This window comes from Podarcis filfolensis (genome assembly GCF_964270895.1).
Source record: "Podarcis filfolensis genome assembly, chromosome: 3".
Lineage (NCBI taxonomy): Eukaryota > Metazoa > Chordata > Lepidosauria > Squamata > Lacertidae > Podarcis > Podarcis filfolensis.
Genome location: NC_139606.1, coordinates 35,114,034 through 35,186,122, shown reverse-complemented (window position 1 = coordinate 35,186,122; position 72,089 = coordinate 35,114,034). Strand labels below are relative to the sequence as shown.

The 72,089-nt window shown below is 41.1% G+C and overlaps 1 protein-coding gene and 1 long non-coding RNA gene across 6 annotated transcripts in view; both read left to right on the top strand.

Moving 5' to 3' along the window:
* The first annotated feature begins 19,321 nt into the window (after positions 1-19,321).
* LOC310759853 lies at positions 19,322-61,921 on the top strand. 4 transcript variants are annotated; one of them, XR_014546571.1, is made up of 3 exons: positions 19,322-19,428; positions 20,821-20,920; positions 61,132-61,921. It is a non-coding gene; the product is annotated as an uncharacterized lncRNA (long non-coding RNA). The 4 variants fall into 4 exon arrangements; XR_014546572.1 differs by lacking the exon at positions 61,132-61,921 and adding an exon at positions 48,734-48,849; XR_014546573.1 differs by lacking the exon at positions 61,132-61,921 and adding an exon at positions 34,392-34,490.
* A 9,574-nt stretch (positions 61,922-71,495) lies between these two features.
* The window catches only part of KHDRBS2 (KH RNA binding domain containing, signal transduction associated 2), a 336,381-nt gene continuing 335,787 nt past the window's right edge, over positions 71,496-72,089 (top strand). For both annotated transcript variants that reach the window (XM_083607373.1, XM_083607374.1), the window contains exon 1: positions 71,496-71,870. In XM_083607373.1, the coding sequence (XP_083463499.1) occupies positions 71,780-71,870 (91 nt within the window). In that variant the 5' untranslated portion in view covers positions 71,496-71,779. The remainder of the gene's footprint in view (positions 71,871-72,089) is intronic.

The following is a 72,089-nucleotide window of genomic DNA, read 5'->3' as shown; positions in this document are numbered from 1 at the left end:
CATTAAGTACTAAGCATACCTTCTTGATCGCTGTTTGCTGTTAGCAAGAGATGTAAAAGTCATTCTCAACAGAAACCAATTTTATACTTATTTTATTATGCAGGGAACTGAGAAAGACCAGCCATTGCAAGAGACTAAAATTAAGGTTAATGCTTCTGAGCCATTTTCTGTTGTAAAACTGAATTAATAAAGCTGTTTTTGAAAGAGTAACTTGTCCCTTTAGAAATAGATCTGACTAAAATGTCAAATGTGCTTCCTTTTGTATTCATTGTTCCTGGCACAACTGGGATATATATGTGTGTGTGTGTGTGTGTGTGAGAGAGAGAGAGAGAGAGAGAGAGAGAGCTGTTTAGTTTCACTGAGAGGAAATCATCGTCTAGATCGGGGTGGGAAACTTGTGGCCTTCTAAATGTTGCTGGATTTCATGTCTCAGCTCTAGCTGGCAGGGTCAGTAGTTAGGGAAGATGGGTGAAGATGTTCAGGAGGAACTGGAAGGCCACAGCTTCCCCACCCTTGATCTAGATTTTTCCCTGTATCTAAAATGGAGCCACCTCCTTGGCCATTGGGCTCACTATTAGTCCTGTCTGCTCAACCTGCCGGAGCCTGTCTTTGCATGCGGGGGAAGCCCCTAACTCACTGAGGGTTTGAGACCCATCGGCTACCTTCACCTGGTTTAGCTGGCCAGTTGAATCCAGTTGGCCACTGTTGCATGCTGACAGCTTCTAGGAGCCGTTGGTGAGAGTTGAGTGCTGGCTGCGGACCAAAGGTGGACAAACTACCCCAGAGGGAGCATGACATGTCTCCTGCCAGAGGTACTACCCCTCCCCTAACATTCTTAATCAATTCTTAGTCAGCCCCTGCCCACACAACTTGGTAACCGGCTGTACACAGTGCAGTGCAATGTCAGTGCTTACCTGACATGACAGCTGCATCACTGCTGCTTACTGGGAAGGAGAAGGGAGAGGAGACTCAAGGGGTATGAGCTCTGCCAGGCTCTCTGCCACCTCACATTTCCACATTTTGGTAAGCTGGAGTAACTCAGCCATTGAAAGGTCAGATGAGTGCTGTCCCACCCCCACCCCTTTGCTAATGTTGGTAACATGTTTTACATTAAAGCCCTCCCCTCCACCTCATCTGACCTAAATTACTTGGGTCAGTGCTATTGACCACAGATTACGCCTACGTTTTGAGGAATAGTGCTTGGGGTAGTGATATTCCCCAAGGCATAGGCACAATCTGTGGTCAATTCTATAGGCAATCTGACTTTGCTTTGGATGTGAGTGCTACTGATTTTCTATTTTGTCCCCCCCTCTCTTTTTTTACCCTTTTTTTAAATTGCCATGCCATGCATTTGTTCTAATAGAGAAACAAGTAAATAAACTTATTCATATTTTTAGGAATAAAAGGGAGACAGAGAGAACATGGTGAATAATTTATTCACTTTCCAGATCTACACAGACATACAAAATTATTTTTCTGCTGGTGGCTTCCCTTCCTCCGCTATCCATGTGTGCACAGCTGTGTATCCTTGTTATGTGCAGTGTGAAAGCTGCACTCTGCGTTTTTATAGGTATAAACTGTGCCGTGTGCAAGGGAGGCCTTGGTTATACTCCCTGGACAGCTGCGGGTGAGTCTTGGTGACAGGTGTCATGGGATTTATTGTACAGCTACCGTACCGAGCTTGCACAGGTTTTAAGCCTCCTTAATTAAAACAATGATGCATTCTATGAAATGTGCATCTTCCTCTTTTTTGAGCAAGGAGCAATATAACAAAATTCTCTTTGTTAGATTCATAGTGACGGGGGGAGGGGTTAGGATGATCCTACTCCTGCTTCAGTTAGGACTATTTATCTTACTTTTCTTCCAGAGTGTAATTCCCCCACCCCACCCCAAATATTTTATTGAGATTTTCAATAAATTTATGGTAATGAACAAAGTACAGTGGTACCTCGGGTTAAGTACTTAATTCGTTCTGGAGTTCCGTTCTTAACCTGAAATTGTTCTTAACCTGAAGCACCACTTTAGCTAATGGGGCCTCCAGCTGCTGCTGCCGCACCACTGGAGCACGATTTCTGTTCTCACCCTGAAGCAAAGTTCTTAACCCGAGTTAGCAATCTGGGTTAGCAGAGTCTGTAACCTGAAGCGTATGTAACCTGAAGTGTATGAGGGGGAGGGAGGGACCAAACTGGGCTGGATCTACACTGACATTTTTCAGCGTCATTGTAGATATATTGTTCTAAAACATCACAGGGCATATTGGTAAATTAAAAACATTCCTTACCTTGTTTTGTCCATAACAACCCATTTTCCCTACAGCTGGTTCCTGGTTGCTCTGCAGCACCCTCTGGTGTCACATTTTAATAACACATAATTAACATTACAAGCAAAACATAGTGTGTCCATCTATGTTATGAAAATCATTCCTTAACCCTTCGTTAATGTTATAAACCATGAGTGTAGATCTGCCCCTGGAATGCAACTTGTACTTAAATATTACCATAAGCTCACTTTCTACACCTCTAATTTACATTCCCAACAACCACACCTTCAACACTTCAAGTTCCCAGTCTAGAGGTAAAATTAGACTACTAAAGGTTGCCTTTCCCTCAGGATTTTTAATGTAGTATGAGGGCATTGTAGGATCAGAGGAGATTTTGATGTGAACAGAGTTTTCTGCCCCATTAATAAAAGTCCATAACACTCTCTTGGTAGTTAATATACCAGCAAATGTAGTTGTTAGTTTCAAAGGCTATCACTGAGTTTAAATGAAAGTAACGGGGATCAAAATAGCTAGCCCATTTTCTGTCTGTGAAAAAAAAGTATCCTGCTGAATGTGAAGGAGACAAGTGGTAAAAATTGCAGAAGATAAATGATCTGTCTCATCAAAAAAGGGGGGGGGGAATCTTGGATAGCAGCAGCTGACATTTATCATCAGAGTCAGGTAAAAATGTCTAGCAAAGACCAGCTGCATTTTGTCCGAGTTTGCTCAGCTGTCTTGTACATCTCAGAATTATGAATCTCCATTTTATGTACCAATGTATAATCTGGCACATAGAAAGTAGAAGACCGAAAGCAAGGAATAGAGCAGTCAACTAGGGTTTTGCCATAAACTGGGTTTTTCGGTTGCTTTCCAGAAGCTAGGTTTCCACACAAGTGATTAGAAGTGGCTGGGGCTGCCCCACCATTATATTTTGAAATGTTGTGAGGTAATGTATTCGTTACCCCCAACATCTGCTTAAGGTAAAAGAAGAATTAATCTGGATTTGAAATTGTCAATAAATCTGGTTCTCCACACCATTCCTGGACTGACTGGATGCTGTGAGGACTCCAAATATATCATGGGAGGTACAGGTTTCTCTGAGGCCTTGGACACCTCTGCACAGTTGACCGGTTGGACATAATTGGTTCCCTTGTAGTGACTTAGCCAAGTTATCTGCTCTGTATGTGCACCTGCCTGCATTGTTTTAAGTGTTGTTCTGAGGTGAAGCCTCAGGTTTGCTTGGGTTGTGGAACAGTTGATATTCCAAGTAGATCTCTGCCATGTTTGGTTTGGGAAGGCACCACTGATAGCCCATGTGCTTGATAATCACCCCTATACCGACACACCCAACATTACAAGTTGGAAGGGAAGACTCCAAAATAGATGCACCCCCCCACCCCCACACACACCCTGAATGGTCACCGAGAAAGCTTGCAATTACCAATCCAGTTCCAGATTGAGCAAAGGAAAGCGTTAATCCATCGCTATGCACAGTGGCCATCCTGCTCAAATTGTATATTTCTGGATTCATACCTTTAGATATGTTATGGTACTTTATTTTCATTCCACAGGTTTACCTGCTAAGCTTTTGTGTGACATAGCTCTTGGCAGTGTAAAATTGACTCCTGATGAATTCATGAAATGTGTCTTGCCACTGTCTGCAAAGGAGAACTGCAAGAGACAGTTTGAGCAATTTCAGTTTGGGAAGATGAAGCAGTCCTGGGATTGTAGAACTGGTTGGCGGGCAGGTGCTGCTGTTACTTGTCGCATTTTGGGGCTAGGGCGGTTTTCCTGCCATTTTTGAAAATGGTATGGTAAGACCCTAGTGTTTTTTGTGTTTTTTTATCTAACAGGAAACTCAACTTGAAAAAGACTGTCTTGGAACTTTCTTCTGTTTGTGGGGATACAGGCGGCATGAAAACAGGACTTTTAGACACCCCAAACATGAGTCAGCTGCCATGTCACTAAACACAATATGGTTGTAAATTCTTTGCTTTTATTTATGTTTCAGGTTGCCTGTCTCATAGTACACTGGTCAAACACACTATATTCACACCTATAGAAACAGAAAATCAATGACAAATATATTTTATGCCTCTCCCTTCCCCCTTTTAAAACACACACACACACAAACACACACACACACACACACACACACACACACACAGCTTAATTCTGATCACCCAGAGGCAACCTATCACACAGTGTCTATAGCTGTGAGACAGCCACTGAAAAATTCACTAGCTGGGGATGCACAGATTCCTGGGGTAATTTTGAATGCTACTTGAATGGGGGGGGGGAGAGAGAAACTTTAAGTGAGTTGCATTGCCTCAGTTCACGTGGCTTGTATAATGTTTGAAAAGGAATTAGAGGGGGGGAGAGATACAATTTTATTGATTTATTTACTTTGTTAAACATTTATATCCTACCCTTTGGGTGCAAAAGCACCAGTCAGGGCCACTCATTAAAACAACAGCATAAAACTATCAACCAAGGATACAGAATGACTACTTTAAAAAAGCTTTAAAAACAACAGCACAGTTATCTGCCGTCTACAACAAAAGCCTGCCAGAATAAAATGGTCTTTTATTCAGCAAAAAGCCACACAGGACCAGCCATACTGCATGGGCCATGGTCAAGGTGTTGAGTAATCTAAATGAACCCTGTGAAATGTTTCTTCATCCATGATGTCAGCCATACAGTTGTGTGTCCATGTAACCCTTTCTCAGTTTGGACTAATTTTTCTGATCAGGAAGGATATATTTTGGTTCACTTTGTTAAGTCGTGTAGCTATATGCCCAGGGTTCAAGGACCTGATCAGAGCCCATCATCTTTGGGGAGCTAAGCAGACATTGGTCTGGTGAGTGCTTGGATGGGAGATCACCTAGGAACCCCATTCCTTGAGTTTCATGAGGCAAGGTGTAAATAAGTTTGTCTGGCACTAGAGATGCTTGAGTAATTTGTTATTTGTAGACTTAGGAACAAGATGGCCTGATTCACACTTCTTAAACTAATGTAAGGGTCAGAACATAGCTATCTTTCAGTCATTTCCCCCGATTTGGCACTTTTCTGGATTTTGTAATGCCTCCATCTCCCATTTGAGAGAAAATACTTTTTAAAATATATATTTAAATACACATATATTAAGTTGTTTTTAATGCTGTAACCTAGCCTGGAACCTTAGAGTAAAGGGCCGATAATAAAATAATAATAATTTAAAGGATGTATTTAATCCAGAACTGGAATGGAACAAGTTTAGGTGAAAGTTACACACACTTGGAATAGACTGGTGTGTCCACCTCTAGGTGGTATCTTTGATGCAGCCGCTTTCTTGTTGGGTGTGGAACACTGAGCAGAAGGCATTGGGCTGATCCCTTACAGCAGTGGAAGGAGATTTTTGTCCCTTATGAAAGTGTCATTGGATTATATTATAAGAATTAAGTCTTTGCCCGAAACTGGTATTCATTATTTAGATTCACTGATTGAATGAGAATATTTATTTCCTCCTTCCTGGCTATGTGTGAGCTTCTATAACAAAGGTCACGTTTATTGGGGCTTAAGGTTTTGCTGCTGCTTTTGTTAACTCCCCCTCCGAAAGTTCTCACTCTCAAATATAATTGTTGCCACTGAAGTTTGAAATTATTTTGCTATTTCCACCCCCTTATAAGCATTAAATTTTTTTCATCTTGACACAGCGCACTTGTAAATTGTCATAGCAAGTGAATTTCAGAAGAGCAATGTCTTAATCAATGGGTTTAAATCTGCCCTCAGAGTAGAGTTCAGCGAAATATTTCATAGTACTTTAGACCAGTCACAGTGACTTTTTCCAGAGTTATGGAGCAGCCTGCAGGCTATTCTTGAATACTGACAGTAATTTCAGCGCCTCGCAATGTGGTGCTTTTGAAGCCGCCAAACACTGAATCTTGTTCCGTTGTCATTGATTCTTGCTGGTGTGTTGACACCATCAAGTCACATTGCCCCTCTTATATACTGTTCCATTGTTTAATATGTATTTTTCTTACTCTGAAGTCCTTGAAATTTTATTGAGGTTTTTTGTCAAAGAGTTTCTGCAAGGAAAGAAATTGACTCAGGAAGAATCACATTATTCTGAAGGTTTCACCATGAAGGTAGCATTTTTACCCATAGCGTTAAAAACATTTCCTCATTCTGTCAAAGGAATGATCAAACAACAGACCGGCAGACATTATTTTATTTCCACCTAATCATGTTCTACAGTGGAAAGGCACCCCAGGGCCTTTGCGGCTCTCCTGCCTTCACGTACCTGAGGTATATGGAGAGGCAAAAGGCCAAAGGGCAGGCGCTTTTCATCCATACGGGAAGTGCAAATGGTAGAACAATACTGCACATGCTGGAATACATTTGGGCTATTATCGGGAGGGTTTTGTGTTGTTTTACAGCAATTGGAAAATGCACTTGACAAAGAGGCCCCTAAAAATTTCACAGACAGAACTTTGCGAGTCAAGAATAGAAATGGGTCCTTGTACTCTGATTGTGCTGCCGTGACTGCATTATTTCTGACTTGCAAAGCAACAACAACCAGTAGAAACAACCCATTCTGAGTTCCAGTGCTTAGGCAAATCTACAACCTTGTTCTCTTTAAGAAGCATTGCAGCTGCATAATAAGTGTCCTTACATAAATACCCTTTGGAGAAGAACGCCAGGGATTTGTAGGATATGTCAACTGTTGTGCCTATGCTGGAGCCTACAGCCTTTTCTGTAGTTGCTTAGGTCCACCACTGAGTGGTTCACAGCCTTAGGAGGAATCTCAAAAGACTCTAGTATAGAAGACAGGGGAAAGCAAGGGAAGTAGCTATGCTGGAGAGCTTTAAAGGCACCTCAACACAATCTGTCTCTGCAAAACCAGTGGAACTTTGATAAGAATGAATTAGCCATGGAGGGGGTATACCTTGCAGCTTAGCTGAATGAGATACAGTGATACCTCAGGTTAAGAACTTAATTCATTCCGGAGGTCCGTTCTTAACCTGAAACTGTTCTTAACCTGAGGTACTACTTTAGCTAATGGGGCCTCCCACTGCTGCTGCACGATTTCTGTTCTCATCCTGAGGTAAAGTTCTTAACCCAAGGTACTATTTCTGGGTTAGCGGAGTCTGTAACCTGAAGCGTATGTAACCTGAAGCGTATGTAACCCGAGGTACCACTGTACCATTATTAAGAGAAAGCCCTGAAAGTCATTAGAATCTTGTATAACCCACTGCAAAAGTCCCCTCCGCCCACACCTTTAAGGGAAGGACTGTGACTCAAAGGTAGAGCATCTACTTTGCATGCAGAAGATCACTGGTTCTGTCCTTAGCATCTCCAGGTATGACAGGGAAGGACGGTTGTCTGAAACCCTAGAGAGCTTGCTGCCATCTGAAAATACCGAGCTAGATGGGCCAATCGTCCGACTGACTCATTATAAGGCGTATGGGAGTGAGGAAATTTGTCCAACTTGTTCCGGCTCACCCCTAGATGAGGCTCAGTGAAATATCCTTTCTTAAAATTATGCTGTAGATGGAAAGGTTATTTTCTTTAGAAATGTTTCTCCAGACCTCATGTTTGCTAAGCTTTACCTTCTGTGCTGCACATGATTTTAAAATATTTATGTGCACTCCTCAGTGATTATCTGACTGTGAAGAAGAAAGAAAGAATGGCCACTATGAAAGACGGATGCTTACACTTTCATTTGTGTAATTCAGAGAAAACACAGCCCAAGGGGAGACCCATGGGCATGATTTAAGTTTCAGATACTAAGTTGGAAGGGAGGAGTTGCATTAAGGCTTGCAGTGGGAAGAGGAGCATTGTTTAAAACCCATGCTTGATACAAAAGCACTGCCATTTTAACATTTGTAGCAACCCTAAGCATATCTAAGTGAAGTCACACAATATCTTTCCTTGTTTACCCTTCTTTTAGTCACACCCACACCATACACCAAATAGCTCCCCCTCCCCCTGAAAAAAAAGAATCCTGGGAACTTGAGTCTGTTAAGGGGGCTGGAAACTGTAGCTCTGTGAGGGGGTCTCCTAGCAATTCTCAGCACCCTTAACAACTACAATTCCCAGGTCTCTTGGAGGGATAACTATGAGTGTTGAAGTGGTATACGAGTATTTTAAATGTATGACATGGATCTTGAGCATTCTGGGGGGCTTTGTAGGACATCAGATCCAACGCCACTACTCAGTACAGAAAATCCAGATTGTGCATATCCTCAACAGATGGCTATCAAGTATCTTCTTGAAAACCTCCAGCAATGGTGGGCCCTCTGCCCATAGTTTGTTCTATTTTCAGACTGTAACTACTGTCAAGATATTTCTCTGCAAGTTAATCTGAAATCCAGCAGCTTAAACTTGGGTAATAACTTTGCTATCCTTTCCCTCTGTTGTCTCCTCCGTATTGAATTGTAGACTATATGCTTCTTGCAGCATGGGACTCTTTTCTTGTAAAGTACAATGCAGAGTGTTGGTGCTATATATAAATTAATGATTATGAGGATAATGATAATAATGATGATAACAACAACAACAAAGTAATAACAATCGCCAGCAATTTATCAACAGTTAACTATAATATTAGTTTAATATTAATAAATAATACAGGAAATAATTTCAGCAGGAACAATATAGCATTCTCCCTTCATTACATATGACATAGCTGATTACAGTGCCGGATTTATGTATAGGCTAAGTAGGCTGAAGCCTAGGGCCTCTAAATCTAGGGGGCCTGGCTAGCCTTCCCGCTCCCCAGCAGGCAACCTCCCCTCAGGTATATAACCAGCAGGTATATAACAGGAAGACTGGCCTGCCCAGGCCACAACTGAACTTGGTAGGTCCATTCTATGTAGAAGGAGGTCTTCACAGAGCGTAGTGGCAACCTCAGGCAGATGTTGACATGCAGAGAGTGGCAGCAAATGTTGAAGGATGGAGTTGTTCCTGCCATGCTTCCCCTGACTTAGCTTGCTGCCCTTGGGTGAAATGGAGAATGCTACCCATTCACCATTGCCAGTGTTGTAGTTAGATTCACCTACCAGTCTGGACAGCTTGTGTACACAGAAGGAGTGAGGTGTCATTTGGTCCTTTGCCTCAGGCATCAAAATGTCTTATGCTTCCATCACAATGCTCATTGGCTCTCGGAGGGGGGCGTGTCTTGCAAGCCTGTCATGGTGTTCTGTGCAGGAGCTATTGCTCCCCATTGAACTGAATCACTGCTTTGATGTCAGATTGCAGTACAATTCAGGGTCCCTGTCATATTCAGAGGATTAAAAAATAGCAGCCCAGGAGTTTGGTCGCTGAGATGTTATGTCCCTGTGATGCAACAATGAAAGCTATAGCACAGATATTGGGAGAGGTACAATATGTTTTGTTATGCATATGTTTTATCAGACATAGGCAATCCACATTACAAATACCAGTCACAATACATTTGGGATGTGGACACTAAATTGATGCAACCAGATTGAAACCTTCCTGTGGTTAATCCAACCTAGAAATACAGGAATAATTTAGTGAGAGATTCAAAGTGTGATGCTGCAACCCACAGAATGACATGTTGAAAAACACTGATTTCCCCTTTGTCATAGAACTTGCTGGGTGGGAGGTTCCTGCTTGGTTAATAATAATCTGGGGCATTCCAAGAAAAGAAGAAACAAAAGCAGTTTTGATGAGCTTCATGAAATTTCTCGTGTGATCGCTACACACGAAACCACATCAGTAAACTCAGAATTATACATATGCAGATAAGAGAGTAAAATTGAACCAGTTGTGTGTTGAAATTTCAGTGGAATGATTTACTCTGCCCAGTATATGGGGTTATGTTGTAAATACAAAAAAAAAAAAAAAAAGTTTGCATTAATGAGATAATACAGCCATTTTTCCCTCCATGATTTCTTGATGCTTGGTTAATAGTGAGCCTCTGCTAAAGAACTGATGGAACAGGATGACAGCTTCTTTGCTCATATAAACAAATTCATTACTTTCTGCTGATGTCCATAGTTTTTAATATAATTACATTCATTGGCTTAAAAATCAATACCCATACATAACACATATAGAAATGTTCATTGTTAATTCCTACATTTTTCTTTACTGCATATTGAGTTGTAAGGTCCATAGGTAAAGGCAATAAAAGAATGCCTAATGATGCATTTAAAATAGTTAATGTATTTTTAACAGACTGCCCAAATACAGATTTATCTACCCTGTAGGGAGATGCTCACCATCCAAAGGCCTGCATGTAATGGAACACATTTATCTGGATGATGATCTAAAGCAAGTAACTCTTTCAATGTTTCTGTCTCTATCTCCAATGCAATGAGTTATGATGAAGCAGTATGTAGCTTTTACAGCACTGAAGAAACTAATGTTTCTCCTCTTCTCCGAATTTGCAAATCAGATTCATGTGCTTTGCTTCTGATGAATCTCAAATTTCATCTGCCACCATAAGAATCCATTAAATATCTTCAGATTTTTTCCATAGACATTAGTTTCAACTACACCGGACAGCAACTGGTTATAATGGTGCAACACATGAACTTTCTTTAATGAGCCTTATTGTTAAAAATTCATCACGCACACATGCATACACAAAGCTGGGTTTGCCGAAATACAATGCTCAGCTCCATGGCGGGTTAGGGTAGGATTTGCCCCCCCCAAAGCCAGGTGGCATTAATTGCATATTATGCATCTCATTTGCTAGTTATGCAAAGTATGTGGTTGCTTGAGAAAGAGTTATTGCCCCATCCCTGCACCACCTGACTTCCCATATCAAGTAACCCCTTTCAAAAGTTGCTTTTTAGGAATGAAACAACCCCTCGTGCTGATCCTGGTATGTTTACGTGGATATTTGGGTAAGTGTGACATGGATATGATTCAGAAATTGAACACAGAACCTTGCTGCTGATTCTGAACCAAGGTGGGGTGGGGGGAAATAGGGTTTCTTAGATATTTTTTTTTTTTTTTACATAAAGCCACACTGTGACTGGTACTTGAAGTTTATGGATGTATGATTTCAATCCTGCTCCCTTGGTACCCTTCCTAAACATTTCTTTTTTCCAGCTTGCTAGACTGCTTGAAAGCTGTGCCTGTTTTCAGTACTTCTTTAGCAGCTTATCTTTGAGCACTAAATATGGTTCAGATAATGCAGAGTACTTAACTGCTTCACCTACATGGTGAAAATGTCTGCATAGGGAGCTTCTGGCTCACTGGCCAAATTAGGCCATGCAGAGTTCTAATTTGGCCCACAAGGCCATTTCTCCAAAGCTATACTCGCCTGCTCTGCACCTGATGCTGTATAAGAGGCATGTAAATACATAGACTGTTGTATGCTGTGCCACAGTGTAAAAAGAGTAAAAAGATAAAAATTGTTGTTGTTAAAAGTTTGGGGTACTTGCTCTGCTGGGCAATTCTATAGTTATACTCCCATATAGAGGAGAGGATGAAGGAACTAAAAAATATATAAAAGTCAATAAAATACACATTTGAGTCCTTTGGTGCTGTTGGAGATTTCTTGCTCTACAGTTGTGATGCAAGCAAAGTAATTTGTGCAATGCAGATAAGTTTATGCAGATGTCAATATCTGTAAGGGAAAATTTCTACACTAGAATATCAGCTCTCAGAAATGAGCTGGGAACATCTGTGAGCTAGAAGCATTTGCATAAACAAAAGTTGCACCAGAAGGGGCTCAACAAGTCATGTGAAACCACTATACTAGCTTCTTGGCAGGTAGGTCTTTGTGGTATCCAGGGATAGGCATGGTGACTTGGTGCAAATGCACCAGCAGGAGTACTGGATTGCCTCTGCTGGTGTGTTAGCATCACAATTAAATGCCCACCACCCTTCCTGCCCATCCACTCACCTGCCCTTTTGCCCGCCCACCTGCTCTTTTGCCCCCCATTATGCCACAGCAAGTCACCTGCCAGGAAGACTGATTCACTCTGCATAATGGTATGGTGGGAGGGGAGAAGAAGATGCTGCTAATAAATTGTGATGAAGGAATGATGTCACTTGTGCATATTTATCACGTGTTGACTTCAGCATCAAATGATGTACAGTGGTACCTTGGTTCCCAAACTCAATCCGTTCTGGAAGTCCGTTTGACTTCCAAAACATTCGCAAACCAAGGCACGGCTTCTGGTTGACTGATTGGCCCCAGAAACAGCCAAAACAGACGTTCGGCTTCCAAAAAACATTCGCAAACTGGAACACTTACTTCCGGGTTTGCAGCGTTCAAGAGCCAATTTGTTCGGGAGCCAAGTCGTTCGGGAACCAAGGTACCACTGTATTTCATGTGTGAAACAGCTTCATTCAAATATTGTTCAAAATATATTTTAAAATGTGTATTTCAAGAGCAAAAACACATCAAAATGTGTGTTGCTGAAATATATCTAGAAATGTGTGTTTAAATGTGAATTTTGATGAGTATTTCTTTTGAAATTGAAAATTGATGCAGAAACAGGTTAGGATAGGCTATGGGTGAACACATTCAAAAGTGACACAGATAAGAAATAGACCTATTGTCCACCCCCTAGGATTATAGGCTTCTCCTTGTGATGCTTCTTTTTCTATGTAGGGAAACTTTAAAGATAGAGGGAAGCATTCAAATACTGTATCAGATTCCTCCTTTTGAAATTTCAACTGCTACAACTCAGCAACGGTTCATCTTGTGCCGAGTGTGTGTTCTGCCTTTATATAAGTGGACACAAATATTCATAAGTGAAGCAGCTGCAATCTTATGCATACTTACCTGGAAATAAGCCACATTCAGCTTGGCTCAGCCTATTTAAGAGTTAATGTGCATAGGGACTGCTGCACATCTCACTTTACTGGGCATCAAAATAACATCAGTTGCTTTCCCCCTCAAGTAACAGCAATCGTGTTAGGCAGAAAGATCCCATTGTGAATCAGTGTGCAAGCAACTAATTGAACTGATATTCACAAGGGGAGCAAAATAGGCAGGCATTTTCCAAAGCCGTGCTCATTTATATTGGTCAAGGTTTTCTTAGGTTCATAAATAATGCACTTTTTTTCAATCAAGAGAGGGGCAAGAATGCATACACATACTTCATCAAAGCTGTATAGAAGGTTTCAGTGCATTTTAAATTATACCTTGTATATGTGGAATAGTATACCTTGCCTGATACACAAATGCTATTTAATATATATATATATGTCTTTAACTTGGAAAGCTGTAGTATGCTAAAAGATTCCAGACACAGGACAAAGAGTCATTGTTTACTGTCTTCTAACACTTGTTTTTGTTCTAGATAAATAGCATCCTTCTCGATGACGTTGTGTGCTGTATCCCAGGGCTTTTGGGGGGGGCAGGTTTAAGCAAAAACACACACCAATATTATCCTCTCCTTCACAAACCTTCCACAACCTCACCCCAGTAACTTTTCTGTCTATCATTCCAAACCCCCACCTACCATTTAGTTGTCAACAAAAGGCCTTTCATTCCTCAAGGTGCACTTACTCTTCATGTGATTATAGGCGTCAGTCAAGTGAGCAAGGAAACACAACATACAAAAGACGAAAATAGTTCTGCCAGGCACTGCCTGAAAACTGTGGTTCAGAGTTAAAATATAGCAGCGTGGTGCCAAATGTACTGGCCTGGTACATTTTTGACAGGCATGATGGAAGAATATATCTATTGCTGAGAGTACCTGTTCACTGCTAATGGCACATCGCCATAGCAACTACAGGCCTAACATTTCTGCAGTAACCAACTAGTAGTTCAAACTGACCTGCATTTTTAAAAAGCAAAAGAAAGGGAGGCGTCATAAAATCAAAATTGCTTGTTGACAATGTATTATGCTCAAGCTACGTTAACAAACTGATGGCAGAACTGAGTTTTACATTCCTTCACTGCATCCATAAACAATAGACAGCAATTTATTACTTGCAACGAAATAAGGCCTACTTATCATAGTGGAACTGCTCTAGTGGTCAGCAACAGACTGTTGGTCAACAAATATACCTGCCCTATAAACCTGCTGACTTTTGCTGCTGCTGCTTGTGAATTTGAGTTTTATTTGTGCTTCAGTTATTAATTCATTTGTTGTTGTTGTTTTATACTTGGTGTGTACATGTGAGACGATTTCTGTTTGGAGTACCTATATAATGCAGCATATAAATATATATAAACAAACACATTCACTGTTATTTTCTTATGCCATTAATAAAATTTAATGTCTGGGGCTAAAGGGCAAAGGATTATATTAGATAATCCCCATGGATTTGTATGCCCCCCCCCCCAATATTTGACTTTAGAAAGTTGAAATAATAGCAGGCTCCTATACCAAGGCTTTTTTTCAGTCGGAATTTACCGGAACTCAGTTCTAACACCTCTCAGGTGGCGGAGAGAACGAGGGAGGTGTTCATGGTGAGTTCTGGCACCTCTTTTTCTAGAAAAATAGCACTGGAGTTAAATTGGTGTTAAATTCAATTCAATTTGTTTAAAATTTTGGAAAACTAATAACAATTAAATTGGGGGTGGGGAGAGAGAAAACACCACTGGGGAACATGGTTAGGCCACTGAAATCTCTCATCCTTAATTCATGACTAGAAAGTGAGATGAAACTTCATGAAGCTATCCTGATCATGAATGGCTAAACCATTTGATCACTGAAGTAAATAAATATAATAACAAAACCTTCAGGCTCTTCTGTGTCCCACCTAGAGCACTTGACTCATGATTGAAACATTGATACCAATTTCTTCTTTTGTGCTATTTTTTAAATATATATTTCTGTCATTCCTCAGCATTTCTATCCTTGAAATAAGATGTCAATTATGAGAATTATTGGCCTGGCTAAATTAATCTTCTGTGGCATTACAATAATTGATGATGTGGCATTTAAAAATGTGTGCTTTCTTTCTTTCTTTTAAAAGAAAGAGGAAAGAAATGAAAGCGTTTTTTAAAGGCTTTCGGTAATTAGTGGTCTGGACCAGCAAACAGTATCTCAGTGGAATTATGATGAATTACATATTCCTTATAAGCTTTATTGATTAATATGTCTTGTGCCCATGCAAGAGGAAGGCATGGAATAAAATCAGACGTACTTAGGGTTTCACTGGTTCCAGATTTATAGGTGTATCTAAGTTATCACATATTTAATTAGGACCATGGGTATTGTTTTCCCCAGAAAACCAAATTTGCAGTCTTCTCTAGACGTTGCATGATGTATTACATTTACTTGGTGGATTTAAAGCAATTCATTGCAGCATGGCATTCCATATTGGTGTCTTTGCCAACTGAGATGTAATGGGTATGCATAAGAACATATAAATCTTATCATTGCTGCCTTTCAAGAAAATGTATCAAATGTAACAGCCTACAAAGAAATGTACTAATGCACTTGACCCAATGTACTTATTATCCAGCCCCACCTCTCAGAAACTGAAGTAGCAAAACTGACAGGTTCATGTCACAAAAATAAACCCTATTCATGCGGGGCTGGTCTATGGGTATGCTAAATTCATAAAGAGGGCAGAGAGCTCCTTGTTCGTACTGCTCTTGATTGTGATGCATTGGCCTCCATCTCAATATTTGTGCATTGAGCAAGACACCTGGAAAAAAGTGGACCCATTATGTACACAGTTATACAAATGTAGGTGGTTCATACAATCAGGACTCTCCTGATTGTGTACAACTTTAAAATGTAGGCACTCCTTTTTTGTACTGCAGGGCAGGTCGAGGTGGCAATACATGTATGGCAAATGCATGGATAGGGTCCATAAAGGAGGCTTGGCACCTCTGAATACAACATGGAACCTGTGAGCTTCCAGAAAGTTGTTGGACTTCACTAAATGATACATTTTTTAAGAAGAAGAAAATGCCTCTGTTTATATGTGACTTTATTGTACTGTATAGGATATAGTGATAAGTAGTGATGTGCTATGACTTCAAATACTAAAAAACAACACAACTTTGATATGACTTTTTGCTGCTGCTTATCATAATATTTGACAGAATTTATTTATGAAAAATGTTTTAAGTAAATGTAATATATTGATGCATGCACATGCACTTTAGCAAGCACATACACACACAAAGATGTTTCCCCCACAAGAAGCTCCATTTCCTACCAGTTCCCACCCTCACCTTCACAAGCAAAATCCCCTTCTTTGCAAAGGGTTAGGAATAGGAAGAACTCACAGCAGGCCCACCTAAGAAAGGGGCTACGGCTCAGTGGTAGAACATCTGCTTTGCGTGCCGAAAGTCCCTTGTTCAATCCTGCCTGAAACCCTGGAGAGCTGCTGTCAATCAGTGCAGACAAAACTAAGCTAGATGAACCAATGATCTAACTTGATATAAGGCAGCTTCCTATATTTTCTGTCCTGAGCTTGAAATAATCCTTCCCATCCCTTGTCACTTCAAGGTTAAGGCAGCATCTAGCAGACTTCTCCTGACCACTGGTTTTCTCCTGCCCTTTTGCAAACAGAAATATTTGGCTGCGGCTGCTGCTGCTGCTGCTTATAAAGCAGGCTTCCTCAACCTTAGCCCTCCAGATGTTTTTGGCCTACAACTCCCATGATCCCTAGCTAGCAGGACTAGTGATCAGGGATGCTGGGAATTGTAGTCTCAAAAACATATGGAGGGCCGAAGTTGAGGAAGCCTGTAATATAAAGGGTAGAAATGGCAGGTATGGCTAGTGGCAAGGCAGCAGATTAAGCCCCATTTGACTTGGCCTCAGACACAAATGGACCTGGGTCTGACTCAGAATGGGAGCACTTCTTGGAATGGGGAGATTTGCACCCTCCACTTCTCATCATCACTTATTGTTGGTGAACTCCAACTGTGGGAGCCTTGATTCAAAATGAAGGATTCCCCCCACACACTTAGAAATAGTGCTTTCTGGATTATGCACGGTGGCTGTGATCAAAGGTAGTACAAGGTGAGATCTGCTCATGGAGAAGTGGATCTCTTGTTTTCATTTTAAGCAGCAACCCATCTTCCTCCCACAGTGTCACATCACAGTCTGCTTTTCAGACTCCTCCAAATTTATAGAAAAAAACTTGCAGCATGATACAAGGGGAGAGAGCTGCTCTTCAGAAAGAAAAGAGAGAGGGAGAGAGAGAAGAGTGTCAGAATAACTGCATTTAGGAAATGCCCAACTTGCTTTACAATACTTCTCAGTGCTGGATGCCTCTGGGCTTTCTCCTCCCATCCCTAGTATAGCCGTGGTTTGTAGACAGGTTTTCCAAAGGTGTCAAGGTCTGATATACCCATGTAATGCTTCCACCACCTGAACATCGTAGTATTTTTCAAGGAACAAATGAAATGGGAAGCCTGGCTTCACATAGGGATAAACGGGTACTAGTAAACTGATATCCAGTGTATTGCCATAGTTTCCATTAGTTTCATTTTATTTGTGCAACACTAAAAACAAACTAGAGATTGAACTATGAGACAGGCAGAGGCTATTCATATCTATCTATCCATCCATCCACCTATCTATCTATCTATCTATCTATCTATCTAAGCATATGGCACCAATCCTGGCCCAAATGCACTGGCTGACAATTCTAAGTGCTGGTTTCGACCAATTAATCCTTTAAACAGCACAGGACTGCAATACCTCAAGGACCACCTCTCCCCATATCAACTGACCTGGACCCTATGTTCATCATCTGATGCCCTTCTTCATGTGCTCCCTCCATTAGAGATTTGGAGGGTGGCAACTCAAGAATAGGCCTTTTCTTTGTTGAATGCTCTCTCCAGGGAGGCTCGCTGTTCGCCATCATTTTATATTTTTATGTGCCAGGCAAAAACTTTCCTCTATAACCAAACCTTTGGGCATCAAGTATCAGTGGCTTTTTAGAAGCGGGTGGAATGTTTTTAATGTATTTCTCTTTCCTCTTGTTTTTAATGTACCTGTGTGAGGTTTATTGTCTATTTGTTTGGTTATAAGTTGCTTTGGGTTGCTCTGGGCAAGATAATGCGACTGACAAATTTAAAATATTTTTAAATATATGTTGAAATACTAGGTGTGATTTTTAATTATTTGATAACTGACTTCTGTGAAAACAAGGATTAAGCTCAGTGATGTGGAAGTGTGGGCTCCTTTTCCATAGGAAATGGTGGCGCTTCCTCTAGCATGTCCATTGCCACCTCAAACAGATCAACACTGAGTATCAATTGTTAGCTGCCTTTTTAAAAAAAACAAACATGAGCCTCATTAGTCTACAAAGAGAAAGAACGCCCCCCCCAAATGCTTCAGCGCTTACAAGATTTACTGCAGTGTGAACTTTAATCAGTAGCAGCCTATTTCTTCAGATGCATAATAATACTTAGCATTTATTTTAGCTCATTTCAAGTGTTTGACACATTTCACATCTGTAATCCTAGCAATTCTTATAACAGTCCTTTTTCCTATAAGGTGGGTCAGTGCTATTATCCCCATATTGCAGGTGAGGGAGAGGTGAAGATTAATGATGGAACTGAATCTTGCAATTTTCCTGGCTCATAACTTGCATTGTAGGAGATATACTTATGACTCAAGTATAATTCTCCTGAAGTCCTCTAGCAATTCTAAATCAGTTTAGAGATGCTGTGCATTTTTATTATTTATTTAAATAATTTGTATACCACCCGTCATCCAGTAAACACCTGCAGAAGACTGGACTCCTTTACAGTGCTATGATTCTGCTATGATTCTGCTATAAATGGAGAAACACCTCTCAGTGAAAGTGCAGCTACCTGTTGTGAGTTGAAGCTGCTATGAGGCTCAGTCTGAGATCAACACATTTTTATGTTGTTCCCAGCCTGTGATCTTTGGATGAAGGGTGGTCATGACTGAGTGGGACTTTGAACCCTTCTCTCCCAGCCTGACACACTAACCAATACACCACAATGACTTCCAGGGTGTATTAACATTTTGGAACACAGTTTGATGAGGCAATGTGTAGTACTGCCCTTGATCTCCTCTCAGCTGTTGGGAGTTTAGCTGCAAGCCTTTGTACTGTAATGTAGGGTTATGCCCCTATCAGACCTGTGGGATTTTACATGCACAGGACTGATTGGTTACTCATTTTATTGCTCCTTCAGGTGCTCCACTTTCACCGGTGCTAGTTTTTACTCCAGGATGTTACACAGTGTTTAAAACAGTTGAATAGTGTAGCCCTGTTTAAAAGCAACATCTATAACAAGTGTAGTAAGTACATTTATATACTAGCTTATGCCCTCTCATGGCAGTAAAAGTCAATTCTGGATTGCTTTAGGAAGAACTATAAAAATGTAAATTACGAAGACAGACCTGATTTGGTCTTATTGCCTTGGCTGAGTTCTAACACTTAAACTTGGAATATATGGCTGCTGGAGGTAATTAATACTCAGTAATTTGCATATTCACAAGACACTGTACTATTTTTCTCTCAGCCAGGGTGAGATGAATGAGTCGAGGTTCCTGAGACCACTTAACTAGGATTCTGGATTTGAAGTATATGCCTTCATTTAAATGTGTACAATTCCTCATAGTATGTTATCTGAGCTCTATTATATTGCCCGTATTTTTCATAGCGGGAAAGAGGAAATAAGAAGGATTATTTTTATTTGATGCAACAGAAAATACTGTGGAAACCAAGCAAACAGGTAATTTTTAAAAATGTAAAAATTGAAATGGAGATTCACAGTCATACAATCAGGATGTTATATTCTCTCACCGGGAGCAGTCTAATATGGACAAATATAAACTGTTGGTTCTGTATAAGTGGAAGATTTTGCAAAACAATCAAACAAAGGCTGCAACTGTAAAATAATGCTTAAGCAACATACCTTTTCCCTTTTCATTTTGATGTCAGTGAGGCTAACACCTGAAATCCCAAGCTGCTTTGCGTTTAGATTTGGCCATGTGACTAAGCCCGCTGCACCATTGGGAGTGAAGCATCTCTCTGTTCCACTTGAAGCAGAAGGAAAACTTCCATTATGTAGTACAGTGGTACCTCAGGTTAAGAACTTAATTCGTTCTGGAGGTCTGTTCTTAACCTGAAACTGTTCTTAACCTGAAGCACCACTTTAGCTAATGGGGCTTCCTGCTGTCGCTGCTGCACGATTTCTGTTCTCATCCTGAAGCAAAGTTCTTAACCCAAGGTAATATTTCTGGGTTAGTGGAGTCTGTAACCTGAAGCGTATGTAACCTGAAGTGTATGTAACCCGAGGTACCACTGTAGTACTATTGAATATCACCATGCTCTTGAAGACTAAATATGGAATGCTGTTTTTAAAAAGTGTAAGAGAAATGATAAAAGTGCAACAAATGATCCCACTGGGATCTAAGATTTGTAGATGAATCCCACCTGTCGGTCAAGCAGGAGTTTATAAATTTGGGAAACTATCCTTTTCTAGTCCTGGGCAGGGGCAGAGGTGTTCAAATGTAGTTTGAGATCTCAGAGGTTGTACTTGGTTGTAGAGTTTGTGTGCAAATGAACAAATTGGTAAATCCCACAACCATGTGTAGAACATGCCTGACTGCTAGTGCTTCTTTTTCAATGGATTTGCCTCTAGGAAGAAGATTGTGAAGTCTGAATACCCATTCTTTATATTATAGATACTTATCCTCTTGTCAAAAGCTCAGAAGATTGAGGAAAGGGAAAGCCATAGATGGAAGGGGTGCCAGAAGAGGAGCTCAACATTTCCAGACCAAGAAGGTAAGTCTTAAGAATGGAATTTTAATTTTCCTGACTGCATTCCAGGACATGGGCAATAAAGGAAGGCCTTGTATTGTTAATGATTGTGGTGAAGACTCCATTCTTATCCAGGGAATGTCCGGACCTCTGATGATGTGGAGCATTTGCTTTAGTTGGAAGGTGTCAAAATAAAACTGTAAGTTAGGAAAGCTGAGGCTTTCTCTAGATCTAAGTCTATAGAGAGTAATTTGGGCTGATTTGTTGTGCTTGCCTTTGTTGGTGTAGAGTTCCATTGTGTGTTACTACTTCTTGAGGGTCTTGGTTGGAATGTCTATTGGCAGAACTTGGATTAAAAATAGAAAGCAAGGTAAGGTGGTCATTTTGAGGATGGCAATGTGACCAAGCCATGAAAAGACTATATGTTTCCACCTGCACCTGCAAAGGTCAGATTTTAGTTTGGAAGCAAGACTGGCGTGATTTCTTTTGTACAAATACTTTAAATCTTTAGTTAGCATCACCCCCACATATCTAAACCACCCACAACATGGCTGGAAGCCAGACAAGGTTTGCAGGTGGGGGTTTTGTGTTTGTTTGTTGTTGTTGTTGTTTTGCTTCTCTAAGAATATTGAAGGTCATTGTTGTGGAATTTGAATTATTTGTTTTGAGTCTTGCTGCTGCATGAAACTGCTGTAAAATGGATTGAAGAGCTGGCTAGGCTTGACTGGGATTTTCTGCCATTAATAAGACATCATTTGCAAACAGATTGCTGGTATGTGAGCTTTTTCCTGATGTTATGCCTTAAATGTTGCCACCATTTCCGATCTTGTTTGCAAGGGTTTTGATCACTAGTGCAAAGAGTTGTGGGGAACAACAGGCAACTTTGTTTAGTACCTTGCTGTAGTCAGATTGCCAAGGAGCTGAGTCTATTCATTAGATTGTTTCTGAGGTGTTTTGTTTTGTTTTTAAAAAATACATTTTGTCTACAAAGTGGAGGAATTTCCCCCTCCCCCCAAATCATTTTGTTTAACAAAAATTTAATAAAGCTCCATTCAACTCTGTCAAAGGCCTTGAATGTATCCAAGGAAATGAAGACTGTCTGGATTCTGCTCGGGGGGGAATTATGGGTGGTGTTCAAGGCTCAGCAGAAAGAGTATCATATGTGTTGCTTTGGTATAACTCCTGTTTGATTGGGGGATGTCAGTGTGCCTTTAAACACATTCAACCTCTTTACCATTACCACTGACAATATTTTTACATCCTAATTAATTAAGGAAATCAGTAAGATCCTACAAGAGTTTGGTCCTTATCAGGTTTACAGGAACACTGTCTTGGAGTGTCTCCAGGATTCAGTAATAGAATTGCCTTCAAGTATGTTGTTAAAAAGGTTAATGGAGCAAGTTAAACTTTTTGTAGAATGTGGCACTGAATCCACTGGGACCTGGGGATTTGCCATGTTTCAGCTTTTTGATAATGGTCAATATCTCGGATTCTTGTATGGGGCTATTGAGGAATGAGTGTTGGTCTGGTTTAAGCGTGCCTATCATAGATGGTGTTATGAAGTTTTCTATTGTTTGCAGGTCAAGATTACATATTTGTGATTCTAGCCATTTTCCTCGGAGGAGTCCATTTTCAGAACATTTGTTGATTTGATTTTCCTATTCTTACGCTATAAATATATTTTACTTCATGGGAAATTAGTAGAAAGCTTTCGAGTTGCGTGCATTTTTAAACCAGACCTTTCCTAAAAGGGAAATCAGACCAACCTACATGTTTCCACCCTTTCCCATCACATGAACCCTGTAGTTGTACTGTGGAGGCAGTCATGCCATTTCTCTTTGTTTGGTAGTGCAGAAGATATGGTACTTCTATTAATTGGAATGGGAGAGAGGGTAATATGCTAGGGCAGCGTTCCCCAGCCTGGTGTCCTCCAAATGTTTTCAATTACAGGCCTAGCCAGCACCATCATAGATGAGATTTGTAGTCTTAAGCATCTGGAGGGTACATAGTGGGAGAAGACACGGGGTTAATGGTTGTATCCAGCACTGGTGTTGCACTAACAGAAAACACTTCCACTCACACAAGGCTGGGCACCACCACCCACTACAGCCCTCTGTTGAATTACATTCAGTTCCAAAGGGTTCCCTAGGACTCAGGTGCACCTTTTATGAATGGCTGCAAAGTGTGTGTAAGTAGATTAGAAGAAACCTGGGGCCCCACCTTTCATGAGTAGAAGTGCTTACATTGACTAGGAAAGAGAAATCATCTAGAAAATAACCCCATTTTTCTAACCAAACAATGAATGGTAGGGTGAAGAAACTATTGTATAAAATACTGTTCTGTATCTTGGACTTTTCTTCAAAGCAATACCTCAGCAGTCCTGCATTTTCATTTCCTTTAGAAGGATGCCCTTTCGAAAGGATTCATTGACAGCAGGCATGCTACAATCAGATATTATTCCAAAACCATTGTCCTTCTGCTCCTGCTGCAAGTAGGTCACAGTGGTGAAGTATCTTCAGATGCTTTGTGTGGATACTTGGTCTTTTATGTGCTGGAGAATAAACTGAAACTGTGATTCTCCTGGCAGTCTGGTAGGGGAAAATATTAGCAGTCTGCTGCTTTTGGTCTGCCATTCTTTCACTTTCATTACCAACTGCAAGGATTCTGAACTCGTTCAAAAAGCTAAGAAAGTAAATCTAAAGGTTAGCCCAATGATATGGGAATCTACTGCCTGGTTTCAAATTCAAGCAGCTTGCGCTGGGTCTTCTCTTCATGAACCCCTCTGCCATGTGGCTATGTCTAACTAACTCTTTATTCCTAAGAGATCTGTCATCATACTTTGAGGAGGGGGATCCCCTCTTTGTGGGATGACGCTAGGAATTTGAAGCACGGCACTCTCTGAGGTATCCTGGACCCATGTTATTAAATACCTTGTAAATTAATACAAGAACCCTGAACATGGTCTGGTAGTGTATGACCAGTCAATGTAAGCATTTAAGCACCAGAGTTATGCACTGGTGATAGTCTGTCCCCATCAATAGCTTGGCCTCAGCTGGAGCCTCTCAACCAGGCCAAGGGCAGCTTCACGTAGAACTGAAGGTGGAGCTAACCAAATAAGCTGCAGCTCCTCTCTAAGGCTGGTGCTGAGGATGACCAGGTCTTACTGGTCTTAAGTCAACTTATCACTACATTGCACTGGCATTCAGCAGTGGCAAATACCATCACATTGGAAAAGGTGACATATGTCAAACATTCAGAAAACATGCATTGTTATTGGCAGGCCACCAGTCAGTATGCACCAAGATGTGTCCACTACGTGTCCCTGTGTGTTTACACACATGAAACTCTGATTCACCATATACTGCTTCAAATACAGGTGTATATTCTGGATCCCAGCCTGAACTAGATATAGCTGCTTTCCAGTTTTTGCCTTGGTTTTATTGTTGTTTAATTGATTGCATTTTATATGAGGCTGCAGCAAAATGTTGAAGAAACTCAGAAACCGTAGCAGCAATGTCTTATTTCCTCTGTTGTAGGCGTGATGCTACAACGATTGTCACACAGATCAAAAATGCATGAGCTGAGATATAACTCAAGGGACAACATAGTTCAGAAACAATAGATTGCTACTATCATTGGGTGAAGCAGAGATTCTAGTAGTGTCTCACATTACAGGTAGAGCTTATTCCGCAGGGGCTTAGGGGAGATGAATGACTAAAATGTCTGAAGAAAACTGTAACTTATTTCCTTTTGTAGTGGGCTTGCTTCAGCGGCTGATGTCTATTGCTTCAGCAGATTGGTTTTATGTAGCTGACAGGTGGGCAGGTGTCGAGATGGATTTTGTCTGGGCCTTTTTTGTTGTTTCATTTGTAGCTTATTTTAAAAGGCAGGGTTGTATTCATTTTGCTATCATCAGAAGTTGCCGTTTGTGTGGGGAATAAGAAGCTTGGGAGGAAATCAAAGCACTGGAAGAGAGCAATCTGGATTTCTGTTGCTCTGCCTCTCCCCACATCCACATCCAGCCCTGTTTGAGGGTTTCTCCTTTCTGTCCTTTTCTCTGGATTAACACCTAGAGTTGCATTCCAGTAAAGGTAAATTATAATATGTGGGGTGAACCTACCCTCAGCAGCCAGAAACATCATAGCCAGACACTGGAGAGACCTGTCAGGAGTAAGCATGGACCAATGGTATCAAATAGTATGGGAAACAGCCTTATTAGAAAAACTAACCAATAAACTAAAACTGACATGGGGACAAATAGAAGAAGACTCCTTCACTCTGGTATGGCTCCCCTTTATCACATAAACAGCCCAACAAGACAATGACAAAAATCCGCCAACAGCATACAAATCAATACGGCTAACCTGGTACAAAAACACACACACATACCACTCACACATGAAAACAAAGTTCACCACAGCCAATCACAAGCAAGCAACAATACCCTAGGCCTACCCCAACCTCTCTCACCACCAAAGGAACACAAGCGAATAGCAAAGAGAAACTGCACAAGCGATGCTGATACAAAACCCCACACATACATTAAGTAGAATAAAAACATCACCACCCAACCCCACCCTCACTCATCAGGCACCCTCCACCTCTTTCCCCCTTTTCTTCCTAATGTAACACTAATGTCTCAACAAATGAAACTGATCTGTACAAAATGTAACTTGAAAAAAGAGACATTGCACATACAGTGGTACCTTGGTTTAAGAACAGCATAGTTTATGAACAACTTGGATTAAGAACACTGCAAACCTGGAAGTAGGTGTTTTGGTTTGTGAACCTTGCCTTGGAATAATAACATGTTTCGCTTCCTGTTGAGTGTGTTCCATTTGTAAATTGAGTCCCCCGCTGCTATGGGAAAGCACGCCTTGGTTTAAGAACGCTTTGGTTTAAGAATGGACTTCTGGAATGGATTAAGTTCATAAACCAATGTGCCACTGTACTTTTGTAAACCAAGAAATATTTAATATTTAATAAACAAACAAACAAAAAACAAATCAGCATTCTTATCCAGACATTAAAGCTGCCTAACCCAACCTGGTGCCCTCCAGATGTTTTGGACTACAGTCCCCAACTTTCCTGACCACTGGCCTTGTTGGCTGGAACTAATGGAAATTGTAGTCCCAAACATTCAGAAGGCACCTGGGTCAGGAAGGCGGACTTAAAGGGTTCTTAACCTGCTTGCGACCCTTACACATACAATGAATTGCTCCCTGCCCAGAGGATTCATAATTCAAGTACAGTGGATAAGGTAAAGCTGAAAAGAGAGCACAGGCCTTACAGAAGCAATATGGAGGATCAGGAGGGTTAAATGATAGCAGGAAGTACGAAGAAGTGAGGCCATGTTGATTCAAGAAGAAAATGAAACCTGAGGTAAAACTTTAGCTGTTTGGTGATGGTTTTCTGCTGTGTTTTGTTTGTTTGCAATCAAAAAGGCTGAGAGGCAAAGTATCATGGAGAGAAAGGTTGTTAGTTTACATATATGAACAATCACATTCATTGAAGTGTGCTCTTAAGTATGGAGATCTCAAGTAGTATGTTTATTAAAGATCACATCCCTAGAGCACTTTTGCCTTCTGTTATCACATTATCACCATCCTCCTCTTCCTAACTGGATTGCCTAGAGCAAGTGTCACAAACATGGCATTAATGGATACATGTGTACCTCAAAAGGCCTTCACTGAGGCCTGCAGAGTGTCTCCTACCCAGTGAAATTAGGTTTGAAAGAAACATTCTTTTTAGGCAATAGACTAGGGGGTGGGTGGGTTGGTGAGAGAGAGAGAGAGAGAGAGAAGGATAGACAATTTCCTCAGTTTGCAAATGTGTCCATGGGCCCAAAAAGGATGGCAATCATTGGCCTAGAGTCACTGTTACAATTATATTATTTTGGACCTTTTCTCTATGTGTTATCACCGTGCAATTATCCTTTTTGAATAATACATTACTATTGCCTTCCTTTCGGCTTCCCCACAGGTTTGTAGATAAAAGGTCAATCAATCAAACCATATCCTAATTCTCATAGCTAAATTGGGTACCAGATTATTCCAGCCATGGAAAGAGTATTCATGTGCATCTAGGGAAAGAATTCCACATTAAAATAGTGCCAAATCTCTTTGAATCACTTTTCCTTTTATAAAAGAGCTTAAATGCTTTTGGGGAGTTTTGCAATGCCAGTTAGATAAATGGAACAAAATTAAAGCAGAAAAGAAACAGCTGAATATTTAAAGACTTGGTGATTGAGAGAACTATTTGGTTATTTAATAGCCTCCCAAGGGAAGTAGTAGAAGATTCATTATATTAACCAGGCATCACCTGAGTTGGAAAATATGTTGCATTGGCTTAAAAAAAGATTAATATTCCTGTTATGGACAGAAATTCTGCTTCTCACCTTATATAGACATTTGGTAAAGTGAAGTGAGTTATGTAAAACACTCAGGAATTTAGTCATCCTGATGAAACATCAAGTTGCTGAATTGTTGCAAAATAAAACAATTTTCACTCAAAATAGCTTTGAATTCACATGCAGAAGAGAAAACTTGATGTCATTAAGTATTTGACTCAGCTGAATCACTCTGGAGAAATGATAACATCACATGTTTTCAGATGTGTCACCTAATATCAAATGATTAAATGTGCATCAGTGTCTTACACTAAATGCCCAAAATTTGGTGAACATTGAGATTCACAAGTGAATGTTATTTTTTTTTTTTTTTTTTAAATAATATTTATTGAAGTTTCCAAAATACAGAAAGAGAAGAAAAGAAATTATGAAGATACATTCAGAACCTTATTTTCAAACATCCACTTTCTGGGACTCCCCCCTTCCCCCACCCCTACCGTATTCCCCTTTCATATTGTTGTTTCCACAAGTTCTGTTTCTGATTTAAAGCACAATTTATATACCCCATTGTTCAAATTTAAATTTATACAAACCTTATGCAACACCCTTGATAAAAAAAAAAGCAAAAGATCTCTCCCCATAGCCCGCCCCCTTTTCTTTCCACAATGTCCCCCTTTTTTCCCATTAAAGTAAAAGCACACAGAATAAAAGTATAAAAAAATAAGAAATATATTAGAAAAAAGAAAACCAATTCAGAAAATAGTTGCAAGCCTTTGGATTCTAATTCTCCCTCCCCTTCCCCGGTTTAATTTCCCTTATCCTCCAATCTATGTTTCCAGCCTGGAAGTCTTAAGTCCATCAATCCCATTTTTCCCCCAACTCCTTGCAGAATTATTTCCCATTTTTAGGATTACTTTTTAAAAATTAATTCCTAAATCTTTAAAAATGTCAAATTGTAAAATTCCCCCCATTGTTCTTTCAAGGTTATAGTCCAGCTTCCTCTTGTTCCGCTGCTAAAACTTTCTTATTCAGAAGTTTAATAACTCTACATGGGTTGTTGTTATTCAGGAACAAAAACTTGCGTTCAGTCCCTTCCTTCTTCAGTAAAGTATTCTGTTGTCTCCTTTTAGTCTAAACACCCTGTAGACGAGATTCAGTTTCAGTTTTGCAGCTTTCCCAGGAGATAACCAGTTCTGTGAAATTCCGAAGTGTTGTATTTTTCCCGGCTTACGCCCATCTTTGTAATGTCCCGAAGCTCCTCTAGGGGGGTTGTTGTAACTTTGTTTCCAAAAATCCGATTGTTCTCCGTATTTTCGCCATTTTGTATTCAAGTCTTAACAAATTATATCAAGTTGTAACAAATTTGACCAGCAAGGTCCTTGTAATAAAATCCTCTTTAAAATTCCGACTTTGACAGCTACTTTGACAGCTGTCAAAATCACCGGCTCTTTTCACCAGGCTCACTCCTCAATCGCCCCGGTTCCCAGGGAGGGGGGTGCATTTTCCTTCTCCTTCAATTCTTCCTCCAGCACAATTCTTGTACTTTCCCATCATGGAATTCTTGATTTTAGCAAAGATACCGTTCTTTTTGGGCCTTGGCTTCCCAATCCTTGTTTTAAAATGTCTACAATAGGGAGGGGGACTGACTTCCTTTTTAGATCCCCCCCCGCTCGTCTCAAATCCAAAAAATTTTTCTTCTTTTAAACCCGATTTCCAATTTACTCACGGGTTGTTGTTAAAAGTCCAAATTCTCAATGGAAGAAGTCAGCGCTCTCCGCCGGATGGCATGCGGCTTCGCTCGGCAGGGATGGCAGAGGACTCAAAGCACCACGCTTCTCCCCGGCACCCGATCCGTAGCCTTTAAAAAGGCTCCTTCACGAGTCGGGAGGGCGCTAGCGGTGCTAGCCGAGTCTCCAAGTCCACGGCCCCCGTGGCCGTGGTTTCTAAGGGTCCCCGCATCGCCGGTGCGGTAAAACCCAGCCCCTGCCGAGCCGGCTCCCTCCGGAGCTCGGAGGGAGTCCGCCATTCGGCGATGGCGCCAACCCGGAAGTCCTCACAAGTGAATGTTAGCATTCACTGAGACCGGGGTGGACTTTGGTAATATGACACCCTGAGCAAAGCTCAAATGTTATCTGGGCCTGATAAAACATTTCAAATATGTTTCCATATTTGTTTTAATACATTCACCATGTTGTTAATGTACATGTGTCCTCAGAAGCACGCCCCGTCGACTTCAATGGGACTTACTCCTAGATAACTGTGTGATATAATTGCAGTCTTTTTGTAACATACATACAAAAGAAGCTCTTGATCGTTTTTGCCTCACTTTCACTGTAATGCTGCATTTTTGAAGACTGGCCACTAGAGTGCTGCAGGTATCCATTCAATATGAGTTTCTGCAACATTGCTAGATACAGTTCTCAGCAAACATACATTGTAAATAAAGATTGCGGCTGTGTGTTTTAAATGCTTTATTGCTTCTGCTCTGCCCTTCTTGGAAATTAGCTGTAAATGGAGTGGCTGGGGGGACACTGGGTTGTTTTTATTGTCTTGTGAGAGTGCAAAACATACAAACACAGAGCAGGGAGAGATGTTTTGTATTGCCATCATGTTTTAATGAATGTGAAATAAGCAATTAAACACACACAGCGGCTTGTCAGTTGTATGCTCTCTCTATAGCTGTATTGATATAGCTGTAAATAATGGATGTGTGTGTTTTATTAATTAGTTGGTGCTAAGGCAGGGGAGTCTCTCTTTTTGCAAACAATTGGACACCAGTTATGGCTCAAGTAAAATGGTGCAGGGATGTCCTTTGGGACTGGTAGGGCAGGAGGCAGGAAGGCCAACACTAGGTGGAGCCAGAGCCAATGACAGGTGGAGCCAACGCAGTCTCTAGTATTGGCCTCCTTCTTGCTGAACTCTGCAAGGGTGACACGGACCAGGAGGCATAGCTGTCAACTTTCAGATTTGAAAATAAGGGATCAGCAGCCTCGAAAATAAGAGATCAGCAGCATACCTGTCAACTTTCAGATTTGAAAAAGGGGATCAGCAGCATCACCTGTCCCAGAGACAGTCTACGGGATATCTAACAATCCGGGATAGCAGCGGGAAGCAGTGGGAAATGGCGCTGAAATAAGGGAATTTCCTGCAAAAAAAGGGAAGGTTGACAGCTATGGCAGGAGGAGAGCTGAGAGTCAGGTCTACTCTTCTGAATTAGTTGTATGTAAGAAGGCAAGCAGGGGGGCTTGGAAGAATCAAGACTGTCGGTGGGGCACATAGAATCATAAAACCATAGAGTTTTTGTGTTGGAAGGGACACTGAGGATCATTTAATCTAACCCCCTGCAATGCAGGCATATGCAGCTGTCCCATACAAGGATCAAACCTGCAACCTTGGTGTTAGCAGCGCCACACTCTAACCAACTGAGCTATTGCTGTGCCCCTTTCTCCCTATAGGACCAACCTCCACTGATATAGAAATGAAATTGAAGGCCAGGCCTTTAAATGCTATGCTCAAGGCTTCAGCATTAACTGGCAAACAAATAATGCCCAGCATAGCTCCTTCTGCAGAGGAAAAATAGGCTTGTGAAATCCTCAAAATATCACCCCTTTCCTTTCACACCCGACTTTCGAGGTAGATATTTGCAGATACAATCTAGAAACTGATCGAACTCCCCCCCCCCCCTGGTTGTAGATGAACTTATATTCTTGTGAAGTAGCATGATGTACATAATTAAGTGCCACACAGTACAGTTTGTTTGAAAGTCAGCCGGTGAGTTGGTTCTTTTATTCCTGGTCAGGATCAGGATCCTCCTTGCCTAAGGTCAATTCTTTCATGTTGGAAAGCATTACCCATAGGAAATATTTTAAAAGTGGCTAAGGGGTTGCAGGTATTATGTTGAAAGTAGCTAAGAGTAACTGTAATGTGGATTGTGAGGACAAGTATAGAAAGGGATTCTTTCTTCAAGAAAGTGGCATTTCATCAAACAGATTTAATGAGGCTGAAAACCCTTTTTCTTATTCCTTGTGAAGTTCGCGAATTTGTGAAACGCATTCCCAGTTGTGCAGTGGGTAACCATCCACTAGTTTGAAGGCAGAGTAAGCCGAGCCACTTCTAATTTCACTGGCTATAATCACCATAATACAAGCTGAGAGGGAAGCACCAATGCAAATGGGAAAAGAAGAACAAAATCAGCATAGAATACAAATCTTAAAACATCTCAGTCTGCACAGCTCTGCTATACCTAGCCATTGCTGAAGTTACTTGCACCACATCTTTAAGATACCCCGTAACCATTGTACCATACTGTAAGTCTAAGATTGGGGAGACTTGTGTTCAAATCCCCACTCAGACACAAAGGTTGCTGTGTGAGCTTGGACAAGTGTCTATCTCTTGGGCTAATCTACCTCACAAGGTTGTTTTGAGGATAAAATGGATGGCGGGAGGGGGGGAGAATTGTGTGCTTCTTTCAGCTCCCGACCTCATTGTGCACCTTCAGTTGATGACTGTGCATCTGAACATGCTTACAATCCTCCTTCAGACCTTTCCACTCAACACAAGAAGGTTAGGGATGGAACTGGTGTAAAGTATCCCAATCCAGATCAGCCTTTCCCCTGCCCCTGGATGCTTTGTGTCATAGCAACACAATTTGATAATTTTACTATCAATGTAATTTAAATGCACATGGGAAGGGGTTTTGGACCTGTGCAGAGTAAGCCCAGACTGCACCCAAGCCATGAATTTGGCAAGCATGGGAAACAAGTCTTATGGACATATATGCATAGAGTACCTGCATGTCCAGGGAGATCCTGGGTTTATCCAGCCAGGTACATCACCACCACCATTAGTTTGTTAGTTAGTCACTTTATTTTGCTCAGGGGAACCCAAAGCAACTTACAACCAACCAAACAAACAAACAAACAAACAAACTAGATGGAATGAACCATTGGTCAGATCCAGGGTAATTCTTACATTAATACAGTTAATTGTTGGATCCTGAGCGCCTTCATACTCAGACGTTTTGGCTCCCGAATGCATCAAACCTCAAAATGAGTGTTCCGTTTGTGAACGTTCTTTGGAATCTGAACATCCAATAGGGCTTCCGTGGCTTCCGATTGGCTGCAGGAGCTTCCTGCAGCCAATCAGAAGCCATGCTTTGCTTTCAGAACGTTTTGGAAGCCGAACGGACTTCTGGAATGGATTCTGTTCAACTTCTAGTGTATAACTGTATGCAAAATTGATCTTTTCCCTCTTCAGCCCCAGTGTGATTGCTTAGGGATTGGTGTAGGGATTTCAGAAATCCCAGGATTCTGAAGGTACTGACAGAATGAAAAGCCAGGCAAGAGAAAGCTAATAGTGATGGTTACAACCCCTCTTTAGCCATGGTCACTGAAAAAGGAAGGATAATGTTTGACCAGCAAAAATGCCCTTGATGGGGGAAAGGAGAAAAACAGGATCGTTGATGAGAACTAGAGCCAAGTTGCCTTTCTCCTTAGTCCGTCATTAATTTCCTTTCCGTTTCACACTTCTGAGTGCTAAATTGGCAGTCTCAAATTCTACTGTATAAAGTTAATGAAGGATGTGTCTTTAACTTGCTTGACATCTGGCCTCTCTCTTAATGCCTGTTACTTGCCAAGAAGATTTCTGATTCCTTTAATCAACGGTTCAGAGTTTTCATTCCCTTTTTAAAAAACCTCCTTATTTTTTAAAAAATCTGATTTCTGGATGCTAAAAAAATAAAAATAAGAGAGAGTGAATATCCTTTGGAAAGCAATGCATTTTATAACAAATACTATGCTGTTTATTGAAAGAATCACCTGCTCATAATTCTGGAATTGGTGCATGTGTGGACAGCCATAGTCTAGATGTGATGGCTATGGTGTCCAATCCAAGTCTTCCTATTATCATGGAGGTGCAGCCAAAATGGCCTATCTTTTTCAGTCTACCTCAGTCAGCCCCCACCTGTGTTCCCATAAGTGTATAAAGCTAAATTGCCGGTGTCAAATATGCAGTATTTTTAAAAATACATATAGTAAAAATGTAAATGAAGTCAAAAAGTTAATATATATATATACACAGAATAGAGTTATATATACTAATAGGACCCAGCTTAAAGATATTAGACTGGGGGGAAATAGTGACAGTGTTTATGAATAATTCCTGTAGCATTTTCGAGCAAAGCAAGCACCTACCAATTCTGCATCTAATTTACGCTCCCTGCATCCCAGTGAGATAGGTTAGGCTAAGACATAATGACTTGCCCAAGGCCACCCAGGGAGCTTTATGGCTGAATAGACTCTCAGAAACTGGGTCTCCCATGTCCGAACTGCATCCAACGCTCTATTCACTGCAGACCATGCTAGCCCGCAGGGGATTCTAAGGATAACATTCACCCACACAGAAAGGCTAGCAGAAGATACACATGCATCCTATTTAATCCTGTTTGGATAACTTTTTCAGAGATAACAAACCTTTCTTTATGCAGAATTGAGGTAGAAAGTAGGGTTGCCCTGAATGTTCCTCATGGACATTTTTAGGATGAATTTTGTACTCTTGAGGAGATGAAAACAGTCTCTTAAAAAACCCTAGCTTTCCCCTTTTTTCCCGCCAGAGCTATTTACAGAGCCATTGTTTTCCTTGGGTTGCTGCTGCTTCAGCATCATTTTCCTCACTGATCTATCCCCCTTCAAGTGTTTCCCGCCAATCAGGGACCACTTTAGGGTGGCACCTGAATGATTGAACTCCCATTTTGGATATGCTTGTCTTACACCTTTGTTGTTACATTTTAGTCAACCGAGTCAATCTTGTGCTCTCATGCTTTTAAAGGAATTTGAGAGCCTTTTCATTGTCTTTTTTTCCTCCTGCTTTTATCTTTTTTATATGGGTTTTTACCTGCTCACTCTGCTGTTTTACTGCCTTTTTTATTGTGTTCTGTTCTATTGCAGTGTTTTATACGCAAGCCACACTGATACTGTTCCAGTGAAAGGTGGGGTACAATCCAATAAACAAATAGATACATAATGAATGCAATAATATTGCTGAGGGCAAATGTTGCTGAGTGAGAACAAAGCTTCCGAGGATGGTCACATGGCCCCTAAATAAACCTAGTGGTCTAACCAATCTGTGTGTTTTATCTTGTCTAAGCAGGCAATGTGCCTGGAAATTGAAGAGAAAGGAGAGCACAGCTATAGCTAAAGATCTCCCTCAACCTATGGTCACAGCATGAAACAGCCTTCTCCTGACCTTCTTAAAGTATGTTTCATATTCACTGGTCAACCTGGTCATGAGGCCCAGTGACTTCTGAAGCCCTTAGGAGCCTAGTTGGACCTATATACATATGACAGATGACAGTGGGAGGTTCTTCCATGAAGTTTAGCTCAGCTGCTTAGAGCATGGGGCTGATAATGTCAAGGTTGCGGGTTTGATCCCCTGTGGGACAGCGGCATAGTCCTGCATTGCAGGGGGTTGGAGTAGATCCTCAGGGTCCCTTCCAATGTAGAGTTGGAATTCTATGATTCTATGAAATGACTAGTTCATTTATGGAGGAGATACATGGCCAGCCCTTGTAATGTGTGTTTGAATTGGCTGGGAAAGACCAGTATAGCTGGCTAACCCTAGTCCTGTGATAATTCACACACACACACACACACACACTCCCAAGAGCATAAGATCACACCCCAGGGAAGTGCTCACATTTTGCTTTGTGTGTTTGTCTGGAAAGGAAGCCACACTTGCCTGGCCCAATTTGCATTGCCACAACCAGTGTGCGTAGTTCAGCAAGGAACTTGACCACATGCCCCTATTTATAGCATATATTTAAGCATTTTGTCTTATAGCTCTTAGATTGGAAATAAAAAGCAAATGTAAGTGAAACTGGCAACTAGTATTATTATTTCTCGCTGTGGACTGTCTGGATTTTGTCCTTCAAGGAAAGCAAATCCTGCAGTGGAGCCATTTGTTCTACAGTATAATGTGTTTTATAAGCTTTGCTGAAGTAGTGAATAGAAATGAGAGGTTTCAGTTACCCCCTGTAGAGACAATTGCAATCTCATCATCAGCCTGATAACAGTTGATGGTTCTGTGGTCACCTCTCCAGGATTGCGGTTGATACTGATACATTTCTTCTCTGCTGAAAAACTTAACATCCAGCTTTTGTTAAATTTTCCCTTGGCCCAGCTGTGTTGCAGTAGAGGGGATGAAATATATATAGGATAGATGACCTCAAGAGTTATAAAAAATCCCAGGTGAAGAGGATTCTTTGCACGTAAAGGATAAAGGTTTTATCATTTATTTAAAAGAGCTGCAGCCTACCCCTCCAAGAACTGAGGGAACGTCCAGTAAATAAACAGTGAAATGGCATTAGGAACATTAACATGTAGTTTAAAGCAGCAATCCTATGTAAACAACAATCATAAAAAAACCTGCACTTTGTAGCAGCAGTATGCAAAACCAGCCACTCAGTGGCATAAACCTTTCAGAAAAGATAAGTTGCATATCTCTGAAAACAGATAAATCCAGGTTTGGTTTGGTTTAATTTCAAAATGGTCATTTTTTAAAGTGGAAAATGGCAATACAATGAGCAAATAATATAGCCGATACAGCAATGATGGGGTTGTTATAATTGCCTAGGTAGGCAGGAGTGAAGGAATTATAATATGCTAAGCACTAGATAAATGAGTAGGGTTGACTGGGAGAGGGTACAGCTATAGATAAAATGCAAATCCTAACACTGTGGCCAAAATTGGGAGCCAGGAGAAGGAAGTGACACTGTCTAAGTGACTGTTCTAACTGAAGACTAATAGAATAAGTAACTAAGATAGGAACAAGAGACAACAAACCTTTTTGAAAAAATGGAGATAGGACTGGGATATATTAGGAAGGGTGAAAGAGGATTGAGATAAATCAAATAGAGGGTTAAGGATGCTGAGGTGGGGGAAGAACCAGGGTTATTCACACCTCTCTCTCTCTCTCTCTCTCTCTCTCTCTCTCTCTCTCTCTCTCTCTCATTCCCCTCTCTCTCCCCTTTCTTTGTATTGATTTTTTTCTTCTGACCATGAGGGGAAAAGGAGCAGGGAGTTTGAAAAGTTTAAAAATTCAAGTTATGCGAAAGTCACATTCTGTCAGGTGCTGTAAAAACTGACAGATATCAATGTGAAAAAAGTAAATAAAGTTGTCCAATTGGTGCTGATGGTCAATTCCTGCCTCTCCTCTCTGGAGGAAAGGGTGAGCCTATTTGGAGCTTGTTGTCGTGGGAAGAAAACCGAGAGAAGGGTTTTTTGGCTATGTTGCAGGGTGTGTGTGTGTGTGTGTGTAAGAAAAACCAGGGTTGTTCACCTCCTCTCTTTTTGCTGACCATGAAAGGGAAAAATAGGGAGAAGTACTAGGACCCCTTCGCCTCCTCTCTGCTTGATTTTCTTTGATAAGAGAAAAAGAGAAGGAGTTGATCCAATTGCTGCTGTGTTTATTTTGCTGCCTATGCTGGCTCTGGCGTTGGCTGTGTTATTAACTCCTTCTCTTTGCAGGGAAGACTAAATGTGGGCAGTTGCACATTGTGGGAAGACAGAACAAGGAGAGGAGAGGAGAGGGAGGGTGATTGTCACCTTTTTATGTATTTATTTTGAGGATGTGAGGAGTGGAGAAAGCACCAGAGTTGTTCTTTTCCTTTTTGCTTTGCCCATGGAAGGGCTTTTGGGGAATTGAGGTGGGAGATGCCTATGAATGGACTTTTTGAAAATGGAAGGGGGAGAGAGAAGAAGCCCCAGGGCCCATTCACTTCCGATTTGTTTTGGTAGCCTTGTGAAGGAGGCAATTGGGAGTTAATCCGGCCATGGATGAAAAGTTGGGAAAAGCTTTTGAGAATGTGTGTGTATTGGGATGGGGAAAGAAGTATGGAAAGAAGTGTATTTCATGTGGAGCAGTCGACAGACAGCTTGTTGAGGCACTTCTTGAATATATGTATGTAGTTGCAGACTTTTTAAAATGCAAGAATGGAGGAAGAAGAAGCTGCTTGAGATGGGCATCAGCTGAATATTGAGATAGGTGGGTAAGCTATGCCAACCCTTTATTGTTCCTGTGCTTGCTCCATGGCATGGTTCATGGATAGATCTCAAGTTATTGAGAATAGGAGTAGGAGAAGCACAGTGCAGACGCATAATTATCATTACAAGCATCAACATTAATATTACAAATGATAGTATGGGGAAAGAAATCACCTACTGCCCAACACATAGCTGTCAACGTTTCCCTTTTTTAAAGGGAAATTCCCTTATTCCGAATAGGATTCCTCGCAAGAAAAGGGAAAACTTGACAGCTATGGCCCAACGGTTCAAGCATTCCATTGCGTGAGCCTGTGCCTGAAGTCTGAAGTGTTGCAGCCCAGTGGGAACTAGCTCTTAGTATCATGATGTTTCTTGGTGTATTGTCCTGTCCTATATATTGCAATAACTTTGTAAACTACAATGGTTTTGTCTTCTGTCTGTGACTCAGAAGGTTATAAATATGAAACAGTCATGATGGATAGGCTCTCAGTGCATATTATATATTCTGCAGACGCTGAAAAAGAAGCGAGAGAAAATGTCTCTTGTATGTGCAGTCAGACTTGTGAATCTTGCATATACTTCCTGTTGTCTACAATTCCCTTAAAATGCTCTCTATTTGCCTGGAGGTTTGGGGATATCACAGGTGGTTTTGTTGCTCTGACCAATGCTTGTAGCAATCATTTTTATGTTGTTTCTCTTGATTTCATTACAAATAATTGCCAAAAGACAGCATTTTACTATTTTAAAAAAAATCAATGTTATGGCTGATTTTCTTTTAAAAAATGCAGCCCTTTGTAGCTGTTAAGTTTAAGTACTATCCCTAATCAGCCACAATGTCCACATGACAGTTGCAAGTCATATTCTGAGGTTTGGAAGTTCCGTCTTGACTTTTAATCCTTTCGGGAAATGATTTAAATTTCAGTTATGATTTAATTACATTTGAGGAGAGCCATAGCTCAGTGGTCAAGCACATGGTTTGCATGCAGAACATTCCAGGTTCAGCCCCTCTCACATTTCCAGTTGAAAGGGTCAGATAGCAGATAATGTGAAAGAACTCTTTCAGTTAGGGTAAACAATCCTAGGGAAACTGGACAAATGTTCAGACCTGGTATAAGTTCGATGCTGTAGCCACTACAGTTTCCACAGCAATGAGATGCATGTTTGAACTGTCAAAGACAGTAGCTGATGGTGGGATGGTGATGCTCACCTGACCTCTGGTTGCATCACGGCAGCTTCCTGGAAAGTAAAATGGGAGAGGCGAGGAGGAGGCAAGGTCAGTTCAGTTCAAACACAATCTCAGCGATGGCAAAATCTTTCTTAGTTTTTGACTAAAGAAATGCCAGTCCTTGAATAATTTCACTCAGGAACTCAGGCTGTCTGAGAACAAAAACCAACACTGTAACTGATGGGATTCCAAGGTACCCTCTCATTCCACACTAGTAAAGACCACTGCTTCAGAGCCTGGCCTTTTCACTTTGCTCCCTGAGGCTTCCTAGGAGCTGATGAAGTGGCCTGGAGAAGTTGCTGAGTGTCTCAATGGATGACCAGTTCTTGGCATTCTCTGCAGTTCTTCTGCATTACAGCACAGTTGAAACAAATAGCAAAATAAAAACCACCGATAAGTATCATGTGCCCTTAAAAAACAAAACAAAAAAGCAAATCCAGTTGGTTATGTTGATGTGCATTCTAGAAGTTAAGCGTTACTAATCATAAGAGTCTTGTCTCTCTTCCAAATTTCTCATGGGAAGGATACAGTGTGCATGCTTGGCTTCAGCAACGACCCAGTTCAGTTCTTGCCATCTCTGGCTGAAAGAGCTGGGAAATATTCTCTGCCTCAAATGTTGGATAGCTGTTGCCAGTGGGGAGTAACAGTCTCAGGACACATACCTGGGAATGCCTTCGGCCAGCAACATTGGAGAGAGATGGTGCCAGTTACAGGAAACAAGCTCTCACTATAAGACAACTCTGTATGTTGTCTTATAGAAAGGTTTCCTGTAAACATCTAGAATATCAGCACCACCCTGCTATGTGTTTGAAAACAGTGCTGGAGTGATAGATTTTTATTTTATTTTTGCAGTATAAATAATTTCTGTTTACAATGTTGCAAAAAAAACCCCCACAAATATCCTGTATTGGAACCAGAAAGTTCAATACAAAAACACTAAGAAAGAATGTATTGGAATTGATATAAGTTATTGTCTATAAACATTATTGCTTCTCTAAATTTCTTTGCTTTCATTGGAATCAACTATAAACTATTTATAGTTATTCCAATCCCATGTTGTGTGTGAGATATATCCATAGGGCATGATTCTGACGCTGGAGATGTTTTGGATGAATGCCAGCTTGAATTCTGTACAAAGTTATGCCTAATTTGAAACAAATGATAAAAATAATAATTCTTTTTCACATTTCTTACTGCTTCATATCATGTAGCTTGTTGATCTCTTCTTCAGCTAATGGGTTGGACCAAAAGCTCAGTTGCCAAAGACACAACCATCATTTTTGTTTTTTAACTTTGTGTTGTTGTTTTTTTAAAAAGAGAGGGCCAAAGAAAGGGAGAAAGAAGGGTAAAGAAGGAAGAGAGCAAGGAAGAAGGAACTGAAGCAAGAATGGAAGTGTGTGCGCACTTGTGTGTGTGTGTGTGTGAGAGAGAGAGAGAGAGAGAGAGAGAGAGAGAAAGAAAGAGAGAGAGAGAGAGTGCTAGATACTTAAAACAATAAAAATTATGGTCCACACTGTGGTGCACCCAAACCTGTGCAATCCTCCCCACTGGTAGGTCCCTGTGCTCAGGCTGGGCTGGGTACAATGGACAGCAGTTGGGCTGTCTGATAACTGGATCTTCACCCCATGCCAAGTCTTTGTATTATCAACCAGGGATGCGGGTGGTGCTGTGGTCTAAACCACTTAGCCTCTTGGGCTTGCCAATCAGAAGGTTGGCAATTCGAATCCCTGCGATGGGTGAGCTCCCGTTGCTCTGTCCCAGCTCCTGTCAACCTACCTGTTTGAAAACATGCCAGTGCAAATAGATAAATAGGTACTGCTGCGGAGGGAAGGTAAATGGCGTTTCTGTTATGGTGGTCTGTTGCACCAGAAATGGTTTAGTCATGCTGGCCACATGACCCGGAAAGCTGTCTGTGGACAAATGCCAGCTCCCTTGGCCTGAAAAGTGAGATGAGCGCCACAACCGCATAGTTACCTTTGACTGGACTTAACCATCCAGGGGTCCTTTACCTTTACTTTTACTATCAACTAGTGAAGTTGTGGCCAAGTTTTAAACTCAGTTAATCTTCTGTACTATTATTGTTCCCAAACACAAACCCTGACTACATGTGGGCACACAAAGAGAAGTATAATTTTTAAAAATTATAGATTGTTATATGTTTGAAAGAATTTAATTTTAATTTTTAAAAAAATTAAAATCAACTTCATTTGAATTGGGGGAGTTGCTCTGAAAAGGTTGAAGCCCACTGATGTAACTCACAGAAATTCGATCTTATTCAATGACAATGTTCAGACAGAAACCTTTATTTTTCTTTTGCAGACATACATCTTTTCCTGACATACATTAATATCACAATAGATTCCAAGGGAAAGGGGCTAATGTCTAACATTCCTTCTGGACCAACTTTAGTTATGGTTGACATTTCAGAGTAAATAAAATATGAAAAGGAGCATGAAAGGTGCAAATTAGAATCTGCAATAGCTCCAGCAAGCAGTATATTTTCCCACGTTATTATTCTACATGAAAATCTCTTGAGGACAAGAGAATGAGCTTTGTAATTACACAAAATATATGCATTTTACAATTGCTTAATATGGCATGATACTTTAAAATGATAGCTCCTTGTGTGAACACTTTATAGCGAGGAACTACCTAATTAGAAATTAGGGCAGTAAATCAAAAAGTTTATTCAATCTGCTGGAACCCCATGCATGAATAAATTATGCAAAAAAATTAAGTAGAGCAGAAATATTAGAAGGTCTGAAACTGATCCATGTGAGACCTATAATTTACAACTAAATTTTCTTTTATCAGTGCTTAATAATTTTGTGGGCTCCTGATGGGGAAGGAAACTTTAAAGCAATTCTTTGAACTTTGTATGAGGGAAAGGATGAGGAGTTGAGCCATTTTGGGGGTAGTTTTTTTATCCCCATCTCCTTCACCAACTTACAGATCCTACTATACTTTGGGCTTTTAGACATGGATTCATAGAAGTCTGCAGAATTGTCTTTCTTCTCGTGAATTTATTCAGCAAACAGCCATTTCTTCTGAGAGTCTCATCGGGGGAGCTTGCCTGCCTCCCACCCTGGAAAGCAAGTTGACTCCTACAAAGAGGAAATGCCAGTCAGACATGGCAGGAGGGATAGAGTTGCTACTTGAGCAATCAAACATTTATTTTCTCATAAATTTAATTCAAGGCTCTGCATGATGAGCTCTGTCTTGTAAGATATACACTAGCTCAAAGATTGCCAGTACCAAGGATTTATGAGAACTAGACTAATAGGATAGTTTGGAATACTATTAATAAAACAACTTGCAGTAGGTTAGGCCAATGGTCTCTGTGAGCCATTATGTTCTTGGACGTCTGGACTGGACTTTTCACTTTTTCTGCATCAGTCTCTTTCAGCAGCAGAAACAAAGGGTGGGTAGGAGGAGGTTGCCCAGTTTAGAAGAGTTTTGTGGCATTGTAACATCCTTGGTGTCTCAGAGTTTCAGCCTATCTACACAATGAAGTTATGCAGGTTTTCATATTTGCTATCCTTCTTCCAAGGAGCTCCAAGTGGCATTCAAAGTACCCCCTTTTGCCATCCTATCTGTACCACCACACTTGTGTGACAGGCCCAAGGTCACATTGTGAGCTTCATGGCTGAGTAAGAATATGGCTCCCTGGTCCTAGTCTGGCTCAATACATCCAGATGCAGAACCTCAGGCCCGGGGGTCAAATGCCAGCCTCCAGGCCTCTCTGTCTAGCCATTGGGAATTTCTGAGGCACATCCAATTCTGTAGACTGCAATTCTCATCATCTCCAGCCAGCTTAGTCAATGGCTAGAGATGATGGGAATCGTAGCCCAATAACATTTGAGGACCCAAGTTTGAAGGACACTGATCAAGGAAGGAAGGAAGAAAAACACACACACACACTTCTCTTTTCTTTTAGCAAACAGCACTGCAAGTTTCACCTGAGTGGATTCCTGGTAGTCTGTAGATGGAATTTAGGAGAAGAGGTAACTACAGTATTTGATTCATATACTAATTTAAAGCAGGCAGTTCACGATGTGAAGTTAATCTTCCAAGGTACAGATTAATTCTAGTTTTGTGACCCACCTGGGAGTACAGGATGACTGCTATCTATATTCTTGGTTGATTTGTAAGAGTCTATTCATATTGATTTGTAACAGACAAAAAACATAGCATAGGAATGTTCACTCTTTTGTCTAAGACAATTACATTTTGAAATAATCTTTTGAGAAAACTGAGAGGCACTCAGCTGAATGCAGCTGAAGGCAATGTTCCATACAAATGAAAAAAGTAACTGACCAATGCTTATGAACCCCGCAGAAGTCAACCACATGAAAAAAATTAAAGCACCCTCTACTGCTCCAATCTTTGCTTAATGATTGCTAAAAGGAAAAGAAGCATACCGCACATTACATTAACTCAGTATAAGCAGCCCATATACAAACATTACATCCATATTTTTGGCTCGATGAGACTGTGGTGTCATGGCATCTGTGAATTACAGCACCATCTATGTCTTCTCAGAAGCAGGTCTTAGTGAATTAAATGGGGCTTACTCCAAGGTAAGCCAGGTTAGGATTGCAGACCAAATTATTTAAAGGTTTTGATCTTATTTTGGAAGTTAAGTAAGTGTGTGTGTGTGTGTGTGTGTGTGTGTGTGTGTAACTTAAACTGATAAATACACAAATTAAAAATAGGAGTCAGGGTGGGGTGGGGGGAACAGGCTAGCTGGGAAGCACCTAGCTAGACCTCATTAGCCTGTAATATAGTGGTGGACTTAACATGATCTCTTTTCGCCTTCAGATACATCAGATTAAAAAACAAGTTTGATGGTTTCTGTGACCAAGGATGAATGCCATTTGTAAATCACACTTGTCATGTCTTACTGCTTAATCAAAGTAATACACTGACATGGATAGTGAAATTGGAACTATGGGAAGCAATTCCTCTTCAGAAAGGCACTGAAGGCATGTGCCTGGGATCCAATTAAAGCAGTGAGAAGCAACTACATGCTAAATGTTAAGCAAATGTATAGGAGCTCTTTAGGAGTATATGTCACGATTGTACTGCCACCTCTTCCTCTTTTCAGATTAGCTTTTTACATTAACAGAACCTGGCAATTCCAATATCCTGGAAAGGTACCAATGTGCCCCGCAGCTGCCAAGATAAGCTATTTCCAGAAATGAGACCTTTTAGGACACATTTTGCAAAGTGTTATGCCTTTGTGGTAGATCACATACTCTGTGAACGTCTCATCTCATTTCTATTATTATTATTTTTCAGTGCCTAGGGAAGATCTTCCTTTCCCAACATGCCTTTTAAGTGAAGATTCTTACCCCAATCTGCAACTAGATTGATTTTGTAGATTGTTTTCATATGTGTGTATTTTTATTGTTGGTGTGTTTATTTTGATATGTTTCATGGGAAGCAATTCATTACTGTGTGTAGGCAAAAACCCAAGCTATAGTGCTTTGCACCTATCAGCCTCTTCAAAGGAATTGCTTCATATCCTTCGACCCAGTAGATTAAAAACTGTGAATTCATGGAGAAGGGCCTTTTCTGTTGTGGCACAACTAGGAAAGGCAAGGCAAAGCAAAATATACATTGTTGGTGTGACAAGTACCAAACAAGCTTAGAAGAAAGGGTTTTATAGAGCCTGCTGCCTCCCTACTGGATCTGGGGATTAGCTGTCCACCTTAAGATAAAGGCACAGGAATTAACCTCACACCCAGTTAAGACACTGATTCATCTGGCTATGTATGGTGCACAATGGTTGGCAGAAGCTGGTTCTGCAACTTAGAGGGCACCCTTGGCCTGTGGAGTCTCACCTGTCTGGCTGACACAAGCCTCAGAGTTCTGGTGACACAGGAGACAAGGAAACAAACACTGGAGATCCTAGTTCACCCCCTCTCCTCCTGCTGTGGGTGCCACCCCCAGTTCATACAAGGACTGGCAGTGGGATCCTCTTTCCCTATGAAATGCTCATTTGGTTTTCAGTCCAGGAATGGGTGGTCTTCGGAGCCACAAAGCTGTGAGTTTCCCCACTCTGCCAGTGGGCAGCTTGTGATGTGCAGTGGCGGAGCGTGGAAATGCTACTTCAGGACACAGGAGGGGTTCTAAACTATGTACTGTTGTGAATCTGGGAGGTGCAAGGCAGCCTAAATTCTGGATCATGCTAGAGCTGGAATTTAATTAAGGTTTGGGGTGGCAAAAGCTAGTCTCGGGTGTGAAATGATAGCTAGACTCCTGTAGATTTAAGTGTGTGTTAGACCTTGCTAATCACTTAATTAAAACCAATTAAGTCAGGACTGGTGTCCTGCATGAGATGTTTAATTAAGCTTGTGCCAAAAACTATGTTGGATTATCTGGGGGTTAGAATCTAAGGAAATGTAGTGTGTATTCTAAGCATCAGTAATTAGCTCATGTAAAGCTCAGTAGGTTAGGCATATTTCCTGGGTTGTGTATTGGGTGTGGTTATCCTAGCTGAATCAACAAGTGTTAATGAAGTCAGACAAACTTCTTTGTGAGATGGGGGCCTGGGGGAGATTAAACCTTTAGGTGCTCAAAGCAGCCAAAAGAAATAGGTGTTAGAATGTAAATGAATTAAAAGGGAAGAGCAGCGGCCTTGAATTTGCCTATCAACAGTTATTAACCAGGCAACAGGATGAGTGGGCAGAGTGCTTACCTGATCATGGCACAATCCCCACTATGGTGAGCTCAATGGTACTTTGATTTATTATCATTATTTCTAATTCTGTACCTATACATATACATTAGCATATTCAAATTTTATGCAAATATGTGCCCTCTGGGGGGCATTTTGTAAGTGGCCATCCCAGTCTGCCTTTCTGAAGCAACAAGGATTAGTCTGCCCCTCATGGCAACTCTGCTGACACTCTCCTCCCAGCTGAGAAAATGGCCGCTCTTTCTCTTTTAAGATGAGAGGCCAGTTGATATTATCTGACCTATAAATAAAGATGCCCAGTGTAGGAATGTACATATGTAGCCAATAAAAATATAGCAGAAGGTAAAGGAGATGGATTTGTAGTCATACTTAGCATTATAGTTATCTAGTCCTGCTCCTAGTCTTCAGACATTAGATTCATCTAATGAGACTTGCACACATAAGGACTAATTGAAGATAGGATGTCCATCCATATGTACTAAAGATGTAATTAGGAACACAAAATGCTGTATTGTTATTGTCTACGTTTCAGGACAGACCCAGTAAAAATGTATTTTTTACAACAGTTAAAAGTTCTGCTATGGCAGAACTGGATATTTTTATTCCCACAACTCTGGTAATTTCTAAAGCCCTTCTCTTAGAAACTCACATAAGCTGTTTATGATAGAATTTGACCTTTAATAAACAGCTTTGAAATCCTTCTAATTACCCAATGTGAATGCCAAAGTTGCTCAGATTTGAGCTTTCATATGTAATGGAGTAATCTAATGTTCATATCTGAAAGCCTCAAAGTCTTGCCTAGTCTCGATGGGCTAAATGTGAAGCATTATTTGCATGGTCCTAGAAACATTCACTATCTCTTCCCTGTCCCTGGTGACTAATTATTCCTCCTGGTTTTCCTAGTCATATATTGTATTTTTATGTTGTGAACCACACTTAAGAGCTAAGCATGAATGGCAGCATCATCATCATGATATAAAAATTGTGCTATAATAGCTCAGCTCCTGGCAGACAGGTGGATCCACATGTACGTTCTCTGACTTCTTAAATAGTTGTATACATCACGTTTCCCTAATCTCAAGGTTGTTATTGTTGTTTTTAATGGTGCAGTTTTGTCTCTTTCTTCAACTACATTATCTCAGACTAGCTTAAAGTAGGGATTGAAAACAATTCTTCAGCCCAAGAAACCGTCATGGGCAATCTTCCAGAGGTTACATGCCAGCACCTGTAGCACCACTTTGGTCACATATGGAGAGACCCTCATGTAAGCCCTCATTCTACCACATCCTTTGGGTACCATGTTGTGTGGTGGTCACCTCCTCTTTCAGTCTGGTTGTCAGCCAATTGGCAATTAAACCTGCTAAGCTGCATAGCTCTGTGTACCTGCTGGCAATATTGTCTTCAGCTGTGCTTAAACCCTTCTACCAAGTGGGGAAATATCTCCTCCTATATCCTCTCATGTTTCATCCTTTCGTGCTGCAACCCCTTACATTTGAATCCCCCCCAACAATATCATTGTTGCCTTTAAGAACAACGTTGTTTGTGAAGCTTTCACATGCCCCTTTCCTTTTAAAAATTCACTTTAGAGAGATCTTTCTGAAACATGGCTGGTGATTTACATCTGCTTCTCGTCGAGGATTGTGGAGTTCAGCTTTATAAATATTTAACTCAAAATAATAACTGGAAATGTACCTGCTGTATTTCTTCATCTTATTAATGGATAATGGGTCTTTTTTATATATATAGGGCAAGCAGAATCATGGCGCAGGCTCTACAACAGTGGGCGGGGGGGGGGGGGAGAGAAAACAATGAAATAGAATCTGGTCATCATTTCTCCTACATAATGTTTGGTATATAATTTGCTACCAAGCATTCATATGACAGAAGACATCTATATTGGATTCAGCCTCCACAGGAAACAGTGCAAATTATATATGAAACACAAGTATGTTAAATTAAAAATGTGATGTACAAGATACATATTTGTATCGTGTATGTCACTTTTTTATTTCTCATACTTGCGCTGCATATATAATTTGTCGTGTTTTCTGGAAAGGCTGAATATAATATAGATGTTTTCTGTCATATGAATGCTTGGTAGCAAATTATCTTTGATATATGCTACATTTGTAACATTCAAGATTTGGTATTCCTGTTATGTACTCTGGAGAGTGGCGGTCTGCATCATTTAATAGCGGCCCTCTTCCTGGATTGGGGAAGTGGTTCAAAAAAAGAAAAGTCAAGTCCAAAATGGATTTCTCATGTTGTCACTCTCACAATAGAGGATAGTTATTATAGTGTCTATTGAAGTGTCATAGTAGAGAATAATTATTAAAGTGCCTTCTGAAAAGATGTATCCTCCCTCCCACCCTTGTTTGGGCTGCAATAAAAGGTTTATGTGTATATTTGACTAGATGAACCTTTGATCTGATCCCCTCTTACATCCTTATGCTAAATATTTGGCATGAGAATTGGGAGAGGGAGGTCAAATTGCCCTTATTTGAATCTGTAAGATGCTGGATGATGTGGAAGTCCTACAGATCCGATCTCAATCCTCTACTCCCTTAGACACCAGTGATGTTGATGATTGCAGCCTGGGAATGACTGCTGAAGTAGCTAGATGTAATACTCTCATGGGACAAGGCTTCCATACCCACAGTGCTGATGCTGCCTTTCGTGGTTTCTTGCTCCTGACAGCGGATTCAAGAAAAAGAACCAAATGTTATTTGCAGGCCTCTCCCTGCCACTCCTCAGATGTTCCAATCAACCATAGAATGCCTCTTTTGATGAGGCTTTGGACCTTGGCTCTGTACTGCCATCCTTTCTGAATGTCGTTTGTTTGTGTGTGTGTGTGTGTGTGTGTGTGTGTGTGTGTGTGCAGAAAGCTTCATCTAGTTTTTGTGTTGAATCGGGGCTTACATACTTGTCCCCTCATCTCCTATGGGATCCACGGAGGCAGAAAATATATTCACATCAGAATTCTCTATGCAAGCTCTACATCTTCTTTCTTCCCTGTGCCTTCTCTGTGCATTGATCTTCCTCTCCCCTTTTCATCTCAAAAAGCACAATATAAAACTAGTGGACACCTTTCAGTGTAAGTGTAACATTTACATGCCCTTTGCATCTCCCTTTATACTGCCTGAATAAATCAAGATAAAGCTATCAATGGTTTATAATGGAGCAATGGATATATTCCCCAAGCAGACAGATCTGTGTCTTAATGCATTCAGTGTAAAATGTCACTTTTAGTCATAGGGTATTGTTACGAAAGCATACTAAACTACAGTCACACACCCCCATTGTACTAGGAAAGCTAATCTCCATTATGAAACCAACTGAGCCCAAGGTTCACTGAAGGGCTGTTCAGGGATTGGGAATGATGTGTATGTTGTGAAGAAATGTTTCATACCACAAATGCATGAAACATACTTTTGAAGTCCTCGCTGCACCCGCCACACGGCCATACCAAGGTAGGGGGTGGTGCTGCTTCTAAAATGAAATAATTCTTGTTTCTTGTTTTCAGGAGGATCACATAGGACAATGATAGTCAGTGTTATCTCCTCCTGGTGTTTTGGACTACAACTTCCCTCATCCCCAGCCAGCCTGGCTAATGGTAGAAGGTGATGGGAGTTGTAGTCCCAACAACTCTTGGAGTGCACCACGTTGACTACACCTGACACAGAATGTCACCAGGTCAATGCCAGAAGTTTCCTGGTGTAGGAGGATCTCAAGGGATGGCTCAGTCAGTAGAACACGAGACTCTTAATCTCCAGGTTGTGGCTTTGAGCCCCACATTGGGCAAAAGATTCTTGCATTGCAGGGGGTTGGACTAGGTTACGCTTGTGGCCCCTTCCAACTCTGTGATTTTCTGATCATTGATCTATGCAGTCATTCTTATTCATGTAACTTTGGTCTCACAACTGTGCTTTGAGTCCTGAAGTGGTATTTGATGTAGTGATGTCTACAAATAACCTCTCAAAATTAGGGATGGGTGAATGTGTCCATCGGTTTCTCTCCGTTTACAACTTTCCCAGTCTTAATTCAGTTCTCCACATTTGCATCTCAGTTTGCAGTTCTTCTTTTTTTAAGATCCTCATGAAAAAATCACCAATATTTTAGTGCAAGCCACTGTGTCTCAGCAATATAGGGTCAGTAATGCCACCTTACCTTACAGGGTTGCCATATGGATTAATAAGGTGAGATATGCAGAGTGAACGCTCTCAAGTTGCAATCTAGATGCCAAGCATAATTCTTTATTATGTTCAGACACGTGATTTAGGGGATCAGGTAGCAACTCTGAGGTTAATTCTGATTGCAGGCATCAGACACATCTAATTTTACTGCTTGGGCTACCTGACACTGGTAATGCAGCATGTGATAAACTGCATATAAATCAAAAGATTGCAACTTTGCACCGTGTAAATTTGCTGAGATCCCTCCCCCACTCACTATTTTAGTATTTCAAAGAGTTTTCAATGAGAGGTCATTGCTTGCAATGCCATTTACAATGAAACATTTATATTGTAAACCACTCTGTGATCCTTGGATGAAGGGAGATATAGAAGCAGCAGCAGCAGCTTCAACCTAGCCCCTCAGGAGTCTTTCTTGTGCATTTCCCAAAAGAATTACAATGTCACACTTGAGCAAAACTAAATGTGAATACATTGCAGATACGCCTCCTTAAGTGACTTGAGGATTAATTGCCTGATCCATAAGTTCGTTTTATCAGAATAGGTGGACTGAAACTGGTTGAGTCCTGCTGAGTTCAAGGGGGTTAAAATACCTGAGGCTGAGATATTTAATACACCAACTCTGTGGCAATTCATTACAGTCAGCAAGAATATTATGAAACTGCTCTAGAAAGAGTGATTTGAAGGTTGCAGCCCTAGGCAGGTTAGCTGCAGGTGTCTTCCACCCTACTCCTTTTTCCACTTTTTTGGCAGTGGATGACAGAAACTATAAGAAAAATCTGCCAGCAGTGTTACCTGACCTAGAGAATAGGATAAGTTGCCTGAGTCACAGCACGGCAGGAGTGTGTGCAAAAATTGCACTTGACTTGCCAGCCATGGAACTGGAAAGAAGCAGGAAGGTGCAGCTGTGGCATTTCTGCTTAGAAGCGTCATGATATGAACTAGAGTGGCAAATTTTGTTCATCGAACATTGACAAAGTGAAAGTTGGTTTTTCAAGGTGAGTGAAAACACCAGAAAAATGCTGTCTCTATTCATGGCTGTTGAAGGAACACGGGTGGCGCTGTGGTCTAAACCACAGAGCCTAAGGCTTGCCGATCAGAAGGTCGGTGGTTCGAATCCCCGCGACGGAGTGAGCTCCCATTGCTCAGTCCCAGCTCCTGCCAACCTAGCAGTTCGAAAGCACATCAAAATGCAAGTAGATAAATAGGTACCGCTCCGGCAGGAAGGTAAATGGTGTCTCCGTGCGTTGCTCTGGTTCACCGGAAGTGGCTTAGTCATGCTGGCCACATGACCCGGAAGCTGTACTCCAGCTCCCTCGGCCAGTAAAGCGAGATGAGCGCTGCAACCCCAGAGTCGTCTGCGACCGGATCTAACGGTCAGGGGTCCCTTTACCTATTCATGGCTGTTATCAACTCTGTGCAACATCTAATCCCCCTTTCTTGCTGTTTCCTCAGCACTTTGTTGTTGCTGTTTCTTTCTGCAGTAGCAGCAGCAGCAGCAACAACAACAGCAACAGCAATTAGTCACTTGCTACAATTTTCTTCTCTCAAAGCAACTTACTTAAAAAAACAAACCCTAGAAAACCAAATTAAAATAACTAAAATTAACTAGAAATGCTCATCCTGCAATAGCATACAGGACAGATCTTATACCACCCAACTAAAACATGAACACCACTGTATGTGCATAGCATCCATAACTGGTATCTGTTGATAGGCCAGTCCTCCAATAATTTGTCCTAGATGCCCTTTAAAAACAACAAGACTAAGCAAGTAGATATTAAAATGAAATGTGTGCAATTTAATTTTCAGCCTCTGTGAATTCTTAAGTACGTCACAGTATAGCTTTATTAATTGCCCTGCATTCTATAATATATAATCAAGCTGCTAGGAACTGTGGGTGCTGGGGGGGGGGGAATAGCCTGCATAATGATTGGTTAGTTTGTGTGGTATAATACTGTCATGCCGTAGGTGTTGGATATGTTGTTGACATGTGATTACATTAGAATGATTATAGTATTAGATGGATAGATTGTTATACGATTATATTTCAAGATTTTATGTGTTATAATGCTCCTGTTATCAAAGTGAGTCATTCGTCGGATTGTTGTTGTGTTTTGAATTGATTTACCTATACCTGAATGTTACTGTAATGATGTATTGATTTGCATTTTTCTTGCTCTGTTGTGAGGCGCTTTGAGCATGTTTATTTGGGCAAAATTGACATACCATTTTAAAATGGAAATAAATAATATGAAAAGACCTTTCTAAATGGATGGCAGTCATATTTATGCTGCCTTGACTATATGGTTGAAAAGTGGTATTCACTTAAAAAGAAGAAGAAAAAGACAGGCTTTTTAATGAACTGTTAAACATTATAAACAACGAGATGGCTTGATTTCCAAAGAGTACTACTGAGAAGATTCACAGGATAATTAAAAACACTAGGCAGATATTGATGTTGTTATTGTAGCTAAATAAATCTCTCCAAAAAGATGTCAAGTGTTTTAAACCTTTCAAGTGTTCACATTTTAAACCAACTTTCAATGGTGAAGGAAAGACATTGATTCCCCTAGCCATAGAATTTAGTACCACCACTGCAATCTCTGATGTGGCCAAGCCTCAGTTCCTGACACCAGGAACTAAGCTGCGAGAGATGCATGAGTACCAAGTGGGTAGGGACCAAGAACATTTGGGAGATTGGGAGGAAAAGGTTGAAACTATGTGCTTCCTAGCTCCGCGGCAAATTAGGCAGACATAATTGCGCCCCTATCCAGAGCCAAATGTACTTGTTTGACCCTGCAAAGGAAAATGCTGTGAAATGCAGCCTGCCACCAATTAATGACAGACATTCCGTTCATGTTGTATTGCCTAGACAGACTGTCACCATGCTTTAATCCATCTTGATTAGTCAAAGCACACAAGGAAGCTATTGATTTGTGTTCATTCTGGTACAAATGGTGACTAGATTCCAGTGCCGATAGGCAGCTTTCTTTCATACCTTTGTAAAATGATTCCCGGAATAAAAAAATGGAACATCTGAAAGTGAGGTTCAGAGGACTTTACTGTACCTGTAATTTGCTATCAGATCAATCTATATTAAAGTATAGTGCTTCCTTAATGCATTTAGTGCCTTCTTGGAAACATTTGTAAGACATGCTACAGCATCTCATTCGGAAGCAATATGCTCAGATCAATCCTAGAAGTCTTACATACCATTGATACATTATCTGGAGTTATTGATCAGGATGCATTTTGTTGTGATTTCATTCATAAATCCAGTTTAGGATATTTTTAAAACTTGTTTTACCAGCGGCTCCTTCCTATGTACAACATTCAACAGCTGTCCCCCTGCTGTGGCAAAGAACATCCAGGAATAGGGTTTTTTTGTCCAGAATGTAGAGGAGGAAAAATTCCTCACAGTCCACACAAGGATTTGCTTTTGGCAATTTCTGCCCCATCCCTGGGCTGGCAGAATATGTTATCCCTTACGGGGTTTTAATTTGCTGAACCAATAAATTATGCAGCCCTCATTTCCTTGCTTCTTCCTATGTAGGACCATATACTTAAAAGCATTCATATTGAATTTTGCCATGTGTCTGAACATGTGTGGAATTTTTTGGAATGAAGCTAATATTTGTGATTTCCTTAACTGTGATTTCAACAATACCACTAATATGAGTGTGTTTGATCAGTGCATTTGCGTTAGGGTGAACAATACCCGTTTGTATTGAATGTTTAGTGTTTTCCTGTGAATAAATTGTATACGTACCATGTGAGTTCCAAATTCAGTGATTCCATCATAGTAGCAGATAGGACAATCTGTTTTTAGTACCGTGTCAGGAATATGGTGATAAGATTCCGATGTTCAGTTTATCAAAACATTTACAGAGATCAGAAGTAACAGAGCTACTTAAAGTCGAACAAATGAGAGATCTCTCCCTGCTCATCCAGATCAATAAGGATTTCTTCACTTCTGGAAACTATTGGCTTAGATCCCAGACAACATAATTTATCAATGAGGGAATTAGAATCCTAAGTAGGAAACCATAAGAATAAGTGGAACTCATAATGTTGATTTCTTCCTCTTTGGAAGCAGTTTAGAAACCCACACGACAGTGTGTTTATTTTAATTTTCTAATTGTGTATGTGTTTCCCACATTTTTATTAACTTCAAAAATATTTAAACTTAGTACTGTAGGGAATATACAATAAAACCTATAGTTATTTAAGGTGGGGGCCTTAAGGACCTTCCGGTGTCCTAAATTAATGTCCTCTGTTACTAATGTTAGAAACACAGACAGCCATTATAACTGGGCTATTTATTATCTTGTGGCTTGCAGACCTAGATACGTTAAAAGTAAATGTGGGTTTCAGAAATCTTCCTAAGACATGATTGAATGGATCATACAAGTCTACTTAGGCAATATTTCTAGTCCTCCTAGATAGGGCTGTTTTCCTTTTTTTTAAAAAAAATGATATTTATTCAGAGTTTCAAAGGTACAGAAAAGAAAAGAAAGAAAAAAACAAAAAAGAAGAAAGAATACATAAAAGCCAATACAACAACACCATAACAAAAAAGAAAAAGAAAAATCCCATATTACATCTTTCATTTGCTTATTTCCTTGACCTCCTCACACCTCCCTTTTTGTATTCTAGCTTAATTAATTATTTCAGCAAATTCTTTCCATCTTTCTCAATTTTTATTTGAATAATTTATCTTGACAGTCTAACCTATTAATTAACTCAGCAAATCCTTTCCATCTTTCACCATATTCTGTTATTCAATTTGCCTTAATTTGTTTAACCTTATCTTACCATAAAATACCTTAAAGCTAAAACTTAATACTTATTTATACATATCTCCTTATATCATTTCTACTAAAGCCAGATAGTTTCATTCCAACATTTTCCCTAATGTTCATTAATTTTACACTAATTCCCAAAATAAGAATTTTTCTTTATAGACTTTCTTCCAATTTTCATCCAACGTCCCTTCTTCCTGGTCTCGGGTTATGTCAGTCCTTACTGTCCATTCCATCCAGTCCATCAACCTGGTGATCTTATGTCCGAGGCCCTTAAGTCTCTTCCATGCCCCTTCTGCAGATTTTCTTCTTGTTGTTTATACTTGCACTTTTCCTTGTCTTTTGTTGGTCTCTTTCTTAATTTCTTTCCTTTCTCCTTGAGGAGTAGATCTCTGGGGGATTCCAGCCGATATTTATTTCCATCTCCCCTCATCAGACCAGCCCATTCCCCACAGTCCCACTCCCCACAGTCATCAATGTGACCCCAAAAATAATTAACAGCATATTTCAAAGTCCCTCCAAAGTTAAGAGCCTCCTCAGCTCCAGGCTCCCCCTGGCCCACTCCAAATTCAATCTTCAAAAACAGCGGCTTATGCTCCTGCAGGGCCTCGGATCTCTCCATTTGTATTACTTGAGGTGCAGCCGCCACCTCCTCCATTATCATCTGCCGTTGCACTTGCCCAGTTGAACCAGTTTCCTGAGTTGGTCCCTGTATGATTTCTGTGTCAGTATTCCCTGTTTGTCCACATTTACTGACTACAACAGTCATCAAGTCCAACTTCTCATTCATCAGATCCATCTTCTCATGCAAATGCTCCAGCAAAGCATTTGTTTTACAAAAAGCCAGCACCAAGACTTCCTCCCAACACATTTTTATTCAAGGTCAGAAGACTGGTCCCACGATCTTAATCTCGCAGCTGTAAAGTCCCCTAGTGGACTGCAGCAACAATTTAACAAGCTCCCTCTAGAGGAGACAATTTCTATTTGTATCCATCTTTTTAAAACATATCCAACAAAGGAAAGTTACTTTCATTTTTCAAATATTTTGTTTCTTTAGGATGCAAAAGGCAACATTGGAATCAGTTTGTTTCTCTTTTTTAGCTATCTGTCAAAATGTTCCATTCACAGTCAATGAACGTCTCCAACAATTTCTGTCTCTGACACCCTGTTCCCAGGTTTGAGACGGTGGAAACTTACTTTTCTTTTACTCTTTCTCCTGCAGGCTTAAACAGTCAAAAATTTCCCCCCTTTTCTCCTGCTTCCAAGGGGGTTTTAGTAGTTATAAATGAAGGAGATTTCGACCTTTAGAAACGACTTTCCAGGCTATTAGCTTACAAGGTTTTTGCTTCAGTCTATTTACAAAAAGCGGAAGGCGGACTTCCTGTTTTAAACCTTCCCGCTTCGATGCCAAATTAGAGTGTTTCTTGATCCAATTTTCCGTTTCTACTCACGGGTACTTGTTTAGAGTCCAATTGTCCACAGGAAAAAGTCAGCGCTCTCCGGCAATGGCTATGCGGCTTCCCTCCGTGAAAGTAGCAATCAGTTCGCAGCACCGTGCCGCTCACCCCACTTCGCTCCGGAGCCCCAAAACGGGGTTCCCCGCGAGTAGGGGAGGCGCTCCTGGTGCCCTGCTGAACCCCACGTTCCCAGGCTTCCTCCACCTGGGATGATAGGGCTGTTTTCCTGATAGCCCACTCTGAGGAGGGAGAAGATATTTAGCACCCCCAAATGGACTGCTGGCAAATCACATGGCCACAACCATCCCTCCCTCCATATATTCTTCTTGCTTCTGAATTGGTCACTGGGAGGGAGAGGTAAGGAATATGGCACCAAGGGATAATCCTGGGGAGGGGGGCAGGATCTGGTGATATCACTTAGAGCCTTACACCAATTGGGACTTCAGCACCAGATTGCAGGGACTTGAAGAACTACCTGTGTTTAAGATTTTTTTTTATAGCTCACCCATTATATGAAGCCATAGAGTTTCCTTTTCCTCTTAATTAATGATCTGCTTGAATTGTTGTGTTTGTGCTTTTGTTGCCTGTTGTTTACCTTCAGTTCAAAATAAAATGCTGTTTTCTTCATAGTTTTCAGTGTAGCCTTCTAAAGCATAGAGTTTTGTTTTGTTTTTCATGCCCTGGTCTAAACTGGGGAGTATCCCTCTCCCCCATGGCAGATCTCTTCCTACCAGGAAGTAAAACACAGTGTGAAGCTGTACAGTATGTAATCTTATACCTTCTGTATCTTGGAGAGTCCAGTATCAATGTTGCACATGTATGGACGCTTTCCATAGGTTGAAGCCTGTAAATGATTGAAGCATCATCTTAACCACCTGATTATGTGAAGCTGTAGTAAGTTAGCCCTGGAGAACCACCCCTGTTCCATGCATTCTCCTACAGAGGGAGCGGGCTGAGTTGAATTCGGAAAAGGAAGGAAGCAGTTAATTGTTGGACTTCAACTCCCATCAGCTGCATTCAGCATGTCCAGTGGTCATAGATGATGGATGTTGTAGTTCAGCAACTTCACGTGGGTCAAAGGCTCCCCAGTCCTGTGTCAACAGTTAAGCTAAGGGTCAGATGCTGGATTCTTGAGATGTTGAAAGGTTGTTTTAAACATCTTTCTGAAGTGAGGACCTCTTTACAGCTAGAGAACCGAAGTGACAGTTTGCTACAAGAATAGCAACAGCCCTGCACCTCAGATCACATACTATTGCAAATTAGCCCTTTTCACATATTCCAAAACTATTATTAGTATTAATTTGGTTTCTGTGGCAGCCTTTATGACATATGGTTCTATTGTGGTTTACAAGCATAGCTGCTTATACTGCAAAGCTGTAAAAACAAAATACAATACATTAAAACCAGGTTAAGATGATGATGATGATGATGATGATGATGATGATGATATAAAATACAACAGATTGTCATTACTCAGTTACAGCAAATCAGCCCATCTTCCAAAGCTTAGGTGAAGAGTTACTTCTTCAGCTGGCACTGAAAGCCATACAATAATGCTTCAGGGTGTACCTTTGTAGAAAGGGAATGCCGTCACCTGGGTGCCACTACAGAGGAGGCCCTGTCTGAAGTCACTGCACAATAAGCCACAGCTAGCAGCAGGGCCTCCCCTTCAGAGATGAAAGGGAACAACAGATAGCACAAAGGGGCTGTGATGCTTACCTGACCCCCCTCCAGCTGAGAGAGGTTTTTTCTGCATACTAGAATGGAGCTGGGGAAGGATGAGGCAGTTCCAAGGTTGGCATAGTGCAAATAGAGCCAATCTGGTGCCCCTGCTGGCATGTTTGCACTATACCAATCTTATCACTGCCTCACCCTTCTCCGGTGTATCCCAGTATGCAGGGAGGTCAGATAAGCAATGCAGCAGTGTTTCCCAAACTTGGGTCTCCAGCTGTTTTTGAGCTGCAAATCCCATCATCTCTGACCACTGGTCCTGCTAGCTAGGGATGATGGTAGTCCAAAAACAGCTGGAGACCCAAGTTTGGGAAACACTGCATTAAACCTTAAAGTATGAACTTGACCTCAAGCTCCTGCTGCCTCTTTTAAGTCCCATTTGCACTCTGCAGTGTTGAACAAAGCTTTGTGCTTTTGGGCAACTGCGGTGAAAAAACAAAGCAGGTGAACTTCTCATATGTAAAGTATCTTCCTTATTGACTCCATTCCCCACCACCACCACCACCACCACCACCAACCAGGGTAGTTGAAAGACTATTGAGAAGACAGTTCCCACACACTGTTCACCTCATAGTTGAGGGGATTAAGTTTCAGTAAAGAATTATTGTTTGCTGTGGAAATGGAGGGGGGGGCATAATAACTAAAGGAGCTATAGATGGAGCTCAACAGTTACTGTAACAAACAAACAAACAAAGCTATAGATATAAGTGCAATTAATTTGCCATGTAAGCACCACAAGTGAACTTAAATTTACTATGGGTTAGGGTCGTGCACCTTTCTGCATCACGGAGTGAGAGATTATAGGAGGCACATGTTTAAAATGCAGACATTATTTCAGGTCACAATGTGCTTGAAGTACATTTGATGCATCAGATTGCTTGAAGGCTTGAAAGCTTCCAGCTGTTGACCTGGGTGGGGTTTGATCAATACTGGTCAACGTGAGCCCTCTGCTCTGCTCCGCTCAGGGCCACTTATTTTATTTCCTGCTGCCATTCAGCACTTAGTACAACCTAGGCAGGTTGAAAACTGAACTTATACCAAAAAGAAAACATGGAATATAGCCTCCTGCCTATTTCTTACTCTTTGTGCTTAATTTGCCAAGGCAGACATTTTCCAACTGTGTTCTGAAGAACCCTGGGGTTCCTTAGAAGCTTAGCAGGGTGTCATTGATGTGAAGATCAACAATGGTGGACAAGTTTCCCTGAAAGTAAAGCTAGCCTTTCCCTCAGATGCGTAGCTCCTGGATAGTTTCTGAGGAACAGCAGGTAGGACAAAGACAGAGTCCAAACAGGCCTAGACAACTCTGTTGATTGGCAGTGTGACTCAGAATGCACCCCAAAATCTTCCACAACACGAAAAGGTCTCCATATCCCATGTGGAGGGGGGGGACTTCTAGGCAGACAAATACATGTGAAAGGGGTTTGCGAAGTTTAGTTTGAAGAACACTGTTTTAGAGTACAAATCATATCTCAGCCATTTACACCCAGAGCAGCTTGCCAAACATGTTAACAACATCAGACCTATTAGTTCAGACCAGACTCTTCAATGCAGAAAAGAGTCCAGGGGTGGCAGTGGGACAGCATTAATTATTGTGTATATTGTTAACTGCTTTGAAATATATAAACGAAATGCTGTATATAAATTTTAAAAATTGGTCCATCAATTCATAACGATATTATAGACAATATTGAATTCTTCAAATGAAACGGATGGTATTGACCACCATTGCAACTGAACATCCTCTCAAACAAAAACAATCCAGAAGTTTCCCTTCCCTGTGGTGCAACCTGTCAGTTTGCATTTCTTAGTGCAGAAAGTATTGATCTCATGTGCAAAGATCTTTCCTATTCTGATTAATTCTAGAAGCTACTAGAAGCTTCTCTGTGTGAGAGAAGCAGAGGCAGAAGGGTTAATGATTGTTTGGGTTATACCTTCTGGGAACCTGCTTTGAACTAGTTCTCTTATCTGTATTCTGCAGAGTCGTGCTGACTATAAATATAGGCCAAAAGGAGCCTGGGTCTTACTTTTCTCTTCTCTCTCTCTTCCTTTTGGTGTGGTGTTTCTGTTTCTGTACATAGAATGCTTAGTGGTAAGGTTTAGTCTTATTATGAGTTAAGTTTATGCTGCAACTGGATTTTGTATGCACTGAGCCAATTTTGATTGTTCTGGATTTGATAATTATTATGCTACTTTTGCCTTCAGCACATGTAAAGCTCTGCTGAATGAAGTACTGTTGCCTCTGGTCTATTTTTGGGGAACTCTGCAACATGTTTAAGGTTTTCCTCCACATGTATGACACATGTATGACAACATATGACACAACCCTATACATGTCTACACAAAAGTATGCCCCACCGATATCAATGGGACTTACACTATAGCAGAAATATAAGAGAGTTTTGTTTAGTCCATATAGTTAAGCACACTGACTTAATTTGCACCTCTCTAAAACAAAGTGGTATTTTAGGATAAAATACATTTAGAAATGAGCACATTTCTAAAAGTGTGTATTTTAATATATAACTTGTGATCGAATCTGCAAAATAAATGCTAACCGCAACATAATATATATTTAACTTCATATGCATATTAATTTTCCACATCTTAATGTGGTAACTGGATGGATTCAACACATGCATTGACAAGGACCAGAAACAGAGTGACTCATCCATCCCAATGCTTAGGGATGGATGACTTGCCTTGCAGCCTCAGTGCCTTTCTTGGAAAGCATGCAGCACTCTGGTAGTGCACCTCTTTCAGGAAGGAGAGATATAAAATGTTCAACTGTCCCATTGAAAGAGAATATGACTGTGGGAGTGGTTTGTATTCTATTTTTAAATGAAAACGTATGTGTCTTCCCCTGCTTTCCATCTGACTAAAATTTACTTGGTGAAGTCTGTGGAAACTGGTCCATTAGAGTGAATGGAGTCTTGCCCCATCGGTCTCAGTGCACTCTCATTCGGCCCTCACCTGCCTGCTATCATCAACCAGTCCAGGGGATGGCACTTCCTGACAGCTTCCTCCTCCTTTTTAGTCCCAGCATTGCACCTTGTAGAACTCAGCAGGGAGGGCAAATGGGGACAAAACTAGAATTGTAGGCCCTGCCTCTCATTGACTCTTCCCACCGTTTGAGCTCCTTGCCTTCTGCCCTACTATTCCTAGTGGGCACCAACCACCACCAGTCAGTGTAAGCCTTCTTACTTCATATAATTCCTCACTCAAACATGTAATGAAATCATTTCAGGCACTTTTAAGCAGCCATTTGTGTTACACTGAGAAGAGCAAGCACTTCTAATGGATTTTTTTTAAAAAAAATGCAACTCCAAATAATTTACAGAGATTAGGATGTTGTCACAAAGATACCGGAAGCTTAGGGATTACTCTCTGAAGCTGTTCTGTACTGACAGCTAATTGGTAGCACTCTTTGAGAGCCCATTTATAGCTGGATACAGCTGAATGAAAACAAGCCACAAAAGGGAGCTCATTTTTGTTTATCATTAATTTTTACTTGGTTCTGTAGGTTTTTTTCCTTAAAATAGAATTTTCTGCAATCTCTACTAGTATTCCCATTATATCATGTAAATTGATTTGGTAAATTCATTCATTTGTTTGTTTTAGTTGTCTTCCTCTTTTAGTGGCCTGTAAATCCAGTCCAATGAATGAATAAAATTATGCCTAGGGTGAAGAGATATAATATCTCCATAAATGATTAGGGAAATTCTCATTTTATTCCAACAGATCATGCTGCTGCCCTTTGAGAAAGAATGAAATTGAGGAATCATTGTCTTTGTGACTCTTACACCTACTAGGCATGATCTAGATTAGGAACTCTGGTTGGCACACAAATAAATTCTAATGAAGAACCACCAACCTCCTGACCTTCACCACAATACAAGTCTGTTTCCTAAACTGTCATATATCAAACCCTTAGTGCCATGTAGAAAAGCTAGCCACAATTATCTACACTGTGGCCACCGGCTTCATTTCACTCTAAATTGATGGCTCAACTGGTTGTTTACAAAGATACATCTCCTACACTAAAATGCTAGCCCATTAACTTTGAAAGTCGGCATCAGAAGTTGACATGTTCAACAGATGAGTCAGAAACACATCAGATGTTTCTCTCTTGTTTTTCCCTTAGGTGCACTTCTGAGTTGTTTTAGCTTTGCACCTCAGAATATGGAAGAGTCATACTTGCAAACAAGGTATCGTACAGGTGCATCACTGGGGACTCCAGAATCAGTGCTGATCCCCCTGAGTATGCAACGCAGTTTAAACTGTGATTGCTTCAGGAAGATCCACATAAACATTTTAGAGCAGAGTATATGGAGTGGTTAGATGGGTGCTAAGACCTCCTTTACCCCAAGGTTTCATTTGGTGCAGTCTGTTCATATAAGCGCTTACCTGGGGAGAGAAGTGTTTGGAAGGAGAAGCTATAGGGAAGTAAGCAGGGTGGGTCCATAGTACTCCTTCGGACGCCACTCTTTCCCTTTATACATGATTGGGATAGACTCAGGTTTAAACCAGTGGGTCTGCTATGGTTATCTACAGTGATGTTCTGTGTTGTATTGTGTATTGTGTAATGCTGTATTGTGTTTTTAACATTCGGTTGGAAGCTGCCCAGAGTGGCTGGGGAAACCCAGCCAGATGGGCGGGGTATAAATAATTTGTTGTTGTTGTTATTCCCTTGACTTCGGTGTGTATTTCAACATTCCTGCCATTTACATCCTCAGAAACTACATGTGAAAAACGACGACGCAAAGTTCCCTTGTGTAATGGGATGAAAGCAGCTGAACATTCAAGTGCTTGCAGAATCGTGGGCTTAGATTAGATGGTTTACTGTGAGCTTCGCCATGAAATCAGATAGTGGACATACCTGCATTTTCAACTGTGCAATATTAGAGTCTGAGTGGCAGCAGCCTGTTTCAATACACACTTGTTTACACACCTATTTAAAATATTTTGTCATAAGGTGCCATACTTCAACATTATCTCCATGGATATTGGCTAATGGGCAAATTTCTGTGTTCTGACATATTGCCTTGTTAGTACCTCATTAACACCTGCTGCTAGTGAACAGTATTCCTTGGGGACTCTTTTCTGCTGTGCACTCACCTGATGGAAAGCTAATTGCGTCACTGTGTAGCATTCCCATTAAAGCTGCTGAGCATCTGTGATTAATAAGGCACTGCAGTAATGAGGAAGTGAACCTAGGACTCAAAAACACCTCCCACTCCCATTAGGTTTGCTTTTGAAGGCCAGGGCTTTAACTGCAAGCCTCTCTGGGGCAACCGCAACATAACCAGAGCCTCCAAAGATCTGGCAATGGGGATGGGGTGGGGGTACATCAGGTAAATGTTCTGAACAAAGGGGTACTGTTGTATTTATCCTGCTTGGCACCTCAAGTGCATGGATACTGTGTGGTCTTTGCTTGCTATCCTGCCTTCCTGTTTCTACCCTAACTTAATATGGAAGAACAAAAGCAAAGTTGTGTTTTATGATGGACATTCTTCTCTCCTGTCAGCCCACAGAGCTGGTTCTGGTCCTGAGAGTGGGGGGAGGATGCCTGTACTAAGGGGGAGAGTGCATAAAAATGGATATATCTGAAAATATATGCAGTATATCAGGAGAAATTGCTTGCAAAAAATTCGTGCTCTAGTCAAAACTGTATATAAAAGGTATTAGGAGAAATCTGTACTAAAATGCTGAAGAAATTTCATGGAGATTTACTTATTTTTTAACCCCAAATTGCTGCAGAAATGTGGAGAACTGAATTTAAGACTGGGGGGGAAATGAGAAACAGAGTGAGCTTAAATTAACGCATTCGTCCATCCCTACTGTAGAATATTGTGGGAAACTCTGTATTGAAAACCAGACATTTAAAATGGGGAGACGAGACAGGGCAGGTATGAGTCATAGGCCCTGCTCAAGTACTGGGTCCTTTGCAGCTGCCCAAGGGGTTTGTGCTGTGGAATTGGGTCTGCCTGTCTGTCCGAGAGAGGGGGGGGAGGGAGAAAGTCCCAATATAGTAGAGGAGAAAGGTCTACCTTGTCTGGAACTGTATGTGCTCCATGATTCTGAAAACTGCCAGAGAAGCCCTTAAGAATATTTGCTTCATTCATTCATTCATTCATTCATTCATTCATTGTTCTAGATAGCTAGAGAGAGCCTCATGTAAGGGTCCTAAAATGCGGGCAAACTGAGAATTTTCCTGTGATTCGCACCAAAAGGCTATTTCATACATTCTGGATATGTATCCAGCCTCTAATCAGACTATGCCAGCAGGTGTACAGTTCAGAGCCAATCCTGCCTCATGAATGTGTGCCTGTATGCTAATATGTTTGCATATACACATTTCTCTCATGTATCCTTTCATTCTTAGGTGCACACTTAAGAGGCTTAGGTCTTAACATGAAAATATATAATTCATGAAGTAGTCCTTATTTTACATTTGCGATGGGACACATCATCTAGGTCTTCTCAGATTAACGTGGAATAAATAAATCTATTTACCCCATGAAGGAAGTGTGATGGGGTCCTTCCTCTCTCTCCCCACCATGATCCTTCAGATCTTTGTATTTCCCTTTCCATTCTCCTTCAGTCTTTCACCTGCCCATCAATAACACACATATGAACAAGGGGTGTCCAGTCTATTTTCTTCCAAACCCGGTCTTTTAAAAAAAGTAATTAATGGGGGGAAATCATTGCATGCAGAATGAAAGAGCTGATGATATCTCAACAAATGGTTACAATTAATTAGTACTCAGAGTAGACTCTATCGCAGAAAATCTAACACACATTTAAAATAAACTCCTTAAAGTACTGGCATAAATATAAAGTAGAACAAAGTACAGTTCTGCTCTTTAGTAAGGAACTGCAAGGTACAGCCTGAACCTGCAAGAATATAATCAGATTCCAATTTGTGATAACAAGATGGAGCTCTTAAATTCTGAAGTTGCACTCATGAGCGATGATGACCTAGCCCTGCAGCTATGCAACTCAAGCAAATCATTATCCCATACAAATCTTTGTGCTGCACAAAACCTCTCTAATTTACGCTATGTCTGCCATCCCCATGTGACTCTTGAATCAAGCATGTTGTCCAATAAATGAAGATTTGTGTACTATTATCTCTAGCCACTATTGTACTCAAACTTCATTAGACTTTTGAGATCCAACGTTCTACTCAAAAGGAAGAAGCAATTATCTCTAACGATATGCAATACTGCTAGGAGTGTAACAAGCTTCTTTCAGACACAAGCCATCCTCCTTTAGGAGTGCATTTTAATTTTGTCAGTGCCTGTGTAACATCACATTCCCAGTAACTTAATGACGCCACACGTAGCTCTGAACTCAGCCCTTTCCTCCTCCTTCCTTCTTCCATTGATTAACCATGCAGAGGATCACTGTACCCTATTCTGTTTCTGTTTCAGCAGCTACTGATAGCTGAAAGGTAAAATGGATGTCAAAATAATAAAGTGAGCAAGGCATTATTCGAATAACACAATGGCCCTTCCCTACCAATCCATCCACCTGACAGGTGCAAAATGGGTCACCTTTCAACAAGGTGCATTTATTTTTTCACATTTAGAATGATGCAAACAATTCAAACCTTTAGAATAGCATACCGTTCTTTCAAATACATCTTTAAACTTAGAGTAGGCATAGTGGACATTTATAATAGGTATACACATTTCAGCCAAATATAATTAGAAAGAAAAAGTGCCAAGATATCAGGCCCTGTCATGGTTTAGAACTAAAATGCCAATTCGCTTTGCAAAAAAGGAGGAAGAAGAAAGAAATGTCAATTATTTTCATTCTCCATTGCTCGTTCCCTATTAAAAGCTCTGTGGTAATGGCTGGCTTTGGGACACCTGGTGTGTTCAGCCAGGAGTTTCAGAGAAGAACGTTAATGGAAGGCTTATACTACAGGCCACAACTTTTCACCCATCTGCACCTGTATTGCTTGTACTTACTTGCTTGCTATATATATATTCCATTTGTATACCGCCCTTCCCCACAAAGGAGGCCAGGGCAGCAAATAGAAAAAGGCCTAGAGCAGACTTCTTCAACCTCAGCCCTCCAGACTACAATTCCCACCATCCTTGACCACTGGTCCTGCTAGCTAGGGATCATGGGAGTTGTAGGCCCAAAACATCTGGAGGGCCGAGATTGAGGAAGCCTGGCCTAGAGCAAAACAATACAACAAAAATAAAATAAAAGCACCTAAAAGCATTTGGAACAATTCAAAACATCTAAAAATAATCATATACCCTCACAGCTAATCATTTCAAGGTCTCTGGAAACAGTATTGTTTGGCCAGGAGTATTTTTAAATTCCTCCTGAACATTTAAGAATGTAAGAACCACCTGATGGATCAGACCAATGGCCCATCTAGTCCAGCATCCTTTTTTTCACAATACCCAACCAGATGCCTGTGGAAAACCAGCAGCAGTATGTGAGCACAAGAGCATTCTCCCTTCCTGTGACTAATTTATTTTTACGAGAGACATTACACTTACTTCTGTAAAACAAGAAAATCTTTAGTAAAAATAGATTTAAATTTTAAAAAATAAATAAATTATATACTACTAATTCGTTAATATTGAGGGAGACAGGTGCATGTCACCCGCAAGGGCATCCCACAAAAAACTCTTTATGTTGCATCATCTCTTCCTATCCTGCCCGTTGGACTTTCTTCCCCTCACAAAGGAAGGGCTCAGATCCTCTGACCAGACCTTGCCTTAATGAAACAAGGCTCTCTGTGCTGCTAAACATGGTGGTTGAGCTGAATCCCTGTTGTGGTTCAGCCTGTTTTCTTTCTAGGTCCTCATGCACTTTTTATTCTCCCTCCCACTTTCGTTCCCTGCATGTGGGTGTCAACTCTGCACCTCCTCCGAGCTCTGTCACATCCTTTCTCCTTGCTTTTGATGCTTCACTCTGCCTCCTCCCCTTCCTTTTTTGCTCAAGTCCCTGCCCTTATCTGAAGACCCTGATTTCTCAGCTTCTTGCTTTCTGTCACAATTTCCTTTGATCAGCATTTCTGCAGCATGCTGCTTTGGTCATATGTTTTTGACTTTGTTCTCTCGATGAGCTTTTTGCTATCAGTAAATTTCCCTTCTCTGGCCCTTGTTTGATCTCTCTTAACCTCCAGCCCTCTCCATTTATTCTACAGCCTCCAGTCCACCTACCACTGTTAAGTTCTTCTGTCTTGCCCTCCCATACTTCAGCACTTCAACTCCTCCCAAGCTTCTCCTGACCGCATGATGCTTTCCGTCAGTATTTTCACTGCCTTAGCTGAACACTTTTGCATGTCCTTCAGACTGACCTTGGCTGACCCTGGTCAATTTCCCCTGCTTTTGATCACTGTCTAACTAGACAAGCTCAAAATATTGTGCAAGCTCCTTTCACTACACTCTTTCATTCCAAACTCTTCCATGTTAAATCCCAGGGCACTTGCCTTCCATTGCCTCCCTACATCAGAACCTCATTGCCTTTTCTTTCCATTTCACTTGCATACCTTCAGTTCATATCCTTCATTTCAACACACCTGTGCAAACTATATTTCCATCTCAATATGGCAGAGATATGATGCCCCTGATTGTAGCCTATAGAGAACAGTTTTGGAAAGCTCATGATCTCAGGTTTCTCCATGTAGAAGGAAGCCCCAAATCCGCTGCAAGGTTCACTTCAGATGGAGTTCACAAAACACTTCTAGTGCGCCAATAAGTTATTTGAAGCAGATGCCTCTTCTTTGGTAGGGGCTTCAAATTGAAAGATTTCAGTTAGCAAAATAGTCATCCAGTACTGCTTGTTTTAAGCAAACAGAAATATAATGAGAGGGGCATATTTAACCACATCGTAATATAGCAGTTTGTAACACAGCACCTTACAGAGCTATGTACAAAAGGACATTGCAATTCACAAAACAATGCCATGCATAAACAATCACATTTATACATTTGGCTACCTTTTCACATTCAAGCATCTCATGTATGAGACTTGCATGTGAGTTACAAAAACCAGCCGCTGTTGAATTGTGGGACCCCAATAAATTATGGATGCAATCCTATGCATAGTTCCTTGAAAGGAAAGCCAGTTGAACTCAGGTAGATTTACATCTGAGTAAGCATGCACAGAATGGGGCTGTACATCAACTTTCCAATTTCAAAGCCCCACAAATTTGAGATCCCTGTTTCACTTGATGAACTGTTCTGAAAATTACTGCAATCAGAATCAATGGTAATGTGCATGCTTGCAGCACCACAGCACGCTTTTGCCGGCATTATGGGTGGGGAGAAAACTCCTAGAAAAGAGAGAAACTTTTCCCAAATGCTCACTGAAAAGCTTGCAAAGCCTGAACTGATTTTGAATTAAGTCTAGGACAACTTGCCTTTCACTCCAGTTTGCATCCCCTTTAGCCTAGTCATCGGGATCATTATCCATGTCGTACATAGGTAAGCCTTTACTTAAGAGCAGCTGGTTTGGATAAAGACCTGCCATTTACAAAAAGCTCTTCTTTCCAAGGTTTCTGTTGCCGTGACACCTTAATCCAATACTTAGTTCTTTCTTTTTTTTTGCAATACATTCCACCACATCCACACTTCTTTCCCAACAAAGAGGGAAAGAATATAATATATGTATTATATAGATAATTGGAATCATTTAACAGCAAAGGAGTTGTTCTGCCGAGCTTAGAAATGAATGCAAATGTATTGAATATTTGAAGACTGAACAAACTGAGTGCTTATTTAGAGTGAGATTTAAAAAACAAATAAAAAGCAGTTTGTTTTTTTTTAAAAATGGCAAGAATGAAAGATTTATTCTGTTCTTCAAGGTGATGCCTTCTTGTATCTATGTGGACTATTTGACTGTGTATTCTTGTTTATAATTCTCATATCTTGTGGAAATATTTATTCCTGAACTACTGTTTTTTGACTAGCCTGTCTGTTGTGCTTCCAGGCCTACCTGTAGGGCATCATGCTATGATAATGAATTATCTGAAACAATGATAGCATCTATATAGCGTTGGTTTATCTGGGACTCAGAGGCTGCCACACCACAGTTTTATTACAAAGCATTCCATTCTGTTTTGCAACAAAAGACTATCAACCTGAGTTCATTTAACTGAAAAAGGAGACTCATTAGGAGCATCTGTTAATATAATGGAATAAAAAAGCCATTATTTTAATTGATATTCGCTCACATTCTTCTCCTGACCACTCAGAGTTGTTCTGTACTGTGTGTTTTCTCTCTGGATGGCAGAGCTTTTAACCATCCCCATGATAGACTATTCAACAGCATAAAATATATCACTACAGAGATATATTTTCCAAGAGCTGCCCTGCAGTTTCCCATTTGTAATTCTATTCTATTACTTTCACTTCTTAGCTTTTACATCAGTTTAAATAATGCTTTTATTTGTTGTGTTGTTCTTTCCATATACCGTACATATCTCAACTCCTTGGAGCTGAGATGTTAATACCAACCTCATTTGTGTGTAGTTACATTCACATGCACACACACACACATGTATGTGCATCCATGTATTTGCAGATGTTGTGCTGTTGTATATATTTAGATTTAAATGGCCCTCATGCAATATTTCAGTTGCAGCAATATTTCTCTCTCTCGGGGTTTTAGTGGTACTGGTCAGTCAGCTGCATTCAAGGGCCGATTCCTGCCCATCAAATGCAGGTCTCAGAACCTGCTCTTTGCTCTGGCCAGCTTGTCATTTGTGTAAGGACTCTACCTGAGAGTAAGCACCTCTTCTCTCTCCCTGATTGCTGATTCAGATCTTGAACCTTGCCTGTTTTGCCCCAGGCAAAACTTTTAAATTGTTAGTGTGGAAAGTTTTGCTTTCATTGTATTAGTGTAATTCAATTATTTACTTACTTATTTGCATATGACCAGAATATCAGCAAGATGCCTTTTTGAGATGCTGGATGCCATGATGAATGTTCCATCTGCACATGCATTTCAGCTTGCCAGATGAACTGATTCTCCCTCTCGCTGCACACTGTTTTGGGGCTTCCCCTGACCCCTCTAGAGCCAATTTCTGGGGCGGGGGCTACATGAAGCACCAGAAACTAAGGAAACATGGTCATATTCTTTGAGTATCAATGCTGTCTAGTGGCTAGGATGGAGCTTTTGGAACTGGAGACCTTGCTTTAAATTCCAGCTCAGTCATGGGCAAATCATTGCCTTACATTTCCTTACTTTTCCATCAACAGCTTTTAGGAGGGGGCAGAGTCCCATAACCATGAAAGGAAGCTCAGCTGTCATACACTGAGAATTAACTGGCTGTGGGTTTTTTGAGATATAATTTGTTCAGATGAGGTTTCAGACCCAGTTTGGTTACTTCAATCCCCAATTAAAAATGGTTCCTAGGTCCAGATCTCAAGTCTCATGAAGATTAATGAGACCCCAATGTATTTCTATGCCATTTCCAATAGCCATTTGGAAGGTCTGGAGGTTTAATTGTCGTTTTGAGGGTGTGCCTTTAGATGACTTAATCCATTACTATAGAACTGAGGAGGAAGCAATGATGTCCAGTATAACAACAGTGGGACTTCAGGGAAGTATGTACCTAGTATCAATCTATGTTGCCAGCTTTGGCAATCTGTGTTGCCAGGCTCTTAGGAAAACTCAGTGTGAACGCCCTTCTATAACCATTCCATCTTATCCTTTAAAAAATCTTGCAGGAAGGGATGCACAAAGATAGGGTAGCCAATGGGATGCCTTCTAGATACTCCCGCCAGCCCCACCCAGCATAGCCAGTGCTCTGAGAATCTGGGAATTGTAGTCCAGCAACACCTGGAGAGCACCATGCTGTCTATACTTGCACTAGGTTGCAATGTGCATAGGGAAGGAACACTTCAAGGCAGAGGAGTGGAGGAGAAAGCAAACCATATTAGCTGCTCCATTAATTCCCTCTTGTGCTTTAACAGTGCCATGCACCACCAAAGGGCTGGTACTTTTCTGCCTTTTGGCTTGCAGCTAACGTTTTCTTTTACCCCATTTAAAACATTTCTTTATACTGTCCTTCATGAAAACTGAATCCAGGGTAGTTTGCAGTGTGAAAAACGAAGCCCACGTTTAATCTTACTACCTCCTTATGCTCTTTTTGTGCTCAGAATGGAGGGAGATTGTATTCCCCATTTTATGATCAGGCTTCTTTCCCTAGTCGGATGGGGAAGCATTTCCAGCACTGTTTCTGTCTCCTTGCACACACTGCCAGGAGGAGACTGCAGCTTTCAGCTTGACACTTTTCTTTCTCTCCATCTGGTGAAGGCAACATGTTCGCTCTCCCTTTTATGCTCTCCAGTCATAAAAAACCTACCTGGATCGAGTCAAGCTGCTGTACGGTGTTTATAGTAAGGACAGGGCAATGAATCAAGCCTGTAATGAGTATTCCACCGCCGCCCCCCCCCCAACGCTGCCACTATTTTAGATGTACCAGTCATAACAATCAGCTCCCCACCACCACCACCTTTCAGCAGTCCCGACAGAAGATGGGATGATTAAGGTTGATCCCCCTTGCAAAACTTAAATATTGGTGATTAAGAGCACAGCACGCTCCAAGAGGTGACAACTTTCTTGGCTAGCAGGATGTTACAAAGAGTGTCTGGGTGCGTATTAAAAGCAGCCAAGCAGCACTGCAAACCAGTAAAATATGCGGTGACCAGGCTAATTGCTTTCCCTGAGAACCGAATTGCCAGGCGTTTATGAAGGCGGCGGGGGGGGGGGTGCAAGGGAAACAATTCGGCCCCTGACTCTAACCCAGCGTTGGGTCTGCTGCTGCTTCAGACGCCGGGTCTAGGTTGCTCTGTCCTTCGTCCTGCTTTAGAACCTTGGACAGCGAGCGGAGCGCCTGGTCCTTTCTCCTCCCCACAGATAGCAGCGCTCCTGTCTCTTCTCCCCAACCTGCCTTTCAGCCAGCGAGGTTGGGTGGGAGCCAATCCCACCGCAGCGCTGCCCCGCGCATCCCCGCCTTCCAGCCTGCGACCACCAATGTGAAGGGAAGGGAGATGGGTGGGAGGCTTCTTTTCCACACCTCCCTAGTTAAAGCTTCTGGTATGAGGCTGGCGCTCAGTGGCGGGGGGAGAGGCACACACGCAGACGGGCGAGCAAACGCGCGCGCTGCTGGAGGGAGGGGAGCAGGAGGGAGGTGGCCGCGGGAGCGCTGTCCGGGGTCCTGAAGCGGGGACTGAGCGAGGGGTGCTCCACCTGCCGCCGCTTGGGTGCATGGGGAAGTGAGCCATCCCAAGTGCCACGAGCAAGGGGGAGGGCGAGAGGCGAATCTCACCCGGGGAAGCTCCTGCCACTGTCCTTTTCCAGCACCACCTCGGGCAGGCAGCCGGTCCAAAGTGCCGCCGAACATACTATGGAACAGGAGAAATATTTACCCGAGCTGATGGCAGAGAAAGATACCTTGGATTCCTCCTTTGTTCATGCGATGCGCCTTTTGGCTGAAGGTAAGACTTCGCTCGCCTCCCCTTAACGCGGAGATCTCTCTTGCTTCTCTCTTGTTTCATTTCTCTGCGTTGCTGCTGCCTACAGCGAACTGTTAATCTCCGCTGCTGTCTTGAACCAAACTGAGACGGGTTAAGAAACGTGCAGATGCACATCCGTTGTTGGGAGAGAGGGAGAGAGCGCACGGCTCTTTCTGTGATATGATCTAAGATCTACATACA